The 67,860-nt window shown below is 46.0% G+C and overlaps 7 protein-coding genes and 1 long non-coding RNA gene across 10 annotated transcripts; 6 read left to right on the top strand and 2 right to left on the bottom strand.

The window, feature by feature from the left end:
- Positions 1-10,573: 10,573 nt before the first annotated feature.
- LOC128257284 (fibrous sheath CABYR-binding protein) lies at positions 10,574-13,490 on the top strand. Of its 2 annotated transcripts, XM_052988239.1 has the most exons (4): positions 10,574-10,673; positions 10,748-11,035; positions 11,540-11,848; positions 12,017-13,490. In XM_052988239.1, the coding sequence occupies exons 1-4, from the start codon at positions 10,671-10,673 to the stop codon at positions 13,316-13,318; spliced, it is 1,902 nt and encodes a 633-aa protein (XP_052844199.1). In that variant the 5' UTR covers positions 10,574-10,670; the 3' UTR covers positions 13,319-13,490. The 2 variants fall into 2 exon arrangements, with proteins under 2 accessions (XP_052844199.1, XP_052844198.1); XM_052988238.1 differs by having other exon boundaries at positions 11,540-13,490.
- A 7,483-nt stretch (positions 13,491-20,973) lies between these two features.
- LOC128257294 (uncharacterized) lies at positions 20,974-34,586 on the bottom strand. Of its 2 annotated transcripts, none has more exons than XR_008267849.1 (3): positions 34,470-34,586; positions 30,755-31,258; positions 20,974-21,737 (listed from the first exon to the last, which is right to left on the bottom strand). It is a non-coding gene; the product is annotated as an uncharacterized LOC128257294 (long non-coding RNA). The 2 variants fall into 2 exon arrangements; XR_008267850.1 differs by having other exon boundaries at positions 30,755-31,242; positions 34,466-34,577.
- On the top strand, positions 25,018-27,584 carry LOC128257288 (uncharacterized). Its single transcript, XM_052988243.1, has 2 exons — positions 25,018-25,344; positions 27,015-27,584. The coding sequence occupies exons 1-2, from the start codon at positions 25,222-25,224 to the stop codon at positions 27,381-27,383; spliced, it is 492 nt and encodes a 163-aa protein (XP_052844203.1). The 5' UTR covers positions 25,018-25,221; the 3' UTR covers positions 27,384-27,584.
- On the top strand, positions 32,624-38,841 carry LOC128257282 (uncharacterized). Its single transcript, XM_052988235.1, has 3 exons — positions 32,624-33,450; positions 33,986-35,162; positions 35,613-38,841. Exons 2-3 carry the CDS (start codon positions 34,325-34,327, stop codon positions 38,726-38,728), a joined length of 3,954 nt encoding a protein of 1,317 aa, XP_052844195.1. The 5' UTR covers positions 32,624-33,450; positions 33,986-34,324; the 3' UTR covers positions 38,729-38,841.
- Positions 38,778-42,090, bottom strand: LOC128257283 (leucine--tRNA ligase, mitochondrial). Its single transcript, XM_052988236.1, is given in 5 exon segments — positions 38,778-39,665; positions 39,722-39,963; positions 40,024-40,048; positions 40,050-41,816; positions 41,869-42,090. Coding segments are annotated over 5 exon segments (2,613 nt in total). The 5' UTR covers positions 41,959-42,090; the 3' UTR covers positions 38,778-39,176.
- A 155-nt stretch (positions 42,091-42,245) lies between these two features.
- On the top strand, positions 42,246-61,937 carry LOC128257278 (dynein heavy chain, cytoplasmic). Its single transcript, XM_052988230.1, is given in 17 exon segments — positions 42,246-42,588; positions 44,196-44,770; positions 44,837-45,671; positions 45,732-46,335; positions 46,391-46,496; positions 46,859-46,897; positions 47,061-47,216; positions 47,286-49,940; positions 50,524-51,924; positions 52,475-52,501; positions 52,560-53,712; positions 53,778-55,886; positions 56,111-56,306; positions 57,820-57,937; positions 57,998-60,550; positions 60,552-61,597; positions 61,657-61,937. Coding segments are annotated over 17 exon segments (13,983 nt in total). The 5' UTR covers positions 42,246-42,344; the 3' UTR covers positions 61,823-61,937.
- A 347-nt stretch (positions 61,938-62,284) lies between these two features.
- LOC128257287 (uncharacterized oxidoreductase YjmC) lies at positions 62,285-63,591 on the top strand. The gene has a single exon (XM_052988242.1). The coding sequence runs from the start codon at positions 62,369-62,371 to the stop codon at positions 63,527-63,529; it is 1,161 nt and encodes a 386-aa protein (XP_052844202.1). The 5' UTR covers positions 62,285-62,368; the 3' UTR covers positions 63,530-63,591.
- An 899-nt stretch (positions 63,592-64,490) lies between these two features.
- LOC128257285 (carboxypeptidase N subunit 2) lies at positions 64,491-67,072 on the top strand. Its single transcript, XM_052988240.1, has 5 exons — positions 64,491-65,510; positions 65,563-66,017; positions 66,073-66,221; positions 66,278-66,537; positions 66,596-67,072. Exons 1-5 carry the CDS (start codon positions 64,951-64,953, stop codon positions 67,020-67,022), a joined length of 1,851 nt encoding a protein of 616 aa, XP_052844200.1. The 5' UTR covers positions 64,491-64,950; the 3' UTR covers positions 67,023-67,072.
- The last annotated feature ends 788 nt before the right edge of the window (positions 67,073-67,860 follow it).

Below are 67,860 nucleotides of genomic sequence, written 5' to 3'. Positions count from 1 at the left end.
CCATATTTGAATTGAGAACCTTGTACAAATCACTCTGTGGAATCAATGTCTTTGTCTTGGGATCAAGTAAACTGTGCATGTGAGCCGAATAATAAGTAATTTTAAACAAAGCAGTTACCGGACACTGCAGTGAAAGGATTTTAATAAAACAAAAAAGTAAATCCTTAAGAATTAAGGCATTGAAATTGATAGCAAACTAAGCTTAAAGCGAGAAACTAAGATTTCCCTTTTTTAAATATTGTTTAAAAAATATTGTTTCTGCTTTTGTAATGGGTACTAAGAAATCGCAGGCATTAGAGTACATAATATCAATGGAGATTTATCTTCCTTCACGATTTTCTATTTAAGCATTTTAATAAACTTTCAAAGCCCACTGACCAAATAAAAATATACCTTTGATTAGATATTTTCTCAAAGTGCCGAGCATGGGACAAGGAGCAGGCAGGTAACGCGGCAGCTTGTGCACACATTTTTCAATAAAGCGCTGCAGCTGCAGAAAAGCTGGTCCTAGTGTTGCTCCTGTCGCTGCTCCTGGCATTCTGTGTGTATTTATTATCCCATCTGTCTGGCAAAAGGAGCAGCACAACAGTCGTCATTGAACCTGATGATATGTTGACAATGATGGAAAATAATAATACTCGAGCGAAGCTCGACGGCAGGTACTGAGCTACCCAATAGGGTTGCAGCTCAACGGGGAATCCCATCCATAATCATGAGCCGATTTTGCCACTGCATTCTGGCCACTAAAGGAATGGGCTTTAACTTCGACCCCATCTTCCACTGGTTTGGAATGCTTGAATCTGCAATTAGCGCAGCAATTCATTGTGGCAAATTAATTGGAAATTTGATTAATGGACACTTGTGGTCGCCTTACATTTGTGGCAAAGCCATTCAACTCTGACTAACTTTGAGGGCGCAGCAAATGCGGTTGATATAGCCATCGTGTGTGTGTTTCTGCCTTCAAGGTGACAAGTCGTGGGAATTGCCGGGCAGGCGAAACCATTATCGGAGTTGGGAAAACAGGATCCAGTCCAGGATTCAGGTCATCCGCCTGTCACGTGCCTAAGCGCCCTGGCCCCAAAACGCAATGCAGGTGCCACCGACAGGTCCTTTTGCGGGCTGGATCCCTTCAGCTGCAGTGCATCCGAAGCCATGCGTAACAAATATTTATTAACTGCCACCACAGCGGGCAGCGGCTTAGGGATGATTGGATCGGGGAGCTAATATAAAATTGATTTCGACTCCGTCAATTGTCACAAATAATGATTACCACGCATTTTCGACTCCATGACACGCATCAAATTGCATTTAGTTTGTCATTGGAGGGGTAGGGCAGGGGTACGGAACTTGGGCTTTTGGCAAACAAAGGACCGTAATGCGACGGCTGTCAGTCACGTGACCTCATTGCTGAAAATACACAAGGGGGAGGGACAACATCATTATTAACGAAGTCAACGAGCAGCAACAAAAGTCCGGAGCAGCATCGCTTCCAGCCTGTGAGTATGCAACAATTTTCACCGGAACGGAAATAAGTCGAATCCAATCATACCCTAAGAAGCTTAACTTCCAGGGCATGTGTGTGCGAGGCATCAGTTTCTGGAGTGTGAGGCAGTATGAAATTGGATATGCGTTTGCCTCAATACAAATGAAGGAATAAATCTTGGTGGAAGAGCGGCAAATAAATCACTGACACAGCGTCAGTAAACGGAAAATATGAAAACTTTCCATTGGCACTTTAAGAATACAAAAATAAAGGCTTTACCTCAACATAAAAAAATCTTGAATTATTAAGTTGTTTATGATATGTATTTTAAATCTATTTTTAGAGGGAGAGCTGCATTTTTTTTTTATAATTTATTTCAAGACGAAATTCTTTGTTTTGATTTGAAATTATACAAAGAGTATTTTTCACTTAATAAAATCTATTAAACGTAAAAAAGCGGTATGAAAAAATAAATAATTTAGCAATCAAATTGAATTCTTGAATAATAACCCGACAATTTTCGGATTTTTCGTACATTTTTGCAAAAATGGATGGGGTTTTTGTTACTAGCTTAACATGATGACATTTCATTATTGATATATTTTGTTTGCATTGATTAAAATCTCGGTATAAAAATACGCATTACAAAATGCTTAAAGATACTGCATAACTCTTTTTGATAGGGTATAATTAAAGAACTGCCTCGTCAAGGCAAAGTTTTGCTCGTTCTTTTTTGCCCACACTCTCTGTTTCCCCATTGTTTATTTGCCTCGATTCTGTATTTTTTCCGTTTTCTGCCTTGGCGAATCGCATTTTGTCCACGTGATTAATGGGCAGCGCTGGAAGACGTCGCGACTTGAAAAATTACATTCAAAATAAACGACAGAGGCGTCGTGGTCGGCGTTTTAAAAAGGCCCGTCACACGTGAAAAGGGAATGAAGGGGGGTTAAGGGATTGGAGGTCAAAGGGCGTGAGGCGTGAGGCAGAAGGTGGGTGGTAAATGGGTGGCCATGGATAAGAAGGCCAGTGGCAGAGTGTCGCATATCGGGCAGCACGTAAAAGATGCAACAGGAGCGAGAGCAAACACCGTGTGATTTACACCCATCAAAGGGGGTTAGGGGGTTGAAATGGGTCTGGGGTCGGGGGTCATAGTGCAAATTAGGGGTTGACGCTGCGACGCACTCTGTTGTCAATTGAAAACGTGCCAACAATTTGCAACGACGATTAATCGTGCGACCAAACTGGGAGTCGTCGCAATTGGCAGTGTCGGCTGCTCCAGGACCAGTCCATCGCCATCAACTCCACCTCTTGGCCAGGGATCCGTCTGTCTGGGCTCGTCCTTCGTCCTGAACCGTGCATGTTGCGACGCATTTGCAGCTCTGTTTGCGACCAAGTTTGCCCTGCGTTTGACTAATTTGTGTGGGCCCTATTATGCATGGCCGGGAAATGGGTTGGGAAGTGGGTTGCAAAATCGCAATGAAAATGGTGGCAAAATTGAAGCCAAAGGTGGGCTGCCGCCTTAAGCCCGGGCAGACGTCTGATGAGCACTTAATTCCCGGTCGCTAATTGGTTCCAAGATGAAGGACCACGCTCCGGTGGGATGATCAAGCTCGGAAGTCAAGCGATTTGCCGATTGGCAGACGAAACGAAATATCTGGCGGCGCTTTAAGCCAGCTTAAATCACGGCTATATTTACGGTGGGTTAATTATCGGTATTCGCTTAAATTGTAATCAATTTTTATCGCTAATATTTCTTCTTCTCCCGCCTTAATGTTATCATTAATAATGTGAATATAATTATGGAATGTCAAAGTGGGTAGACCGAAAAAAAAGCATGAAATACAAACGCTTTATATAAGTATGCAGAAACAGAGATACTGTGAGCGGGCCGTCATTAAAGGCTTTTGTATGCAATTACATGCCGCATTGAGCAATCATAAATTAGCTTTGGAAAAGTGCGATAAAAAGTATATATAGCGAAATTCAATTAAATTATAAAATGTGCAAAAATTTAATGCCCATAATGAAAAGTTGGCGCAGCTCATGTTCGCATTAATCATAACAATTTGCAACTCACTTTAGCCCATCTCATTTCATATATTACTAAAAAAAAATTAAAATTACGATTGGCTACTGAAATCTGCCCACTGTATACTGTATATTCATATTTGTTTTAAATGTCAACAATCATCAATGCAAATTCACAGCAAATATAGCCAGTCATTCCTGATTTATCCTCGAACCGTCACATCAATTGCGATCGAGTGACATCTGATGGAGGGAAAAATGTGATTCGAAGTGGAAACCGCAACGGTGTCAAAGATATAAATATATATGAATACGTGATAGCCTATTCAGTTGACCTTACCAATTAAACGAATGTCTTTAATTAAAGTAAAAATATAGAAAATGAAACAAAATAAATATTCCCCTTACTCCCCTTGTTTTCATAAAACCGTAAAATTAAGTTAAAAATTCGTTCCCTTTTTTATGGGAATGCATACCAAAATTTCTTTTACCTTATGAATTAAACGAAAGTCTTTAATTAAAGTAAAAATATAGAAAATACTTTTCTTAAATTGCAAGGTATTGTCAAATTGTTTTCATAAAACAGTAAATTAAGGTTAAAATTCGTTCCCTTTTTCATGGGAATGCATACCAAAATTTGGTTTATAAATTTAATTATTGGACGAGCAACTTTAAGGGCAGGAATAACGTTTCGCTTAGCTAAGCATTTTCTGCGTTCTCCGATAAAATGTTCGACCCGGGTAAATATTTGTGCGAATATCTGCCGGATAAACCATGAAGTCCAACTATGTGTGTCCATGTGGGTGTTTTTCTGGGCCATGTGTGTGTGGGTGTGTGTTTGCGAGCAAATTCTGCAATGCGTAGCTCAAAATTTCCAACACTAAATTGTTATGGTTTTCAGTCTAAAGATAAATGTACTTAGCCAGAAGCCGGAGGACTCTGACTCTGACTCGGATTCGGATTCGTTGTTGGTGTCGGTTCATAGTAAAGTTTTGCATATGCCCGAAAATATTTACTCGTGAGGAGATTGTTTAGTTAAACCGTAAAAAGACTGTCATGTCCTTGGTTATTCGGGGTCGGTCGGTCGGGATTGCCCTGTGTCGTCTGCCAGAGACAAAGTAACATTTAAGAAAATTTAAGCCGCAGGCGACTTAAAAACGAGACGAGTCCCTTTTTTGTCAGTGGTCCTTTTAGTCGGGCCATATGATTTAGCCATTCTGTTGTTGCTGCCATTGTTGGGGATTTGCCCAAGCCTCCGCCTCCGCCTTTGCCTTTGAATTTTTTGCTCATTGTCTTGTGCAAAGCCCGAAAACAGCGAGACCGAAGTGGATGGCCAACTAGGGCCAAAGCCCGGGATAGATGGATGGACAGGCAAACAATTGTTGTTTGTATCCTGGTTAGCTTTGGCCAAGGATCTGCTGCTTCTGCTTCTGATTCTGCTGCTGCTGCTGCTGTTGCTGCCATTGCGGCTGCTTTGGCTGCTGTACAAATTAGTTTCTAATACCTTCAAGTCAAACAGTGGACCCGGAGACCTTTGCCGGCAGGGCAAACAGACAGCCGGGCAAACACTGGATCTGTGGATCAAATCGGGATTGCTCAAAGTCCGACCGAACCAGCCCAACACACCCACAAGTTTGCCAAATCACTTGAGCGTGTTTATGAAATAACGTTGACTAGAGTCTATATATTTTTGGGGCGTGTTCGTGGGCCTCTGTGCCGCCTAATTACAAAACCCATCCGCTGTCGATTGATTCCCCAGCAAATGGTATTTTAAATAGTTTCGCTTAGTTTCCCAAACCCCATTTAAAGTCCACTTCAAAGATTGCGTAATGATGCAGCAGCTCCTTCGACCGAAAGTTGGTCCGAAAACAGAACCGCAAGACCATGTGGCGGGTTTAATGAGCTAACTGATTCTCTCGATTCCTCGCTCACCGTCATCCTCCGTTTATCTTTGGCCAAAAGTTTTTAAATTAATTTTTAATTGTTTATGCTGCAAAAGTTAAGCTCGGTTTAAAAGGAGCAAAACAACTGGAAACAAAGCGAAAATAAAAACAACTCTTGAAGCACTAAGAAATAATAAAGATACTTTTGTACTTTGTTTGCATTGTGTTTCCTTCTCGAAGGTCCTGATGCAGGAAATTAACCAGTTTTCATTAGACTAATAAAGGAAATTAGCGGGTTTGAGATCGTGGTCTTAAAAGTTGATGTTTGAGGTTAAATTGCAATTATTTTTGCAATCTCAACTTATAAGATATTTTTAATAAAGTTAAGTGTAGATGTCATACTTTCATACAATTAATTTTGTAAAGATAGCAATGTAGGTCTTTGTATTTTCACTCCATGTTATGTTAAGACTTAAGTTTTTAAAATGTATTTCACTTAAAATTAAAATGTGCAAAGCGACATTCATTTGATATAATTAAGAGTTGATAAAAGACGTTCATTTAAAATATAAACTATTATGGCGTTTCTATATGTTTGTTTATATTTTAATTATCTTTAAAATACGACTTAAATTTTAAAAATTCAGGGCAAGAACCAGGCTAAATAATATTTTTTGATCATTGGCCTACAGTTTTCAAAATACATTTAAAAAAAAAAATTCGTTAAAACACAGTCTAAACTACTTTGAAAATGAAAAAAAAGAAGTAATATAATTATTTGGCATTATATATTTATTTTTATAAAACCAAGCTTTGGTTGTTTTTTATTTTGGGTTTTCTTTGCTCATTGTTATCAGGTTTTTATATTAAGAAAGATATTAAAAGTAAGTAAATTGAACTTTATCAATGCTAGTTAAGATTTTACGTGAAACATTCTCCGATCTTTGCGAGTTCCCTGGCCCTGTATAAGAACCATAAACGACAGCTGCTTTAAACCAACTAACCCAGAGATCTGAGACCTTGCCTTGAGCAGAGTTCAGAGCAGATGTGAATGCAAACTTCGAGCGGTATTCAGACAATAATCGGGGCAACAAAATGCCCATTGACAGCGATCGTGCATAGCCGTAATGCGGGTTGAGAACCCATTGGTATTACGAGCGGGCCATTTGCATAACACTGGCCAAAAAGAGTTGATGGCGCGGTGTCAGCACTAAAAGCAAAAAGCAGCGGAAAACAGAGGCAATGCTTTATAAAGGAAAATTATGCAAATTGCTAATAAATTATAGTGAGCCAGCGAGCGACATGTAAAATAATAACAAGCGGACGGAGATGGCGATGGTGATGGTGAGCTTTTTGGAAGGAGGAGCGGTCGCGAATTGAATTACAAATGTAAACACAATGCCGCAGGACAGCGCAGGAGCTGGATGAGAGTTCCAGGACTTGCTGGAGCGCTGACAGGATGCGGGCACTGCGAAATCATTAAAATAATAAAGCGCTGTGTTCGCTTTCAAGACGACAACGACAACGACAACGACAACAAGAACGAAGCGATGACGACGCTGACAACGGCGACAAGGACATTAACTGGCGAGCGGATAATGGCGAAACTTTTTGACATTTATTGTGTTTGTGTCGAATGTTTATTTATGATTGCACGCGGCCGGAGTCGGGCCGTATTTACATTACAATGATCAGAAGAGCATAACTAAGGGCCCATCCACAGCCAAACCATAGCCCAACCATACTATAATATCATCGGCTTGTTTGCGTATGCGAATGCGTATTAAATTAATGATACTTTCTAGTTCATAAAATTCGTTATGCAAGAGCTTCGGGCTTTGATTCTGTGTGTGCGAATATCAACGTCAAAACACAAATCAAATAATCACATAAATGAGAGCACAACACAAACGCCAGCTCACATGCGGCGGGTGTGTCCATTGGATTGAAACAAATTGATTGTCATAAAATATCGTTTATACATATTATAATGTGTCATAGGATGTTCATGCTTCGCTTCATGCTTTTGGTACAAAGCATACCGCCAAAATCTATACAGTTGGGCACACATAATTTAAACCGCCATCTGGCACATTTTAAAATTGTGTTGGAAAAAGTTTGCTATGCAGACAAAATATTAAATAATAATTTCTTTGGTTCTTAGAAATTCCTAAAATTTAAAATTTGTCTTTTTAAATCCTTTTTAAATATTAGTTATTTATTATTAGTATTATTCAATAAATACCCTTTAAAATGATTTTGTACTTAATTATGAACATTTTTCAACTCAGCAATCTTCTGTTTAGTATGGTATTTGAAAATTCAAGTTAAAGGAAGTAATAGGAAGTAAAACAAGGGGTCAATAACCAAACAAAATTAAGTATTAAATTGTTTTGGTTTAAAAGAATGTTGTCCTCAAAAAACTTAATTTAAAAGATACTCCCATAAAAGTTTTTATAGCTTTTGTTAACACATTGTAAAATATTTCACTAAATTTAAGAAAATCCATGTAATGGAAGCTATACTGTATTTGCATCCTCATCTCGGTGGTCTGCCATTATTTCACAAGTGGCGATGTGAGTGATTGCGATAAGGACGCCGCTGTCCGGGGATCAGGAGTGGTTAATCTATATATATATATTTGGCCCCTTTATGAGGGCCTTAGTTCCCTTTAGCAACTACCGTCGAAGTCGAGAGCCAAAGCAGGCAAAATTTATGGTTGTTTACAGCAGATTGCACACCCCATTTGCTTTGTTTTGCACTCGCTGCCACTTGACACACATTTTGGGCCAAAACTCAAGATGGCTATATGGCGATGACGATGACTCTTGAAAAACCGAAAAACTTACGCAGTTTTGTCTCTTTAATTAGTGCAAGGCCGCGGGGCGGGGAGGTGGTTGCCAATGTTCGTAAGACCCTCGGGAGGGCCAAAGTGAAAGTGCCCCAGCATCATATGCATGATTTGTGAAAAGTTTCCCCGGGTAACTCCCGGGTTCCCCCCACTCGTCCTTTTCCCCCTGCCTTGTTTTGCCAAGTTTATGAATTTCATAGCCAAAGTTTTTCGGCAGAGCATAACATGCGCCCAACTTGTAAGCTGCTCCCTTGTTTCCTCGTCTTTTCGTCCTTTTCGCGTGCAGCATATTTTCGGCGAAATCTTTGATATCCTTATGGCAAGGAGCAGTTAACGGGATGCGGGCTACAGGACCCGCATATTACAGCAAAAACTCTGGCGGGTCGTTAAGTTCCACCATTTAACAATTAGCCGATTAAGCTGACAGGATGGGTTATCGATGGGGATACTGTCTTTAGTAGTGACAAGAAATAGTCATTAATATGTTTAATAATATACAAATGCATAAAAAATGTCATGACTTTGTCTGAAATCTCTTCAAAGTGTTTAGTTATTTTCGTTTTAAAAGGATGAGGGTTTTGTTTAGTTTGTTCCCATTTATTAAGCTACCTATTTCTTATAAAAAAAGCCTTAAAACCTGTTGTATTAAAATAGCATGATTTAGGTTAGGAACTTGAACATTTTGCCTACCTGATGAATTTTCGTAATTTCAAACATGAAAACCAAGTATTTTTATTCTTATTACTCTCTTAATAGCAAACAAATCAGGAAGAGTATGACAAACATTTAAGATAAAGCATTTGAATATTTCCACATGAAATATATATATATAAATTATAGTTAAAATAACCGAAATTATTTTTAAAGATGTACCTTTCACACATTCCAAAGTGACATCAAAAACACAAAGCAAAATCCTGAACAAATCACAAAACGAAACAAATTAAAATAAATTGGAAAACTTATTAGCAAAAGCCATTAAACAAATGCGACCGTGCTGCCCGTGCGACCTTTTGCCAACTATCAATCTTGAGCGGTTCGTTGAACTCGAAAACGAGTAGTACGCAAATTACCGATAGTCACTTGAGAAATTAACGTTCGAAACTATTAATAAATGCCCGAGCTGTGCGAGCAGCAAACGTAAACGTACGCCACCATTAAAATGTTCGAAGACCATTGTGTTTTTGCATTAGATCTTGTTAAGAGGCCCGATGCTCGCACTTGACCGTGAAACCATATCTTAAGCTCTGGCAATAGCAATCGAATCCGATCGAAGCAGCGAACGACAAACGAAAGCGAAACGTAGAGCGTTTAGTTCCGCACTGGGCAATCTTCGCCCGAACTCCACCTGGCCACTATGGGTTATATTAACCAAATTTTGTATACAATTTCAATTATTGATAATTTAATAAAGAAGTTCACTTGAGTCAATGTTTCTTTTACATTCTGTATTTTGTATAATAATTTTGTAGCTTGAAAAAAAGTTTAATTAATTGATAATATAATAAAGAAGCTTATTTTAGTCAATGATTTTTCACGTTCTGTAAAGCTTGTGTTATTAATCAAAACTAGAAGCTATTCGTTAAGATAACTAAAATTATTCCTAAATCACAATTTTGTTATGTGTTATAGCAAAAACTAGAAGTAGAAATCATCATATTTCATCAAAGAATATATTTAATATGAGCTTCGAACTTTAACTTCTTCGTTCATATATAAAGTACTGGATGTTGTATTGTTTAATTGCTCAAAACTAAATACAAGTGATTTTTAGGCTTGTATAACTTAAAAAACTAAAAACAAAAATTGTATTATCACAAAAGAACAAGAGTAGGTTACAAACGGGTTGTTTATATAATATGAGATCCCAACCTTAGGTATTTCATTTAAATATATGTTGTACTGGGTTGCTTAGCTCTTTGCTCATTAAGTTAAAAGTTTTGATTTGTGTTTTGAATGTACGGACTTTTAAATCACTTTTGTATTACAGATACAGATTTTATTTTGTATTTAGCGATCTTAATATTTTCCAGTAATAATGCCAATTTCACCACCGTACTTTGGACCAAACCGGCTACCAGCTGGGCTTAATCTCCACGTGAATATGATGCCGGGAGTCGGAGACTGAGGCAGATACAGAAACGAAGATGGAGACGGAGACGGGGGCACTTGAGGGCTCGAGTGGCGCATGTTGGGGCTCATTGTTGGCCAGACTCATTGCTTTGTTTTTGTTAACGATTCGGAATTAGTTTCGATTTCGATTTCGGCTTCCGCCGCTGTTTGCCGGCAAACAGAGCGCTGCTCATTGTTTGATTTGAAGCTGGCAAACATTTGAGCGTATAAATATGCGGACAAATTGCGACGATTAATCATTCGACCCATAGATTCCACCGTCAAAGCAATTAGCTTGGAGATCTATAGCAAAATGGTGAATATCCCAGTAGCATCAGGATACTGTAACCCTCAGGACTACATCATCTAACCCTTCCCTTCCCCTTGCAGAAAATATTCCTAGCGTGCATCTTTATTGCCGCCGCGACGGCTGCAGTGATTCCTGTCGAACAAGCCAGGCACCGTCGTGACGTCACCGAGCTCGTGAACGAGTACATCCCGCCGGCGGAGGAAGTTGGCGCCGATCTGGCCCAAGACCCCGTCGCCCTGGGAGAGGATGGATACCGCTACAAGACCGTTCGCAGGCTGAAGCTCCGCCACCGCCGTGATGTCTCCGAGATTGCCAACGATTACCTGCCACCCACTGAGGAGCTTGTTGCCGATGCCCCCGTTGAGGAGGTTCCTGTTGAGGAGGCTTCCCAGGATTCCGCTGTTCTGTCCGCTGATGGATACAAGTACAAGACCGTGCGTCGTTTGAAGTACCGCCAGCGTCGCGATGTCTCCGAGATTGCCAACGAATACCTGCCCCCTTCGGAGGAGGTCGTCACCGAGGCTCCCTTGGAGGAGGCCCCCGTTGAGGAAGCTTCTCAGGACTCCGCCGTCCTCTCTGCTGATGGATACAAGTACAAGACTGTTCGCCGCCTGAAGTACCGTCAACGCCGTGACGTTTCCGAGATCGCCAACGAATATCTGCCACCCACTGAGGAGCTTGTTGCCGATGCCCCCGTTGAGGAGGTTCCTGTTGAGGAAGCCTCTCAGGATTCCGCTGTCCTGGCCGCCGATGGATACCAGTACAAAACTGTCCGTCGCCTGAAGTACCGTCAACGCCGTGACGTTTCCGAGATCGCCAATGAGTACTTGCCCCCTACCGAAGATGCTGCCACCGAAGCTCCCATTGAGGAGGCTCCAGTGGAAGAAGCTAGCCAAGATTCCGCTGTCCTTGCCGCTGATGGTTACCAATACAAAACCGTCCGTCGCCTAAAGTACCGCCAGCGTCGCGACGTTTCCGAGGTTGCCAACGAATATCTGCCACCCACTGAAGAGGTTGTCACCGAAGCCCCTATTGAGGAAGCTCCAGTTGAGGAAGCCAGCCAAGATTCTGCTGTCCTGGCCGCTGATGGTTACCAATACAAAACTGTCCGTCGCCTGAAGTACCGTCAGCGTCGTGATGTTTCCGAGATCGCCAATGAGTACCTGCCACCCACTGAGGAGGTTGTTGCTGATGCCCCAGTTGAGGAGGTCCCCATTGAGGAAGCTAGCCAGGACTCCGCTGTCCTTTCCGCTGATGGCTACAAGTACAAGACAGTGCGTCGCCTGAAGTACCGCCAGCGTCGGGATGTTTCCGAGATCGCCAACGAGTACCTGCCCCCTTCGGAGGAGGTCGTCACCGAAGCTCCCTTGGAGGAAGCTCCAGTTGAGGAAGCTTCTCAGGATTCTGCTGTCCTTGCTGCCGATGGATACCAGTACAAAACCGTCCGTCGCCTAAAGTACCGCCAGCGTCGCGATGTTTCCGAGGTTGCCAACGAATATCTGCCACCCACTGAGGAGGTTGTTGCTGATGCCCCAGTTGAGGAGGTTCCGATCGAGGAAGCCTCTCAGGATTCCGCTGTCCTGGCTGCCGATGGATACCAGTACAAGACCGTGCGTCGCCTGAAGTACCGCCAGCGTCGTGATGTTTCCGAGATCGCCAATGAGTACCTGCCACCCACTGAAGAGGTTGTCACCGAAGCCCCCATTGAGGAAGCTCCAGTTGAGGAAGCCAGCCAAGATTCTGCTGTCCTGGCCGCTGACGGTTACCAATACAAAACTGTCCGTCGCCTGAAGTACCGTCAGCGTCGTGATGTTTCCGAGATCGCGAACGAATATCTGCCTCCTAGCGAGGAAGTTGTTGCTGATGCCCCAGTTGAGGAGGTTCCGATCGAGGAAGCCTCTCAGGACTCCGCCGTTCTCTCTGCTGATGGATACAAGTACAAGACTGTTCGCCGCCTGAAGTACCGTCAACGCCGTGACGTTTCCGAGATCGCCAATGAGTACCTGCCCCCTTCGGAGGAGGTCGTCACCGAAGCCCCCATTGAGGAAGCTCCAGTTGAGGAAGCTTCTCAGGATTCCGCTGTCCTGGCTGCCGATGGATACCAGTACAAAACTGTCCGTCGCCTGAAGTATCGTCAACGCCGTGATGTCCCCGAGATTGCCAACGAATATCTGCCACCCACCGAGGAGGTTGTTGCTGATGCTCCTGTTGAGGAGGTCCCCATTGAGGAAGCTAGCCAGGACTCCGCTGTCCTTTCCGCTGATGGCTACAAGTACAAGACTGTGCGTCGCCTCAAGTATCGCCAGCGTCGGGATGTTTCCGAGATCGCCAATGAGTACCTGCCCCCTTCGGAGGAGGTCGTCACCGAGGCTCCCTTGGAGGAGGCCCCCGTTGAGGAAGCTTCTCAGGACTCCGCTGTCCTGGCCGCCGATGGATACCAGTACAAGACCGTGCGACGCCTGAAGTACCGCCAGCGCCGCGATGTGTCCGAGATTGCCAGCGACTACCTGCCGCCCACCGAGGAGCAGGTGGCCGTTGATGCGCCCGTCGAGGAAGTGTCCCAGTCGCAGGACTCCGCCGTCCTCGGTGAAGAGGGCTACCAGTACAAGACCGTGCGCCGCCTGAAGCTGCGCCACCGCCGCGCCCTGTAAGCCTGGCTGTCCTCTACGTTTGTATACCTGTATACCTGTACCTGAACCTGAACTGCTCGTTCACGACTAGAAGCACTCACCCCCACCAACCACTACTAGGCCGTAAGTTTTGCTATTATTTAACGATTGAAATCAACGAATAAATCCAACGAAAATTGTTATTGTGTATACTGGCTGTATTGGTGTTTATCCGACTTCGGGGAGCCCACGTCAATGGGCCACGCACCTGTTGGGAATGGGACTTGGACTTGGACTCGATTCCATAAATTGTGTACCTTTTCGCTTAGTTATGACAGCAACAGTTAAGCTCATGGCTCAGCGCACAAGAACGCAATTATCCAAAAACGAGGTGGACGACGAGGGCAAAGGTGAAGGGTCAGCGGGTTGGCCCGGACTTGACCCGGGATCCGGTCCCGGATCCTGGCACCTTGCTCCCAGCCAGGCGCAACTTCGGCGAACTCTAACAAATACTTTAAGCTATGCTTTTGAAGATGTTAATCTCATGTCAAGTCCACTTTACACACAACGTTAAGGGTTTGCCCTGGCCTGCCATGTCCTGCTCAGCCCCTTTATCCCTGCACTGAAAAAAACAGGGGAAATTGCTAGTCAGGAACATAAAGGAATCCCATATTAAATCTTTATGCAACTCCATTTAAATACAGCATATTTTTAAAATATCTCATAAAGAGTACACTTTAAAAAAAACAAAGAAAAAACAACAAATAAATAGAAAAAAAAATTATGATAATAATAATAAACTGTTAAATCGTAATAATCAAAACTTTATATAGTTGCGAAATTGATTTAATATTTTTTGAATTAGAATTGAAATCAGTGCGCAACTCGATTTTTAAATTAAATATATATAAAAGTATCACATTTGTAAAAAAATAGTATAATAATACAAATGTAAAATCGTAATCAAAATGACGTATAATTTTTATAATAATAATCATTTCAGACAAGTTTAACAAGTAATTTTTGGTTAATATTTTGTGCAAGTGTTCCCACCCACCAGGAACAAAGTTACCCATTGATTTGTGAGTGTGTGTGTGTGTGCGGGTGTTTGGTGTTGGCAGCAGCAGCGGCAGCAAAAAAAGTTGTTAAGTTAAAAGGCATTTGAACCGCAGCGAGCCAAGGATTTCGGTCAGCGCTCCTTTCTGGGATCTAACAACTTCCTTTGCACGCGCCTCCAACAACGAGGTTTGGCTAAAACGGGCAGGACGCGGGGGGCCACAGCCGTTGGACAGACCAACTAATAATAATTTATCGATCCCCTAGCCCAAGTAGTCACATACGTGGGTCGCCCGATGATTTATGGCAGCCAGGGACCTGAGTGGGCGGGTCCAAAACGGGGATCTGGAGGAGGAGAGGTCGAAGGAGGAGGTCCTGGCACAGTCCAAGGTGCCAGACTGGCGGCCAGCGCAGTGCCAAATTGGTTTAATGTGTGGTTAGACAACTTATTTAACGTTTTCAAGTGGTTAGCGCCCACACAATCTCGCCCTGCCAGATGTGGAGCAGGGACAGTCAGTCAGCGGATCGGGCACTCAGGTGGTCCGGCTCTCATTGCCCGCGGCCAGGTGTGGGTACACTACACTAAAACCGTTTTATAGCCATAGTTTCGAAGAAACATTTCGAATAAATAAATTTTACATTAACAAGAAATGTTTACAAAAGTTTTAGAGGGAAAACTAGGTTATGTGTCGAACTCTGAGAAAACTTATAATTTTCATGAGGTAAACCCGTTAAATCTTACACGAGATTGTGATTTCAAATATATATTTAACTTAAAAAAGCTGGGTACTAATGATGCATACATATATTAAAGTTCATCATTGGTTAATTTTAAGCCAACTCTCAGCAAATTAAAATTTGTTTTATAATTGAGTAGATTACTACATCTTTAATTATAAGATGTTTTGATTTGATTAACCAAGCTATAAAGGATTAAAGAAATAATAGTAAGATCTGTTAGAATAATGCAGTTAATAATTTTGTTGTTTTAGAAAAATTATTATTGTTGTACTACAGACACCCTTACCAGTTTGATTTTTCATACTTCTGTACTGTTTATTGATATTTGCTACTCAATTTTTTTCTGAATGTACTCCGTTTTGTTGCGTTTTGTTTGGCCACATAAATCATGCAATGCCGTTATTTACTCTTTGTCGAGCGGCAAACTGGTTACGTATGCCACTATCTGCGGTATCTACAAGTACACAAGCCCCCGGGCTAACGCCTCCACTCTTGTGGGGTATTGGACACTCAAATCGGAATGGAGCATAAATCAGTTGAAGCCATTTTGTGAGCACGCCATCAAGGCGAAATTATGACATCATTAAAACAATTATCTGCGCTAAATTATACGATCTGATAAGTCGCGACAAGACTTCCCTCACTCCCCACAAAATATAGTTTCATTTTGGGGGGAGAAATCACATAAAAATTTTATGAATTATTTCAAATATTTTCAATTACCAAGGGTTCAAGCCGACGCGAAAGCTGCGGAGCACCACATAAATAGATTTATGCTCCACTCGAGCATGGCACATTAACAGGACATTCCAAGGAGCAGCGACAGTAATGAAAGTGAAATTATGGCTTTCGACCCTGACCCGCTAGCAACTGCCTCAAATTTTAGCTTGATTAAAATTCAAAAAGTTCTCGGTCACATGCTCGGCCATAATTTATCACTTAATGGCCTCTCATTATTGAAGTGGGGTATAATTTGTTGATCCAACTGTCTCACCAAAATCAATTCCCGCCGCTGATTAGCTTGGCTCCCCATTATAGCCAAATGCAAATAGAACGATCCGAGGGACAGGATAAGATGTCGGGATACCACTGCTCAACCATTATTACACAGGGAAAATATTTTGGTAAATTTGCACTTTTACAGGAATTTTAAACTAGTTTAGTAAGTCAATCCACGATTCTTTATGCTCCCTTCATAAGAAAAGATATATAAAATTTGTAAAACCAAGATTTTTATAAGCAAATATTAAAGAGTAAATCCCTTAATCCTCCAATATCCCATTTCTTTCGGTGCAGGGACATGGACATGAACATGGACATGACTATATCTGTCTGTGTGGTAAACATGGTGCAGCAACTTTATGACCACAATATAATTTATTCAATGCCATTTGGGGGAGCCAAAGGAGGAGACAGGGCCACAGCAAGACAAGCAATTGACATTTTTGTGACTTTTGAAAACTATAAAATGTGCAGCTCGGAACATGGTACATGGAGCATGGCAACTGGCAAATAGCGAACACAAGCCAAGCCAAGCCAAGGCAAAAGCATAATGATGACGGGCATAAAGACCACACAACAGACAGCTCTGGCTATATGGTTATACCATACCATACATACGAGTATAGAGACCAGAGCTGACCGGCTGAGCCGGGCATAAAAATAGCCCCGACGGAGCCCGTAGTTGTTGGACAAAATAATAAAGTTGCGCTTGATTATGTGCTGGCCTCGGACACAAAGAAGTAAATACAAATACGCCGGCATCTAGACTGAAATTGTCAGGACTTACAGGACATTACACGTCCGCCCACGAGGATCTGTTGGCCACAGGACCTTGGCCATTTGTCCATTTGTCCAGCTCGTCAACAGACAACCACCGAGCAGCAACAGCAACAGCAACAGCAACAGCAACACACCAACTTTCACATCCACATCAACACGAGACCGGAGGAGCGTATGCCGGATATCCTTTTTGACATGTCATTAAATTTTATACACACAATAATTTTTCACAATTTGCTTTATGGCCATTTTAAGAGACTGTCCCGTGTTGAAAATTCTCCACACGCCCATGAAAACATCGACACCCCGAACAAAGGTTAAGACAGTGATATAGACACATATCAAATGCTTCATGTTTTCCCCGACTGACCGGTGAAAATGATGAATAGACAGGGGCCAACTGCTTTGGGTCAACGGGATAAGATGGAATTGTTATAAAATTGGTGTAGAATATTCAATCATTCATTGGGTGAGCTTATGTTTCGACTCAAGCGCTGTTCTCAGATGTTGGGCAAATTGAAAATTATTTGTACATTTTCAATGAATTGATGTAGCGTTTTGCATAAATAATAAGGCCAGAAGCTTTGTATGGCATTCCCTTAAAAGGTTTACTGTTTAGGGTTTTGGCGAAAACTAATCAAGATTATTGCTCTACAAGACTTATTCTGACTCGGGAAAGTATTACCTGTTTTATTGTATAATAAAAACATACATATTTATAAATAATAAGAAAGTCAAGCATTTGCTGCAATCTACAAACTAACTTCTAAATTCAAAATATTAAACTTTATATAAAAGCCAACACCTAGTTTAAATTTTAGCTCATTCATAGCTTTGCAAGTGACTTAAGCCAACGCCCCCCACTTTCCTTCTCCAATGAAACGCACTGTATGATTATTTGTAATCATCTTTCGGAAGGCAAACATCAAACCGCAGAACGATTATGGCTACTCTCTACGGTCGTAAGCTCCAAAGGCAGAAGGCAGAAGGATCCGCATCCGAAGGACACTTGTCTGTACTGTATAATTTTACGGCCATTAGGTATTATTTCAAAATCGAACCGAGTCACACTAAGCCTTTGTTTGCTTGTGTCCGGTGTTTCTAGATTGCTGAAATTATAGCCTTTATTATGATACACTGATGACTGGGCCAAGTGACGGTGTTGTTAAATTGGCTTAAGGTGGAATTATAAAGTACCGAAACGAATCGAGCTGAATCGATACTAGGGCAATCAGAGGGGGGCAAAAAGCAGTCAAGTCAAAACAGACAGATATCCCCACAAAATGCAAAGCGAACTTGAAAAGTCTGCAAAAAGGGGGGCATTTTGGCGAGGAACTGCACTTCCCGACTTGTAACCCCGCCCCTTGCCATCCAGCTAGTTAGCCATATGTGGTTGTCAACCAAAGCCAAGTCACTCTCTGGCAATAAAGGAAATCTTCTTACAAAACATTCGCTTAAGTTTATTCAAACAAACTTAGATAACACTCGAAGAATAAGGAGACCGAACAGTAGATGAAATTGGTTTGGGTGAGGATGAGGATGAGGATGAGGGGAAATAAAGGAGACATCCGGAGCAGGGAGCAGAGACAAAGGAGCCACCAATCAGTCAGGCGGAATAAGCATCACCGCACGAGCCCTCAAACTTTTCTTCGTCCCTTTGCCCCTTCCAATATCCCCCAATTACAATATCTTTTGTTTTATATATGTGACTGCACTGGAAAAAGTTGGTTTTGAAATAAGGAATAAGATTTATAAAAGAGAAAAATGATACAAAGTTCTGGAAAGTATAGAAAATTTTTCATAAGTAGAAAGTTTATGGGTTTTGCTTTTAGTAAAATACAATTCTGTGAAACGCAAGTGCTGTTTTTATCATTGTGGTTCAGTTTCTCTTCACAATATTAAAAATGTAATTAAATGTTGCAACAGAAATTCATCTAATATAATTGGAACTTTTACAATTTTTTTCGTTACTGACTAGTCTTTAATTGATTTCTCTCAGTGTGAAAAAAAAACACCAGGCAAGGCAAGCAAAACGCTTACTTTCTCTCTCACTTCGTTGGCCGTTTTTGGCCATTTTGTGTCTGCTACGTTGGCTCGGATTAAATGTATGACCGAGGAGCAGTTCAAAACCATGATTACACTTCAATCTATTTTCTGCTCCGGTCGACTGTCTCCATTTTGTTTTATGTGTGTGCTCCGTGTGTGAGTGGTGGGTGTGTGCGGCAGAAGCGAAACACAAAAATGGGATTCTGCCGAGAAAAATGCGTTTCAAAGACATATAAAATGTTCGAGGGGATATTGGATATAAACCATTGAATTTAATCAAAAAGGATTTAGGTCTGGATGTGCGTGGGCCGCCTTCTGCAGCCACAATGGGTTATCCAGGCTTGACCTTGCGCCTTGAAAAATCGCGCACTCTGCCACGTGGCCACCACCCCACTTCACGCGATTTCCAGCGAAAGTGGTCATAAAACTAGTGGAGTAGTAAAAGTAAGTTGTAGATGCCAGGACATCATGTCCTGATAGCCGAAAAGGTTGCTCAATTGCTGCCCGAAATAGTTCGTGTTATTATTATTCAAATTGGGGGAAAGCGGATCTAAGCATTTGAGTGCCTGAACATTTGGAGTAAGTACCCAAAGCTGGGGTAAAAACATTTTATGCTGTCGTATTCTTTGGGGATTAAAAAAACATAATTTGGATGTCTGAGTGTGTGCTTTAAAGTACAAAATTTCTATCATATATTCAAACTTTAAATTTGAATTTTTTTTAAAGAGAAATACATTGTTTTACTGCAAATAATATTCATATGAATACTGTGTGGTTTATATTGTACGACTTAAATTAATTGCTTCATATATTATATGTTTTAAAAACCTCCATAAATTTTTCCAAAACGTTGTTACTTGGAAGCCCTAGCAGATTTTAAGAACACAGTGCCTTATTATATAGCCAGCACTTAATATTTAATCCCATAGTTTTACACAATTAAGCCATTGCTTAAAAAGCTCTAGAGATTTTAGTAACACACCAGGAACACTTGTTCACCTTGACTTCTGCCCCCGATTCGTAGTAGGCTCTGGGGCTTAAAGTGGAAAGCCGCCGCCAGTCGGATGACCCATGTGACCCCAATTTTCCACCTCCACAGTTTTCCTTTCCGGGGGCTCAGACGCCATTTTAAATGCTGCACAAAAAAATCGCTTAGAGCACTTTGCTGGCAAATGCATAATTAAGTTATTAGGACAACAACGAAAACACTGCAAGCTAACGGAATTATCTAAGCAGAGGCCCGGGGAAAGCGGATGCGACTGCCTGCCGGGGATGAAGGAATGAACGATGAAGGATCGGGGCAGGAGCAGGAGGAGGAGCAGGGGATGGCAGGACCAACCAGGGGCAAGGTTAGCATCCTGTCTGGCCAACCACCAGTAGGCATATAGCGAAGGATGAAGGACGAAGGACGGAACGGAATCAGTGGAGCGGTGCGTGCAACAAATTCGTTAACCGTTTGCCAGCCACCGCTCAACACCCAACCCCAAGCCTAAAACGCAGCCGGCGGCAACATCGAGTTACACTTGAAAAACCCATCAGTCCTTGAAGGCCTTTTTAGAATTAAAGTCAACTTAAAAATGTACCTAAAAAACCAAACAACAATTTTACTTATCTAAAAAAAAGTATTTCAAGTAATTTCAAATCGACGGAACATTTTTTAGACCTAAGTGGTAATTTCTAATACAAATGAATGCAATTTTAACAAACTTCAAATTTAGGTTATATAAAAAAAAATATTAACCAAAAAAAAAGAATTTTATATTAATAGTTTTTAGTGTCAATCTTTTAAAAGAGAGTATTTGTTTTGTAAGCCACTTTGGCAGCTTATATGTATATACTTTACACAATCTCAATTTTAACGACAAAAATATAATTTAAATACGCAATTTTTAAAAAGAAAAATGGTGACGTTTCTTAAGACTTAAAATCCTTTTTAAGATGTGCTAAAGTAATCAAGCAAAATATAATAATAAATAAATAACTATAATTAAGAAGTATATAAAATATAAAATAAAGATAGTAAATCTTTTTTTTAAGATCCCTTACCTTATTTTTCCAGCAACTCCCTTATCCATTTTCCCTCAGTAAAGTTGGGCTGGCTAAATTTGCGGAGTTATATTTCCTATGGGCGGTAACCGGGACCGCCCCTTTATGCACACATACAAACACACACAGTGGCAGAACTGCTCAGACGTTATAATTTGTAATCATGCTGAGTGCAGCGACGTCCCAAAAACCAGGAAGGGGTTGCTCGACCAGGACACGGGAACCAGAACCAGGACGAGGATGAGGATGAGGATGAGGATGAGGATGTGGATGTGGATGAGGATGGGCATCCAGCAAGTGGTTGTTGACTGCCGGATGCTTAGCAAGGTCTTAGCTGTTATTACGCTCATGTGTCACTTTTCCAGGACTTTTGCAGGACCAAATGCGTGTGTCTACATTCTGTCGCCGTCTCGCTTACTCCTTTTCCAACTATGTATGTGTGTGTGTGCTCATATTTTATTCAGCATCTGGTGGTTATCCTATTGCTGCCCTCTCGCTCGCACTCGCTGGCCACTCCGTGTTTTTTTGACGTCTGCAGACATTTTGCCAAGTTAATCTCCGGTTTGTTTTCCTGATAATGGGTTTGTCAACGGTACTTTGTGATGCCCTCTCTTTCTGTCTGTCTGTCCCTGACAGTGTATGTGTGTTTGTGATGGTGTGTATGCGAGTATATCTATATTAATATTTGCATAAATGCAGTTGTAGTCGTGAGTGAGCTTTCTCCTTTTTTCACTGTCTGTCTGATGGACTCTTTGCCGTTGGTCCTTGTTTTTGCTGGCTCGTATTTACCCTGTCAGGCGATAAAAACAAGTGAGAGTGATAAAAAACGAATGAAAATAATGGGGTTTTTGAGTACCCTGGCATAACCTGGTTATAAGTTAAACTATATTTTTAGAAATATTTGTAAAACAACCCATTTGATGATTAGTTTTTCTAACTATTTATGATCTCAAAACTTTAATAATGTGTATAGTTTTGTACTCCTAAAAGATGCAGGTTAAACGTACGAATTAAAGGGCTAATAAGCTAAACATGCGCTTAAAAGTTAAGCAACTGTGACTTGATAAGTACCTTAGATTTAATTATTTATCGTAATAAAAATATTTCGGATACAAAACAGATTAAAAAAAACTTTAAGCTTTAAGGTAAAACATTTTAAAGATTTAAAAGAAATTACAATACATCAGTTGCAATACGGCTAAAGTTAAAAATTAAATAAAAATCAGGAAATATGTATATTTAAAATAAGTTTTGAACCCAATTAAAACAATTAGAGGGCTGAAATATTAATTTCATATAGCCCAATACACCCTTTATAACTCCACACCCTTTAAACACCCATCATAGCTGGACCTTAAAATGGTGTTGCGTTTCAGCCACGCCCACAAATTTTATCTTGGCCCCGCCCAAAAATTAATCAAGCGGCTGTTGCAATTTTCTCACAACGCCAGCGAGGGACATATATAGTAGTATGGGCGACTGCTGCAATCTGCTTCATCAGGATCAGCACCAGCATTGGACACCAGCAACCACCACCTGCTGGTGACAAGGACCCAAAACCGAGTCCTGAATCTGAGACCAGGCCGGAACACCTGTGCCGCCAGTGCCGCCTGGGAGCTGGATCCGTCACGGGTGTCCTGGCCAAAAACTCACTCACTTTGCTGCCTGATTTTGACAAGCTCAATTAGGGCAGCAACAGCAGCACTCTAACCGGATTGAAATCCGGATTGGGATGCGGATTTGGTGGTGGTGGTGGTGGTGTTGCTCCAAAGCACTGTTTTCGGCCATAATGGGGCAAAAAAGAAACCGTTAAATTAATTGCAGTTTTAAGCAGATTGAAACTTGTTAAGCAGCGAGCCAACGAGCTTACAATCCGCAGCTGGCAGCGAAGTTTTTCCCACCCGTTGCACGCACAGTGCACACTGCACCGCCCACACACACTGCACCGCCCACACACACTGCACTTAAGATGATAATCATGTTTACGTGGCGCAAGTTAAATTGCTAACGTAATGGACTAACAGCAGGTGAGGACGAATCCACGCTAGAAGGATTCAAGGAGCAACAGCTCGAAGTACAGTGCAAAATAAATTTGACAAAATCACGGATAAACAAAATTAAAATTTTTATATCGAAATTTAAATATTGCTAATCGAGTCACTATTATTTTTTCTAAAAAATAATGCAAATATTAAATGTTTATGGCAATATTCTGAGGGCATTGTCTTAACTACTAAAAATAATAAATGCTTTAGGTTTTGATCACAGCACGTTCTTTATTTTCAACCTTTTTTTTTATTTAAATCAAATGTAATCATAATTAAGTGAAGAAAATGTTGTTTGTTTGTAGTGAAACTTTTTTTTTTAATAGAAACAATTGATGCAATAAAAATAACTTATTTAAAAAAAAAGGTTTGTATTAAATAAAAGGGCTTTCTCAACTTGAATTGCAAATCGCTTAGATACAATAAATAGGAATCTATTTAGATCCACAAACATTTTTAACAATGATTTTTAAACTGCCACAAATAAATTGGTGACGAATTTTCCTCATATTTTGTTGCCCACATTTTCTCGCAGTGTGCGAGCTGTTCTGAAGCTGTTCGTTCAGCTCATGCGTGCGCTGCTGTCAGCGGCACATTTTGGCTGCTTTCAAGTGGCCAACAACCTGGATGGCTCAGAAAAAGACCATTTGCTTGGACGTGCCACCAAGCGGATGGATGGGGATTGGATGCCCGGGATTGAATTGGAAGCTGGTTACTGGAAGGACGGTGGATCGCTACGCTCCTGTGTGGTGTGCGCTTCATTGGACAACTGAATATGCAAATTGAATTGAGCGTATTATCGACAAGTGGGCGGCGGAGCGGTGGAGCGGAGGCGAAGGGGGCGTGGCCCTGCAGGTAAGCAGCCTCGGCTTGGCCATCAACATAATCGCTCAAGCCAAGGGCTTCGAACGGGATTGCTATGGCAATGGGCGATTGCGAAGGGATCGGTGCCCAGTGGGCCAAGATGGTGGCAAATGGTGCACAAAATTAAAATTTTAATGGCTAGCAGCTGATGCTTGTTTGGCTTTCAGCGGAATGGGTTGAGGGTGGGGATGCGGATGAGGTTGAAGATGAGCCAAAGAATAGCACGATTAAAGCCAAGTCAACGAGCAGCTCTAAAATCATTGTGGCTTGCATATGAATACGGGAAACTGTTGTATACTTTTGGGCTGCATGGATAGCAGGGAAATGTTGCATGCTACCAGGTTGAGCATGGAGAAACATTTTTTACGCGACTATACTATAAATATCACTGCCAGTTTCTAGGGTGCTTTTAATATATGAAACCCCCCTTCATCAGTTTCTATTTTTTCTGAGATTTTGAACATTTCAATCCCTACCTCCGTTAACTTTCTATGATTCGAATCATATTTATTAAAAATACGTATCAAAAGACAGCATTAAATACATTACGCAATCACCAAGCAAACTCAAATAGTTTTCTGTATGCTAAAGGTTTGTTCAGAGAGCAAATCTATTATCTATCCTGACCATAGCAAATTACATTACTCTTAATTATTAATTGGATTTCAACCATTAATTTTAAGCAAATTTAATAATTATAGGAAATTAAATTAATTAAAAACAAAACCATTTTTTCTTGCGGTAGTGATTTGATTTGTATACAATAAAGAAATGCGATACAGTAAAACCCTTATCACAACAAAATGTTAAAAATCAAGATCAAATAAGAAATAAATGAATAAATAAATCATGTGACATAAAAGTATCTTTTGTAAAAATCATACTTTTTCACAACCGAAACAAACGGAAGTTGTGTTCCGTGTAACAGCAAATTTACTCTTGATAAAAAAAGCGTTGTATATTTTTTGATGTCCCCTGAAAATTGCAGTGATAAAGAGCGCTACGCTTGGACTAATGTTCTCATTTGGTTCTTTGTTCTCTGCTCTGAGTGTGTGTGTGGGTAGGTGAGTGTGTGCTTATGCACACTCAACAGCAACACACTCAAGTGCCCGGTTGATTGACGCACGTAAACAATTTTTTCATTGAAAGAAGAGGCCTCAGTCAACGACGAGCGCTGTTCGCGAGCGGAATTCCAGCTGCCGCAGAAATAGAACAAAACAAAAACAAAACTCAAAAAAAAAAAATAATAATTTACACAAATTAGAGCTATGTAAAAGTCCGAAAACGAACCGAAAATTGGTCAAGTGTCGCCGGCGGTGGGGCAATAAAGTGAAATAAAATATTCAGGGCATCACAGATGCCGCGATGACGGAGCCAATTAGTGCGGCGGTGCAGCGGCGACGTCAACTGCTGAGCAGCGTTGAAAGTTTGCGCGGTCGTGTTCGTCAAGTGCTGAAATGTGTTATTAATCTGCATATTGAGTTTTTGGTAATTGAACAGGGGACCCCATCCCTTCGGTTCTGTGCACTCCATCCAAATCGTTTTTACCACACAAGCGGCCACAGAGTGACACTTGTTTGCAGTTGTTGTTTGACCGAAAGTGCTGCACACTCACCCACATTGTCAGGGGGCTATAAGCGCTATATATTCAACCCCCTCAGCCTATATACTTTCCTGCTTATCTGGCCTTTGTGCCTCTCCCGTTATCTCCCCATCTCTTACAAAATGTTATCACGGATTTCACACTTTCTGTAAATGCCCCTAAGAGCTCTAACTCTAGAAATAGACATTCGGTTAATGAGATATAAAGTTTTTATACTCAGTGTACCTTAAACATTTGTTAGCTTCTTTATTAGCAATATTACATTTTCTAAGTAAAATTTTTTACCCAAAGCCCATTTTTTAAGAGTGTGTTTTTAAATATCATTACTATTTATTTATTGTTACCCCCATTCAAATGGATATTCTAAAAAGAAGCTTTAAGAATATGTACAACTAGACGAATACGCAAAATTTTAGGACGTTTTTATGGCGTTTCAGGCTTTTTACTCTCCATTACTAAAGTTCTTGTTTTTGAAACTTTTCTGCATTGTCAACCGATTGTATCAATTAACCCCTTTTAGCCCCTGCGTATTTCCTCTGCCCCACTTTTGTTTTCGTTATTTCCCTTCCCGTTGCGCCTGCTATCACCTGTTGTTCAACATTTTGCGCCCGGCAACTCTGTTAACAGCTGCGGCAGCGGTTTGGAACATGTTAATGCAATTATAGCCAGTTATTGGGAACGAAATGTTAGAATGTTGTGCTGGTCAGGGGGTTGGGGGTGGCTTAGAGGGGTACAGGGGTTTGCAGTGATTACTTGCGCTACTAATTAGACAATGTCGGTTCGGCCATTGGCGAACGAACGAGTCCGCAATGTATAGCACAATCATGGGAAAATTAATAGAAGCCAATAAACCATTTCCGCCTAAAACTGACTCACAAACAAACAAAATCAAATTAAGATATTAATTTAGTACTGATAAGCTATCATCAAAATACATTTTACAAAATAATTTTGGTTTCATCGTATTACATTATTTATAAAATACTCATATTTTGTTTTAAATAATATATTAAAAAAAGAAAATTAAAATTAGTATTTAAAAACAAGTTGCATTATCCTTCTTAACATTTTTTTTTAAATAAGAGACAAAAACTTTGTTATTGTTGCTTTGCCCTTAATTCTATAAAACATTTAAATTAAAAACACAAATATTTTCTACAGCTTCAAAGAACAACCTATGTATTTGTATATAGTATTTTGCATTTTAAGAACTATTTATCTGCTAGTGGGTGTATGAGGTTGGGTTCACCCCTTCGAAACATGCACCAAACATGAGCTTAGTTGGCCTGGCTGCGAGGCTTTGCTAATTGGGCACTAATAGAGACGGTAGTGACGAGGCCCATGAAAAGATATGGTATCTGAGATCCGAGCCCACATCGCCGAATGAAAAGCGTGAAAGGGGGCGGGGCTGGGGGATAGCTCAGCCAGAGGGAAAGTAAGGCTATCAGTGACCGTAACGCCGTCACTGCCGTTGACAGTGTCATCGGATACCGCAATGCAAATCAAGCAAAATAAGCGATTTCCAGCTAATCCAATTTCAACCCACATCTTACAGGTGCTCGAATCCGATGTAGCGGCTCTGCTGGATGAGGTGCGGGAGTTCAACGATGACCACGAAGAGATGTTGCGTCTGGACAGAATGATCGAGGCTCTGAGAGACTACAGTGGACCCACGATATGCCACGAGTGGCCCTATCCCCTCATCTTCAAAGGCACTATCGACGAGGCCCACGTCGCACAAATACTCAATGCCAGTGAACGGGAGCTGGAGGAGGAGTTGGTGAAGGTGTCTGGCGGGAGGGGCTGCATCCAGCTGGAATCCGACATGGTCACAGCTCAAAGGAGGCCGAGAATGCTGTGGTTCTCCAGGCGGAGCAGCAGGAAGCGGGCTGAACGTTCAAAGGAACTCCATCCAGCTGTTTAAATGACACTCTGCGAGAACAACTAGTCCGAATTAAATTTGAACAAAACAATATATGAAGTTGATTTTGTAACTGTAATCTGCCATTAAACAAAACATTTTCAACTTTTGTAAAACCAAAATAAATAACTTTTTTTATTTATTTAGGTTATCTTTTTCAAAATTAAACTTGGTAAATAAAATTGAATACATTAATTAAACTCAGTTAATCATCTAATCTGAACTTCTTTAGAAATGAATGTGCTTTGATTTTTTAAAATCTATAGTATTTAGAAAAAAAAAAGACTGCGTTAAGATTTGCATTAACCTGACATTGATAAGTCATCTTATAGTTAAGTAATAGATTTCTTGGTAACAGTTTTTCACAAAAACTTATCTTTAAGATTTAGCTGATTGCCAAGTTTCCTTTGAGAAATAACAGACGACTTGCCTTATTAAACAATAAATTTACTCATTGCCTATCTAAGAATTAAATGTGTTATGTGTTATATGTATTAAATCTTTTGATCATTAAATCTTGCTGTTATAAATTAAAATAATTGTTTTATTGCAAAGTTGTCTTGCTTTATCCCGACTTTTCTCTAAATGTGAATAAATTATTTAATTTGTATAGGTATTTTAGTAATATTTCCGTTTCTGAGAGCCCAAATTGTCATTTCTGGTTGTTTCATTTGCTGCGGTCGAGTGTCATGGCTACATTTCGATATTAGCCCCCACCACAGGCATCTTGCATTCATGATATTTGCGGTGGCGGTTGATTTTGACAGAGAGCGAACAGGCACAGCGGGAATTCCAACTGAATGCGACATCCGGAGGATTCCCCTCTTCTAAATTGCATTTTCCACTGGTCAGCCGCAACAAGTTACCGCACCTAATTAAAACGATTTCACACGCAGGTTCCTTAAAGGTTCGAAAGCAAAAGTGTAAACAACAAGTGCCTTTATTTGATGTTTTTGCACTCTTCGCTGGCGCTTCATGATTAATTATAAATAAAACCAGAAAAGACACCAGAACCAGATAAACGTGTTTCACTACCCTCGGTCGAATGTGTGTGTATGTGGGTAAATTATTCATAACGGTATTATCAGCTTTTCTGCGCTCTGCAGGCTGATTAAATTGCTCGTCCATCGCTGGTAAAATGGAAAGGTTAAGGGGGTGGACAGTGGGCGGCGAAGGAAAGTGGTGGGCAGTTGGCAGGGGCGCCAAAAGCTTACGACCCACAGTAGTGGTCAAAATATTAAAAAACCCCAAAAACACCACAATTGTTTTATCATCTTGCTTAAAACATGAATGAAATGCTCAAATTTATCAAAGATTATACAGTTTTTTATAATCTTTGGTTTTATACACTTCTAAAATATAACTATCCCACATACTAAAGACTTTTGATACGAAAAAGGAGTAATATAGATTTGATTGAATACTGATTTAATTATTAGTAACAAAAGAATAATGTTTTGGTTTGCACTAAAATGTGGCCGCATATTTATGAGGACGAACTTTAAATCTTGAAATATAGAATATTGCCAGTATGAATTCAATAACCACAAATCACCACCTCTCTATTTGAACATAAAAAAGTATTGCGCCAAGAATCAAATGGTTTCTTATAATTTCATTTTTCTGTGTGTATGCAACTGGCCAATAAGATTTATTTAAAATTTAAAAGTACTTTTAATTCTGCTATCAATACAGATGTAGATTTATAAATAGCTCTGATAAGCTTCATTTAAAGACATTTTAAGACTGTCTTAATTGGTCAAAAAGTCGAAATAAATTTGATGTGTTTTTTCGTAGAACTAAAAGTGTTAGGATCAAGGAAAATCCCTAAAAAAAGCACTGTTTATCCTATATTATTTAAAGTATTCTTCGATTAATGAATGGGACTATTATGACTCCCATTGTACCTAATAAGCGAGGTGTCTGTTTCTGTGTGGGTGTCAGTCCAGTTCGTAAGCTGGCATTCTTTGTCTCTGCGTTGTGCGCGCCATTTATCAACTCGACTGGCTATCTGTCCGCCCGTGTCCTGTCCCTGTCGCTCTCCTTGTCTCCGACTTTGTCCCTGTCCCTGTCTCTCCAGCTGTCCCTCCGTCTCACCCATTCAGCCTGTGGTCAGGGACAATTGCAGCGGAGCGCTGTAATTATTAAAAAGTAAATAACAACAGCCACCGCACAGCGACAGCAGCAACAATCAAGATAATGAGCACAAGTGCAACAATGCACTCAAAAGAAAGCAATTGAAAATAATTGCAATTAAATACTTTTGTAATTGTTCCTAAATTATAATCTAATTATAAAACTAAAGCTTGTTTCCGGCTCTATTTAAATCATTATCTTCGTTTAATGAATAGCTTTTATAATTGAATCAAACAGTTCAATTCAGATAAATAGTAACTATAAGGTTTTATACATTCTAGGTACCTTTGAGGAAATTAAAACTACAGTTTTTTTTCCAGTGTAACTTAGTGAAAACAAGAGTGAAATTGTTGCAAAAGCCTGACGCAGAGACAAAGGGAAGGCCAAAGGTTGAATGCTGCGCTATCGAGCTCAACCCCGATCCCCGCCCGATTTTCACTGCACTCTTTATCTAGAAAAGCGGCGGGACAGTGAGCGTGGACATTTTCCATTTTCGCCACGCGAAAGCCTGCAAAATTAATGGCCCACAAGGATGTCAATGACAGTGGAAGCGGCACAAATAGCAGCAGAATCAGCCAACGCAGCGTCGGTAAATAGCGCTCGGGTTAACAGTCAGCACAGCGGGACGGACAGTAGGACATCAGCGTAAACAAAGCCCAGAGTGCAACAGAAATCGCAGCATGCAACAGCTTTGATAAGTCCAGCAAAAGGCTACAGCCGGAAGACAGAGATTCCAGGCGATCAGCAATTATGGCTTGTTAAACGCTGCTTAATATTCAGAGTTACGGCAGGGATAATAGAATAATTCATTGGCAGCTGCAATTATGATTAAGTACCGTTTAAGATTCCGAATCCTCAGAGAATTGGACTTAAACTAGTTTCACTCGGCCCTCAGGTCGTATGAGTAATTTATATTAATGGCTATATTTGCTAGCTTTGGCCAACATGTCGTATGCTTAATTATGTGTATGATGTTTGGTTTTTAGCAATAGTTAAGAAAACAAGATAATATTATTTATCCAAGGATTCTCTTTAAGCCAATACAAATGTATATAAAATTCATAATATGCTTAATAATAGGCCATTATAACTTTCCTATTAAATATTAGTACATAATTATTTAAAGAGACGGAATAAATATAGGTTTGAAAATTCATTTCTCCTTTTGCTAGAACATAGCATATGTATAACAATGTTAAAATTTTATCTATGTATAGGTCTTTGCAAACTTTAAATACCTGCATTTCCAAAAGATTTTCCATCCATTTCCCGTGAAAAGTTCACCGTCACTTGTTGCCTCCTGGGAAAAGTTCAATGCCCGCCGACGAGGCTAATAGCTGGAATCAAGTGCGATGGCAGGGGAACATCGGGGGAGGCGCACTGAAGAGGATGACAGAAAGAAGCTCTTGCACCTGGCCTCAGTGCCAATCAACGGCTCAGTTATTGTCCGTTCGCCAGGTGGCAAAAGGAGCCTTTCTTTCCGGCGGAGCTCAGCTCAGCTCATAAATGCCGGCGCACGCACACTCTCCGATTTTTGCCGGTGCCGCCGACTGGCATCAATTAAACTCGAATTGTTGCAGTGTCTTCGATTGGATTGCCCGTCTCTTTCGCACTCGCACTGGCAATGGCACTGGCACCGACCTGCCAGCAGGCAATTTGCCAGGCGACGAATATCCCTCGTTTGCGTCTCTCCCTTTTGCTCCTTAATTGCTTAGGTGTGTGTCCACTCACAAAAATATTTCCTGAAAGAAAATATTTTTGTTTAATATTTATTCGTAAATTACAATTTTTCACAGCGTTTGGGGACAATAATTCCTAAAAATGTTATCCAAAAAATACTTCACTTGTCAATTTACCTTAATCAAAATAGAATTGATACCTTTTAGAATCATAAGACATTTGGAAACAAATTTTTTTTACTTAAAGAATTCTTTTAAACATATTATATTTATGAAAATATTTTTAATGTGTTTAATGACGGCATTTATTTTTTTAAAATTTATATATTATGGATAATAGCCATCAAACTTGTTATATTTTTAGTTCATACATTTATTAAACCTAGGACCCACTTTCTTCGAGTGTATCCTGTTTCTTTCTCTGTCTATCTTGCATGCGGTTGGCGCTTTACTTTTGCATATTTCGCAACAACATTACGACAAGAACAACGAGAGCAGCTCAGCAGGCACGTGAATCCATTACGATGGCAGGCAATTATGTGCGTATTTCTTGTGCTCCGCACCACTGTCTCCGCCTGATAGTTGGGGCCGTACGCAAATCAAAACAGTTTCCACCACCAACAACAAAGCCTGCCAGCCACAGCAATAACAACAGCAACAACAACAACTACAACAACAACAACAGCAGCAGGTATGAAAAGCCACGAAATGGGTTTTTAATGCAAACGACTTTCCCTCCAATTGCACACGGCCAAGGTGAATGCTGAGGGCGCTAGCCGATGAAAACTTGCAAAAGTCTGGCCGAGACCACGAAAGGAAATTACAAAGGCTGCGGCCAGACCAATGTATGGGTCAAAGCTTTAAACGATTTGTCAGAAATATGATCAGCTCTTAAAGGGAATGGTTTTTTCTTATTCAACAATTCAGAATTCTGCGAATATATTTTGTAGTAGAAATAAAATACAAGAAATAAACTATTGCTACAGGAATTCAAAACTGTTGAATAAGATAATAATAAGATATTAACTTTATACTTAAGAAAATTTTAAAATAAAACTTCCACTATTAAAATAACACTGCAAAGGAATAAATTAAACTCATCGGTTTAGTAACTAAACTACAAAGGCAAGGCTTTTTATATACTATTAAGTATTGAATTAATTTGTATTCGGCTGGGTAGAATGGCTATTATTTTTAAGACAATAAAGTCAAGTCTTTAAAGTGCAATAATCAACTTTTTTTGAAAATGATAATGGTCATGGTTACTTGCTTCTGAAAATGGCTTCAAAAGCCTATTAAAATCTCAAAACTTCCAACTGAAAAAGGGAGTTTAATGGCACTTGCTACTAGCATAGAAATTCTTTTAGAAACTCATATTTATTCTGCAAGTTTTCCCCATTAAAAAAGCAACTTATATGGAAAAATGCATTTAAGTTAGTTAGGATTAGTCCTAATCCAATCTAATAGACCCCTCTATGTTCGGTGTACCGTACCCCGAAATCCAATGTTTTGGTATGTTTAGAAGCGCCAATCTTGGCAGCGACAAGCCGAATGGGTCGCTCTGCTGGTTGTCTGCCCGCCTGTCGCTCCACCTTTCCGACTGTCAGTCAGTTGGCTTTGTCAGTTGGCCAGGTGGGTCGACAGTCGGCGGCCTGGCTGTTCGGGCCTCCAATTGCCCCAAAAGAGAGCTTTAAATAAACAAACTAATAGCTGAAATCAAGGGGGTGCGAGCGAGAGAGTGCGCGAGCGGAATAGGAACGGCAACTGTCTTCGAAATGCACCGCATATACACCATATTCTATGGCAACCGCGCCAAGCCAAAATCGTGGATGTATAACCCGAATAAACAAACTAATAAAACGGGCCCACATGCCCGAGCCAGCGAGTCCACGAATCCTGGCTCAGAGCTGCCACGGAGGCGACCAACAAAACACTCGAGGAGCACACACAAATACCATACTTGTCCTATCTATACAACTATCTATACATATAACCCAAGAGACTGAACGCCAAACAACTGGGAAATAAAAGAAACCAAATCACCAAAAATCGACGACGAGAACTGAAGGGAAAAGCAGCTCAAGTGGAGCAGTCGCTCCCAATTCCATTCGCCGCACACCCACTGTATCTATTTGTGTGTCCCCAAAAAAGAACCAAACTAATCCATAATCCGACGACCAGAGAGCTGAATGCAGTTGCAAATTAGATAACCAGGACTGGTTATACGAACATTCGGGGATTTACCATAAAACTGGGTGAGCGAATTTCAATTGCAGCCAGGCTTTTGTAATTAAAAAGTGATATTTTTCGGTTTTAAAGCTATAAAATTGAATATACCTCAGGGGATTTAATGGGAGAATCAGGGGTTTATGCTCCTGTGATACTGAGTAGGTAAAGAAAATTTGGAATTTTATCAAGAGGTAGTAGTGGTGATTGAAAGTTTTGCCTCATCAATTAAAAGTGGAACAATTGTGATGGTTTGTCTATTTTGATTTTAAGAAAGCAAACAAAGATTTCTAAAATAAATAAAAACTGAGACTTTGGTTTACCTTCCATTTAGATAGATTTTTCTTTACTTTGTTGTTTTAAAGGCGAAAAACTAAGAAGGTAGATTTTTGATATAAACAAACTAATATCATATTTTATATCTTTTTAACCTTTTGTTATAAGCTTTGCTTCTTGTGTTTTTAAAGACTGTTTTCCTATTGTTTTGTAAAAATAAGCAGGTTAAGCATTCAGTTGTTAATTCCTAAATATATACATGTTTAATAAGAAAACCCTTGTTTTTAGGCTATTCTAAGACTGCATATTATGCAACGAAAGTAGAGGATTCACCAGAGATCATCCCTAATCCCCATAACCATGTCCGAAGCTCTCCAGGAGTCGCTTGCCCGCATCGAACTATTATGAAACTCGAAGGTGGAAGGTGCCACACGCACGGCAACGGGCCAGGGTCAGGGGCAGGGGCAGGGTCAGGTGGAGGTGGAGGTGGAGGTGGGGCAGGTGCTGGGGCAGGGCCAGGTGCCAGTACAGGTGCCAGTCCAAGTGCCGTTGCAAGGACAAGTGCCACCAAGGACGACACCGGCGACGGCGGCGGCAACTCATGCCAGGCGCCGCCAGCTGATCTCCATGGCCAAATGCCGCAGTCCCTCCATACTCAACGATGAAACGCCCACGCCGGAGGCATCCTGCCCAGCTCCTGCTCCAGCTCCTGCGAATCCTTCGCTGCAACCCCAACTACAACAACAACAACAACAACAACAGAACTACTTACCTCAAACATCTTTGCTGAAAATCGAACCGTTCGTTCCTAGTTTTAATCAAAGACTACGCCGGCGTCCTATTGGTCGCTCCCATAGCACCTTAAGCCACAATGTCATCCCCAAGCGACCAGTGCAGCAGCAACTCCAGCAGCAGCAGCAGCATCAACTCCAGCAGCAACAACAATCGGAGTTGCAAGTTGGCCAGCAGCAACAACTCAAGCGGAGCTATGCCGCCGCTGCCCAAATCCGTCAGCAGCAGCAGCAACAACAGCAACAGCGCAATCTACCACGTGGCGTGGGCATCCAACGGCAGAGATCCAAGTCCACCTCCTCCTCGGCGGCCTCCAATAGTTGTCGTCCCGCCACGGCGGCCGTAACTCCAAACACTCTGGTGGGCAGTGCGGGCGGAACGCTGGTCAGTGGAGCCATTGTCACACCGCAACCAAATGGCATCTGCCGGATTCAGAGGTTGCCCAAGGAACGGGAGGAGTTGCCCGATCGCATCAACTACGACAAGAGGGGTTTGACCGCCATTCCAATCTTCGAACAGGAACCCAATCTTCGGCTGCTGTCGCTGCAGCACAACCTGATCAACACCTTCCACATACCCAAGGAGCTGCCACCGCCGCCTCCGCCGCCACCAGTGCCAGTGCCTCCTCCTCCGATTTCGACGCCGCGGGAGAGCAACAACAATAAGCTGGGTGGTTTGTATCCTGAAATTGTCGAATTACGATTATATAGTAGCTAAACCCGTTATGATAAGGAAGCGTTTCTGACTCTATATGGTATATATGATCTTGATCAGGATAAAAAGCCGTTCGAAGCTAGCCATATTCGAATGTTTGTTCGTCTATATGCCTGTCTGTCCGAACGCCAGATATTTAGGATTTAACACCAAGGTTCTAGTTATGCCAAAGCAGATAAACATTATTTTTAGATTTGGCCACTCCCACCTTATCGTTATTTATTTTATATTTGCTCATATATCGAGACACACAAACATTTTTCAAATCGAACCAGTATTTTAAATGTTATAGCAAAAAGTAACTTGAAGGAATATTTGAAATTACGAGGTGCTGCTGCTGTCCGACAGATGGCGCCACCAAAAATTCGATTATTAAGCTAACAATTAATATCCTTAATTTCCCTTGCAGACTACAACAACGGCAATGGATTAAAGGAAGGAGGACGCTCTGGCCTGCGTGGCCACCATCCCGGGAGACTCACCCGTGCCATGACCAATGCAGGCGGCAATTCCCATCGCCTGTCGCCCAAATCCGGAGGAAGTCCTGGTTCGGGCAGTCCGCTGACCACCCAGGCACTGGCCATCAATGGAGGAGGAGCCGCCGGACGCTCCAAGCTGGCCAAAAGGAGCTACAACTATGGGCAGGCACAGCTGACGCCTCCGCCGGCGCTGCGCATGCGCTATGGACTGGAGAAATCCAAGAGCTTTGTGAGCAGCAGCCTGCAGGCGATGAAGCACCAGCAACAGATCATCCAGAGGCGGGCATTGCTGAAGGCCACAAGGGGAGTGGCCGGCGGAGCGGCCGGCAATCTCCTCCAGAGCTGCGACGAGGGCAGTGCCCTGCACAGCAGCAATCTCTCGCTGTGCGGCGGATGTGGCGAGGAGGAGGATTCGCCCAGTGTGATGACCTCCAGTTCCGCGCTGGAGCAGCTGAGCATCAAGAACAAGCAGTTGAGTTTGAGCGCCAGCTACGGCAGCATCTTCCAGCAGCTGGTCTTCCTGGATCTGTACGATAATCAGATCGAGAGGATAGCCAATCTGGATGGACTGCCCTCGCTGTCGGTGCTCCTGCTGGGCAAGAACAGGATCACGGACATTGGAGGTCTTGCCTCGCTGAAGGATTCCCTGAGGGTGCTGGATCTGCATGGCAACAAGCTTACCAGTTTGGGCAGCCGCATCAATTGCCTGCAGCAACTCAAGTCCCTGAATCTGGCGGGGAATCAAATTCGCCAGATAAACCAGCAGGACTTCCTGGGACTGCGTTGTCTCCGGGAACTAAATCTCAAAAGGAACAAGCTGCGGCGGATCAATGGCTTCCAGCATTTGGTGGCGCTGGAGCGGCTTTGGTTGTGCCACAACGAACTGCATCGCGTGGATGATATGGCCAGCATAGCTCGGGCCAACCGTCTCCTGGAAGTCACCATCGAAAATAATCCTGTCTCCCTCGCAGGAGATTGTGTATCCTTCCTGGTTTCGTATCTGCCGCTGCTGCAGACTTTGAGCCAAATGCCCATCACGGAGCAAGTGCGTCGGGCGGCTCTGGCCTGGCGCCAGCACAAGGAGCAGGCCCAAGCTGCTCCTGGCAGCTCGGAAGCCTATCACAGCATCCGTCGCGAAGAGGTGATATCCAATGCGAGGACGAACTGGGAGCTACTGCGATCGCAGCAAACAGTGGTGGGTCGTCCCAAGAGCCGGCTGACCAGCGAGCTGGCCAAGATCAATGAGTCCAACGAGGGTCCAACGGCTGAGGAGGCGGAAACCGAGTCCGAGGAGTCGCAGCAGCAGCCCAAGGAACTGATGGACGAGCTGCAGGCACTGATCAAACTGCCGCCGATAGCCAGGAATTTGAGGAACCCGCTGGTGGAGGATGACGTCTCCTCGGAGGCATCCAGCCTGGGACCCAATGTGGACTCCTGCTCCAGTTGCTACAGCTCCGATAATGAGGAGGTCGCAGCTAAAAATAGTAAACCACAAACGACGCAGATCGATGAAAACTGCAATAAAGTGGGTGTGGCAGAGAAGCCACCAGCTTCACCTGTTCCAGCTCCAGCTCCAGTGAGTCCATCTCCTGAGGTGACTAAGGTAGCAGCTCCTCCAGCTGCAGTGGCCTCCTCGCCTTCTCCGCCCGCCTTGACCTTGACGCCGCCCGCTGCTCCTGGAACTCCGGTGCCGGGTGGTGCACCCACACCTCCGCCAGCGGCCACCACTGCCACCCTGCCCCTGCCCGTCACTGTATCCTCGAGCACATGTCGTCCGGCGAGCAGCAAACAGCGTTCCCGACATGCGCCCATCACCCAGTTGGGTTTGCAGATTAATCAGCGCGGAGGAGCAGGAGGAGCCTCCTCCAAGCGGTACATGGCTGGTAGTTTGGTGCGGGCACAAACCGTGAGCAGCAGCACCAGCAACAGCAGCAGTTCCACCAGCACTGGTCGCGGAAAGGCCACCCAAAATGGCCTGACTTTGGTGGCCACTCAAACAAAGGCGGCAACGAGTGCCACTTCGAACCAATCCTCTGCAGGAACAGGAGGCGGAGGAGCAGGAGGCGGAGGGGCAGGAGGATCAGCAACATCCAGTGGAACAACTGCAGCTGCCACGCCCAGTGCCGCCATCACGGTGTCCAAGCCCAGTGCCGCTGAACGGGAACGAGAGCAGGGTGGCGATTACCTGATCGAGATTTGTGGCCGGTACCTGAACATCTATGGCCAGGGAGCACTCCGTTTCATCGACAAGCAGTGGAATCCGGCCAAGGCCAATGATGTGCACACCCTGAACTTCAGCTACATCAACTTCAACAGCATTGTGTGTGTGCTGGGCAGGATCAAGCTGCGATTCCCCCATGCCGAGCACTACGTTTTCCGGGAGACGAACATCTCGTGTTTGGGCCAACTCAATGGATTGGCCGAGCTGCAGGGACTCAGCAGTCTGCTCATCGATTCGGAGGGCAATGGCATAACGCTGAAGGAATCCTGGCGAGCCTATGCCATCTACAGGCTCTCCCACTGGGGATTGAAGCAGCTGAACGGCCAGGAGGTCAGCGAAGCCGAAGTGGAGGCTGCCAATGCCATGTACGTGGGACTCTCCGACCTGGTGCTGTGGTCCATGCCGGAGGTGATGCTGCAGCCGCTGTTGGCGCGTCTGCGTCTGGACGAGACCTGCACGGCCAGCAAGCTGTCGCCCAAGGAGTGGCTCCTGCGGCCGGACAACAAATCCCTCCGCCTGGTGGTGGGCAAAGAGGCGCTCCAGTGGAAGAAGAATGCCGGAACAGGAGCTGCCTCCTCCGTGAGCAGCATGAACCTCAGTCCAGCGACGGAGGCGGCCAGCACTGCCATGGCGCCCAGTGCCCGGGATCGGGGTCGCCAGCACTTTGCCCTGCTGCTGGAGAACACTTGCAACGCGGTGGAGAAGCTGCACAAACTGGAAACCCTCTGGCCCAGCATGCTCCTCGACATCGTCCGGAACACGCTCCTCGATTACGCCCAGTTGGATGTCTACCTGCGGAATCTCATGTGCGAACTGATGAAGTGAGGTGCGTTTAGTGGTGGTCCCATGTGAGAAAGAGAAACGAGAACGAGAATTAGTCGTACTGGCTTTTAGATAGCGGCGCACAGATAGAGCAACCATTATATTCCTACGATCCTAGGCATTTACCAATCCTGTAAAGCAGCTGCTTACAACTAGTCCAATTTTTATAAATATTTAACATTAAACATGACTCAAAAGTACCAATCTGGGATGGCGTCTTTCTGGCCAACACCGGAAATGCATTACTCCGTAATCCGTTTGGTTTAAGCACTATAAGTGGGTTCGTTTGTTGGACTTAAAAATAGTTTAAAGTATCGTGGGAGTGGAAAGTTAAAAGTCAAGTACTTTAAGCAGTTTCACCTTTGTTTTGGTCAGATATTACTTAAAATAATCGAACGATTACTACCCACTCCTAGGATACTTTAAGACTCAAAATCTACCCATACATATCCTATGCCCTAGGCTGAGCCTCCTCATCCTCACCGCTGGTAGCCGATTTCTGTGCCTTCTGCGCCTTATCCACATAGATATTCAAGATGGCCTCGATGCCCGGATAGAGCACAAAATTAGTGTTCCGTATTTTCTTGTCAATTAGGTACGATGTCACCGATTCCGTGTTGAAGGCAATGTCCAGGGCATCGCTGTGCGTCACCTTGTCCAGGTGCGTTCGCTGCACTTTGATCACACAGTTCTCGAAGCCATTTACTTTGATGCTAAGGTCCAGATTGTAGGCGGCATCGATGTCTGGCCAGCGTTGGGCCAACACGTCTTCGCTCCACTGCAGTTCCTGGCTGGCGGGATTCAGTCGGCCCGGTATGGCCACAAACTTGGACCACAGCTCGGAGGCAAAGTGCGGAGCCATGGGCGCCAGCATGATGATTTGGGCAGCCAGAGCCCGCTCAAATTGCTTTCCATGCCGCAGGACATGCTTAGGTGTGCGCTGTGGAAGATTAGGGTTAGCAAGAACTGGAAAATACAGTCAGTTAAACAAGTCACCCTTAGGGAATTGGTCAGTCCCTGCATTTTAGAGATAGCCACACTGAGTTGATGCGCATGGCGGTAGTTGAAAGTGGCTCCTTTTACATAAAAGTTGCGGGCATCGAAGAGCTTGGCATCTTCGGCCAGAAACTCCTCGCTGGTGGCCACCACATCCGAGGGAGTTTGATCCTCGCGAGCCTCTTGGAAATCCTGTAGGGTCAGCCAAAGACGCTTTTGCCAGTTGAGAATGCCAGGAAATGCTGTTCGTTATAGAAAAAATGCATTAATAAAGTTTATTATGTTAAAGCTACGATACCCACTTGCACTGGACCAGTTGCGATGCGAAGGTGGGCGCCACATCGGCCAGGATGATCAGTCTCGTTGTGTCCGTTCCATATTCATTGAACATATCGCTGGGCTCCACGCCATTTAGCTTCGACTTGGACATCTTCTCCCAGGTCATGACCACGGGCTCTTTGGTTTCCTTCAGCACTGCCTGGTTCTTCTTGGCGTTCACAATCTCCACTTCCGCTTCGGGCACATACCGTCCGCTGCCCTTCACCCGGAAGGAGCGTCCCATGACCATGCCCTGGACCAGCAGGCGGGAGAAGGGTTCGCTGGTGGGCGAGAGGCCGCAGCTGTGCAGGAAGTGGTTCATGAAGCGGGCATAGTAGAGGTGAAGCACGGCGTGCTCCTTGCCGCCGATGTACAGATCCACGGGCATGAACTTGTTGGCCAGCGCGGGATCGAAAATGCGCTCGCAGTTTTGGGCATCCAGATAACGCAGGTAGTACCAGGAGCTGTCCACAAAGGTGTCCATTGTATCTGTCTCTCTTCGCGCCTCCTTATCCCCGCACTTGGGGCACTCGCAGAGGAAGGCTTCTTTGGGGGAATCCTTAGGAGGCAGGGAGACCGGCAGCTGCTCCTCGGGCACAGGAACTGCTCCGCACTTGGCGCAGTGTACAATGGGAATTGGAGTGCCCCAGTAGCGCTGGCGTGAGATCAGCCAATCCTGCAGCTTGGAGGACACCCGATAACCGCCCACATTGAGACGAGTGGCTGCTTGAAGCACCTCCTTCCTCAACAGCTCCCAGTTGGCTGGACTCAAGCCGTCTTCCTCCTTGCCGGATGAGGTGAATGCCAGACCATAGGACTCCCACAGCTCCTTGTCTTCGCCGCGGAAACTAGGGGCTGCTAGATAAACATCACACTTTGGCGGGAAGGTCACCTCGTCGCCGAAGACCACGGGAATTGTGGTGCCCGCAAAGGGATTCTCCGCAGTGAGACTGCCCGCATCCTCAAGCTTCGACAGGTGGTGATTGCTGCGCAGGACGAGGAATGCATGGGGATCCTTCAAGTGCTCCGGATGGGCAGTCCACACCCGTAGAAGCCCAGAGGCGGAGGTGAGCAGATTGAAGGCATGGCCATCGCATTCTCCGATCCAGTGGCGCTGCAGGTTTATTATATCGCGCCAATCGCGCAGCGTGGGATCCTCCAGGCCATCGAGCAACTGTTTGGCATAGGCACTCGTCCGGATGAACCACTGCCTGAGGAGTTTCTTCTCCACTTTGGCCCCCGAGCGCCAGGAGCAGCCATTGGCGTCCACCTGCTCGTCGGCTAGCACCGTCTTGTCCACGGGATCCCAGTTGACGAGGGCCTCGTTCTGGTAGGCCAGTCCATGGCGGTGCAGCATGAGGAACAGGTGCTGCGTCCACTTGTAGTACTGCGGACTGCAGGTGGACAGCTCGTGGTTCCAGTCGAAGGAGCAGCCCAGTCGCCTGAGTTGCTCCTTCATCTGAGCGATGTTCTGCTCCGTCCAGGAGGCGGGCTCCACGCCCCGTTGGTTGGCGGCATTCTCGGCGGGCAGGCCAAAGGAATCCCAGCCCATGGGTTGGAACACATTCTTGCCGCACATCCGCTGGAAACGAGCCACCGCATCGGCAATGGTGTAGACGCGCACATGGCCCATGTGGAGATTGCCCGAGGGATAGGGGAACATGGAGAGCACGTAGTACTTGTCCTGCGATTCCCGGGGGTTGAACTGCCCTCCCGCGAGTTGCTCCCGCCAGTGAGACTCAATCCGGTGCTTGACATCGTTAGTTAGTTCCAAGTTCTGTAATTTTATGAGAGTTTTAAGCGATTTCCATCGATATTTGCTAACTCACCTTAGTTCCCGTGCAGCTTTGGGTGAGCAGACGCCGCCAACTACTCCAATATGCCCCTCTCCAGGGGCGAGTACTTCTCAGCGCGTGCATTTCCTTACTTTAATTTACTAAATTGCACATTTCACAATTATTAAATAACAAAATCGTAAGAACCCAATGCACTCTACAGTTACACAGCTGTTTTTGCGGAAAGAGCTGCCACATCGGTTATGTGCCTGATATTTGCTTTAAGAATTTTTGGCGGGAAGGCTTTCTGACCCACTGGCAGCCCTTCGCCCACTGTTGTATTTTTAAGGCAACGTGCACTACGGCAACTCCTTGTTATTTGCAATCTGTTTTTCACTAGGTGGCAAGGCCCACATTGCATTTCGCGAAAAAAAAAAGCCGACGTAATTTTTCACAGGGCGAGGCATTGTGAAAAAATCCAATTGCACACATTTTGCGGAGTATTTACAAACCGAAAGTATTCGAGGGACATGGGCGACTCCCTGGAGAACCCCGATACATCGGTGGATCCGGTCGTGAACCTGTCCATTGCGAATTACGATGCATTTGCCAACTACCTTCGCAAGGCGGTGACCATTTTGCTGCCGGAGGAGGATGTGGTTCCCGCATCGCTGAATAACGCTCTGGACGATCCCATCAACCAGGACACCATCCGGAAGTTCCTCTCCGATCCCCAGGTGCAGGCGCTCTACGTCCAGCGTAATTGCATCAAAGGTACGATCACAATTTATGCCCCGTTGGCAGAGAAAACTTGCGTGAAAAAAGTGCAGCCATCTGCACAAAATGGCGTCGCTTTGGCAGAGATAAAAAGTTTGCAAGCTTTCAAAGTGTTCTCTTTGCAGTTGGGGAAGTGAAAATATCAGATTCTTTTGATTAACATGCGTCACAATTAGGTATGTTAGCTGAATACGCAACCAGTTTGTTAAAAATCAATGCGCCAGATGTTTTTGTTTGAACTCCAATAGGAATGTAGGTTCTAATTCGATGAGCGGAGTTCGGATACCCTATAATTTTCTAACGGGAAAAATTAAATAGTGTGACGGAGACTATTGGAAAAATTTAAAATAATATATATATTTGTTATAAAAATACGCTGTTATTCTGAAAGTTAGAGGACTAAAAATATATACAGTAGTCGAATTAAAAACGATACAAGACCAGCGGTTATATTACATATTAGGTCCTAGCTTAACATAGAAAAAATTAACAATTTAACAAAATTCGATCGTATGTATTAACAATATTGATTAGCAAATGTTTTATGCAAAAAACCTTATTGTTAAAGTTTGCGTTATCGACACTGACGTTATTTTCAAGTTAGATTACAAAAATATATTAAGGGCAAATTGCAAAACAAAATAATATGTCCCATTCTACGGTATAAAAACAAGTTTCGTGCATGACGTCAGCCCATCTGACTCACTCCGATACCGATAGGCCGATAACAACGACTAAGCGATAACTGCAAACAGCTGATTGCCGGTTGCCGGCTTCGTTTTGTTTACAAGCAATTCGCAACCGGAAAACAGATGCCGGCTGTGAGGCAACAAGTTTTGTTTACGGAAACGACCTTGGAGGCTGCGCACACCTTCCACTGGCTCGGTGACTTTGGGTAGGCAACAACGACATTGACATTGACCGAAGGCAGTGCCAATGGCACTGGGAAATGGCAATGGCACTGGGAATCGGCTTTGGCATTGGCATTGGCAGCGGGGCCAGTTGCGTGGGAGCAATGACTCCACCAAGGTCCAGCCTTGAGCACACGAATTTTGAAGGTTTTTCCCTTGGCCGCTGATTTTCCGGAGGTCGACGCCTTGACAATGAAATGATGTCAGTGCCGTGGCATTGAGCTCCAATGCCAAATGGGCCATACGGAAAGTGGGTGAGGGGTAATTGTGTGGCCAGTCATGCGTTGCTTTATGTGATTGGTGGAGAATTGGGTGTCCTGTAAAAAGTTGGAATATGTTTTAAAGGTATACATATTTTGGTAATTATTTTTATTGAATTTTTCTGGATTAAAGTCTTAAATTTTGTAATTTAACAGGGTTATTATTTGTATTTATTTTATTATTTTGTTTATTTTTGATTTAAAAAAAAAAATGTTAACTCAGTATACACATTTTATCGAGTAACACTTTATCTCTGGGACTATATACATTTTGGAATTTTTGAGATATGAACAAATTGCCAAAAAATTTGCTTTTACACATACATTATCTGTTGTTTAGTCAAATTAGAATAGGTATACCTTAAATAGCCACAATAATTTTTTAAAACTCTAAATAGACTTGTAATCATTATCCCCAATTTCCAATTTCCAGAGGACGATACCGAGCAGCCGGCGGAGGGAGAGGAGGAAAAGGAGCAGGTGACCTACCAGATCAGCAACGATGTCCACTTCACCAACAGCCGGATGGCCTCGCTGGCCTGCATCAAGCGCGGCGTGGTGGTGGAGGCGGACAAGTCTATCCATTCCCAGCTGCGGCTGATCAACTTCTCGGACGGATCACCCTACGAGACGCTGCACGCGTTCATCAGCAAGTCCCTGGCGCCCTACTTCAAGTCGTACGTGAAGGAGTCGGGACGCGCTGATCGCGATGGCGACAAGATGGCTCCCTCCGTGGAGAAGAAGTTGGCCGAGTTGGAGATGGGACTGCTGCACCTGCAGCAGAACATCGACATACCGGAGATCACGCTGACGGCCCACCAGACCGTCAACAATGTGATCCGCAAGTGCTCGGAGGAGAACCGCAAGGCCAAGGTGGCCGACTTTGGCGACAAGGTGGAGGACTCCTCCTTCCTGAACCAGCTGCAGACCGGCGTGAACCGCTGGATCACCGAGATCAAGAAGGTGACCAAGCTGAACCGAGATCCCGGTTCGGGAACTGCATTGCAGGTGAGACAAAGCCAAGGAAAGCCTTTAAAATCACAACTCTAAAGTGAACTCCCTTTATTTGAATAGGAAATCTCCTTCTGGCTGAATCTGGAGCGTGCCCTGTATCGCATCCAGGAAAAGCGCGAGTCGCCAGAGGTGGCTCTCACCTTGGACATTCTTAAGCATGGAAAGCGTTTCCATGCCACCGTTTCTTTTGACACGGATACCGGCTTGAAACAGGCTCTGGCCACAGTAGCCGATTACAATCCTTTGATGAAGGATTTTCCCATCAATGATCTGCTCAGCGCCACAGAGCTGGAAAAGATTCGACCTGCTGTGCAGCAGATCTTCTCGCATCTGCGCAAGGTACGCAACACCAAGTACCCCATCCAGCGGTGCCTCAAGCTCATCGAGGCCATCTCGCGAGATCTGTCGCAGCAGCTGCTCAAGGTGCTGGGCACCCGGCGACTGATGCACATCCCTTTTGATGAATTCGAGCGCGTGATGAACCAGTGCTTCGAGATATTCAGCTGCTGGGATGATGAGTACGACAAGCTGCAGGGATTGCTGCGCGACATTGTGAAGAAGAAGCGCGATGAGCATCTCAAGATGGTGTGGCGCGTCTCGCCGGCTCACAAGAAGCTGCAGACCCGCATGGAGCACATGCGCAAGTTCCGCCGTCAGCATGAGCAGCTGCGCACCGTCATCCTGCGCGTTCTGCGGCCCAACAAGCCCGCTGTTAGCGATGACGTGAACGCCGCGGAAACCAAGCAACCGTATAGCTTGGATGCTGCCGATGCCAATGCCATCGAAGAGGTGAACCTGGCCTACGAGAACGTCAAGGAGGTGGACTGTCTGGACATCACCAAGGAGGGATCCGAGGCTTGGGAGGCGGCTGTCAAGCGATATGAGGAGAAAATTGGTAATTATACTATATAATTTATATAAACAAACATATAACAAAGGTTATTTCTATCTACAGATCGCGTGGAGACCCGCATCACGGCCCATCTACGCGACCAGCTGGGCACGGCCAAGAATGCCAACGAGATGTTCCGCATCTTCTCGCGCTTCAATGCGCTCTTCGTGCGTCCGCACATCCGTGGCGCCATTAGGGAGTACCAGACGCAGCTGATTCAGCGCGTCAAGGACGACATCGAGGCCCTGCACGAGAAGTTCAAGGTGCAGTATCCGCAGAGCAAGAGCTGTCGCTTGTCCTCGGTGCGAGATCTGCCGCCGGTGGCTGGCTCCATCATCTGGGCCCGCCAGATCGACAACCAGCTGACGATGTACTTGAAGCGCGTCGAGGATGTGCTCGGCAAGGGCTGGGAGACCCACATCGAGGGCCAGAAGCTAAAGGCCGATGGCGATAGCTTCCGAGCCAAGCTGTCCATCTCGGATGTGTTCCATGAGTGGGCCCGCAAAGTGCAGGAGCGCAACTTTGGCAGCACTGGCCGCATCTTTACCATTGAGTCCACGCGTTCTCGCATTGGACGTGGTAATGTGTTGCGTTTGAGGGTCAACTTTCTACCTGAGATTATCACGCTGGCCAAGGAGGTGCGCAACATCAAGAATCTGGGATTCAGGTATGGCTTTAGATTCGTTTTGTGGTTTTAATTTTAACATAATATTTATTTTCAGAGTTCCACTGACCATTGTGAACAAGGCGCATCAGGCCAACCAGATTTATCCATATGCTATTTCCCTGATTGAGAGTGTTCGCACCTACGAACGCACTTTGGAGAAGGTAAGATTCGCTCTTCGAAGGCTGTTATTAGACGAATTGCAAAAGATTACGTGGCTTAAAGATTAAAAACAGAGTGTAATCTATGATAATTTGTATATCAGCCTTACATTTCTTTGTACACCTCTATGCCCAGCTCTTACACTTTACAAAGTCACACTTGTCACTGTTCCACCATCACAAGATGTCACCGTTGCTCTATTCTCTTGCATTGCTTTGATCCTGGCGTGCAGCTTGAATTTTGCTATCCACCACACTTTGAACACTCAACACAACCGCCCATAATTAATCACCTTAGTCTTAGACACGAGATCCGCTCTTAAACTAAACCAACCGAACAACCAATCAACCTTTCTTTCATGCAGCTTAATAATAGGAGTCTAGCACAAAATTCAGTATTCAAGGTAGTGTCGTTTGTCCCCTCGAAGTTTGTTTACTCCGTAATCCGTGTATTGCAACCACTATTTTGTTTCCTAGTTTAGTTTATTCAACTCCCGCATGCCAAAGAAAGTATCTAGATGAGATATGGTTTAAGACTTAAACTAATTAAGATTGTATCTTAAATAGATTGAAGATCGTGCTAGCATTGTGCCACTTGTAGCAGGACTGCGTAAGGATGTCCTAAACTTGGTGTCCGAGGGAATCGGCCTTATTTGGGAGTCCTACAAGCTGGATCCTTATGTTCTGCGCCTGTCGGAGTGTGTGACCCAGTTCCAGGAGAAGGTAATGCTTTCCTACTAAACTATTAACGAGTTTTATAGATTCTAATCATACTTTTTTAATCCGGAAAAGGTCGATGACTTGCTGGTTGTGGAGGAACAGCTGGATGTGGACGTGCGCTCTCTGGAGACTTGTCCATACAGTGCCGCCACATTTGTGGAGATTCTTTCCAAGATTCAGCATGCCGTGGACGACCTCTCGCTGCGTCAGTACTCCAACTTGAGCGTGTGGGTAACGCGACTGGACGAGGAGGTGGAGAAGAAGCTGGCCCACCGTTTGCAGGCGGGAATCCAGGCCTGGTCGGAGGCTCTGACCGGCAACAAAAAGGAGGTGGACACCTCCATGGACACCGATGCGCCGGCCCAGCCCACGCACAAGCTGGGCGGAGAGCCGCAGATTCAGAATGCTGTGCACGAGATTCGCATCACCAACCAGCAGATGTATCTGTATCCATCCATCGAGGAAGCCCGCTTCCAGATAATGCAGCAGTTTTTCGCCTGGCAGGCTATTGTGACCTCGCAAGTGCGTCTGCAGAGCACCCGCTACCAGGTGGGCCTGGAGAAGCCCGTCTCGCAGACGTACCGCAACCTGCTGACCAAGCTGCCGGAGGGCAAGGTGCTGGAGAGCGCCTACGGAGCCATCGAGCACAAGGTGGGCGAGGTGCGTAACTACGTGGACGAGTGGCTGCGTTACCAGAGCCTGTGGGATCTGCAGGCGGACATGCTGTACGGACGGTTGGGCGAGGATGTGAACTTGTGGATCAAGTGCTTGAACGACATCAAGCAGTCGCGCACCACCTTCGATACGTCGGACACTCGGCGGGCGTATGGACCCATCATCATTGACTACGCCAAGGTGCAGGCTAAGGTCACCTTGAAGTACGATTCGTGGCACAAGGAGGCACTGGGCAAGTTTGGCACCCTGCTGGGCACCGAGATGACCAGCTTCCACAGCAAGGTGTCCAAGTCGCGCACCGACCTGGAGATGCAGAGCATCGAGGCGGCCAGCACTTCGGATGCGGTGAGTTTCATCACCTACGTGCAGTCGCTGAAGAAGGACATGATTGCCTGGGACAAGCAGGTGGAGGTGTTCAGGGAGGCGCAGCGCATATTGGAGCGCCAGCGCTTCCAGTTCCCCAACAACTGGCTGCATGTGGACAACATCGAGGGCGAGTGGTCGGCCTTCAACGAGATCATCAAGCGCAAGGACACGGCCATCCAGACGCAGGTGGCCAGCCTGCAGGCCAAGATCGTGGCCGAGGACAAGGCCGTGGAGACGCGCACCGTGGACTTCCTCAACGACTGGGAGAAGACCAAGCCCACGGGCGGCAAGATCCGGCCGGACGATGCGCTGCAGCAGCTGCAGATCTTCGAGAGCAAGTACTCGCGCCTGAAGGAGGAGCGCGACAATGTGGTCAAGGCCAAGGAGGCCCTGGAGCTGCAGGAATCGGCGGTGCCGAACAACAGCGCCGAGCGCATGAACGTGGCCCTCGAGGAGTTGCAGGACCTGCGCGGCGTCTGGAGCGAGCTCTCCAAGGTGTGGACGCAAATCGACGAGACGCGCGAGAAGCCATGGCTGTCGGTGCAGCCACGCAAGCTGCGCCAGCAGCTGGAGGCCATGATGGCCCAGCTGAAGGAGCTGCCCGCCCGCCTGCGCATGTACGAGTCGTACGAGTACGTGAAGAAGCTGATTCAGAGCTACATCAAGGTGAACATGCTGATCGTGGAGCTCAAGTCGGATGCCCTGAAGGAGCGCCACTGGAAACAGTTGACCAAGCAGCTGCGCGTCAACTGGGTCATCTCCGATCTCTCACTGGGCCAAGTGTGGGACGTGAATCTGCAGAAGAACGAGGGCGTGGTCAAGGACATCATCCTGGTGGCCCAGGGCGAGATGGCGCTGGAGGAGTTCCTCAAGCAGGTGCGCGAGTCCTGGCAGAACTACGAGCTGGACCTGATCAACTACCAGAACAAGTGCCGCATCATTCGCGGCTGGGACGACCTGTTCAACAAGGTGAAGGAACACATCAACTCGGTGGCCGCCATGAAGCTGTCGCCCTACTACAAGGTCTTCGAGGAGGAGGCCCTCACCTGGGAGGAGAAGCTGAACAGGATCAACGCTCTGTTCGATGTGTGGATCGATGTGCAGCGTCGTTGGGTCTATTTGGAGGGCATCTTCTCGGGCAGCGCCGACATCAAGACGCTCTTGCCGGTGGAAACCTCGCGCTTCCAGAGCATCAGCTCCGAGTTCCTTGGCCTGATGAAGAAGGTCACCAAATCGCCCAAGGTCATGGATGTGCTGAACATTCCCGCTGTGCAAAGATCCCTGGAACGTTTGGCCGATTTGCTGGGCAAGATCCAGAAGGCGCTGGGCGAGTATCTGGAGCGTGAGAGAACCTCTTTCCCGCGCTTCTACTTCGTGGGAGACGAGGATCTGTTGGAGATCATTGGCAACAGCAAGAACATTGCCCGTCTGCAGAAGCATTTCAAAAAAATGTTTGCCGGCGTAGCTGCCATTCTGTTGAACGAGGAGAACAACGTGATTTTGGGTATCTCATCCCGCGAAGGCGAGGAGGTGCACTTCATCAACCCAGTGTCCACGGTGGAGCACCCCAAGATCAACGAGTGGCTGTCGCTGGTGGAGAAGCAGATGCGATTCACCTTGGCCTCGCTTCTGGCCCAGGCTGTGCAGGATATCAAGCAGTTCCGCGATGGCAAGATCGATCCTCAGGTAAGCCACATTTGTATACACGTTACTCGTAGAGTAAAAGGGTATATTGTATTCGTTGAAAAGTATGTAACAGGTAGAAGGAAGCGTTTCCAACCTTATAAAGTATATATATTCTGATCAGGATAAATAGCCGTGACGATTTAGTCAAGTTCATCTGTCTGTCCGTCTGTATGAACGTCGAGATCTCGGCAAGTTTGTTACAAAACGGAGCGTGCTTACTGCACTATGAGACATGTTAGAACGTAGGTATTGAATTCTGTGTATGAGCTTCAATTACATCTATCAGTAGACACAAACATTTTCAAAATCGAGCTATTATTTTAAAAGTTATTAGAACTCTGCCGGATCTCTGCCACTGCTCAGTCAGTGGCAGCTGATGAGAGAGAGAGTAAAAGAGAGAGCGAGGTGCTGCACGCTCTTAGCTTTTATTGTTGGATATGCAGTCCGTCAGATGGCGCCACATAGACTCAGATTGTTTTGTGGGGAAATATTTAGTTTGAAATTTGTTAGCTGAGAAACGGGTATCTAAATTACCATTAAATTTCTTGATTATTAATCCTCCAACTTTCTCTTTAATCCTTAGGCCTACATGGAGTGGTGCGACAAATACCAGGCGCAGATTGTTGTCCTGGCTGCCCAGATCCTCTGGTCGGAGGATGTGGAGGCTGCCCTGCAGCAGGCCTCCGAGAACAACAACTCCAAGCCGATGCAGCGTGTGCTGGGCAATGTGGAGAGCACTCTGAACGTGCTGGCCGACTCTGTTCTGCAGGAGCAGCCTCCTCTGCGTCGCCGCAAGCTGGAGCACCTGATCAACGAGTTTGTGCACAAGCGAACGGTGACCAGAAGACTACTCAACAACGGCGTAACCTCGCCCAAGTCCTTCCAGTGGCTGTGCGAAATGCGTTTCTACTTTGATCCCCGACAGACGGAGGTTCTGCAGCAGCTGACCATCCACATGGCCAATGCCCGATTCTTCTACGGATTCGAGTACTTGGGTGTGCAGGATCGCCTGGTGCAGACGCCACTCACGGATCGTTGCTACCTGACCATGACCCAGGCCCTGGAGTCGCGTCTGGGAGGCTCTCCCTTCGGACCCGCGGGCACGGGTAAGACGGAGTCGGTCAAGGCGCTGGGCAACCAACTGGGACGCTTCGTGCTCGTCTTCAATTGCGACGAGACCTTCGACTTCCAGGCCATGGGCCGCATCTTTGTGGGTCTGTGCCAGGTGGGAGCCTGGGGCTGCTTCGACGAGTTCAATCGACTGGAAGAGCGCATGCTGTCCGCCTGCTCGCAGCAGATCCAGACCATTCAGGAGGCGCTGAAGTACGAGATGGACAGCAACAAGGAGAGCATCACCGTGGAGCTGGTGGGCAAGCAGGTGCGCGTCTCGCCGGACATGGCCATCTTCATCACCATGAACCCGGGCTATGCCGGCCGCTCCAATCTGCCGGACAACCTGAAGAAGCTCTTCCGCTCGCTGGCCATGACCACGCCGGATCGCCAGCTGATTGCCGAGGTGATGTTGTTCTCGCAGGGCTTCCGTTCGGCGGAGAAGCTGGCCTGCAAGATCGTGCCCTTCTTCAAGCTCTGCGACGAGCAACTGTCCAACCAGAGCCACTACGACTTTGGGCTGCGTGCCCTCAAATCCGTCCTCATCTCGGCCGGCAATGTGAAGCGGGATCGCATCATGAAGATCAAGGAACAGATGAGGCAGCGTGGCGACGAGAACATCGACGAGGCTTCGGTGGCCGAGAACCTGCCCGAGCAGGAGATCCTCATCCAGTCGGTGTGCGAGACAATGGTGCCCAAGCTGGTGGCCGAGGACATTCCGCTGCTCTTCTCGCTGCTCAGCGACGTCTTCCCCAACGTGGGCTACACGCGGGCGGAGATGAAGGGTCTGAAGGAGGAGATCCGGAAGGTGTGCCAGGAGGATTACCTGGTCTGTGGAGAGGGCGACGAGCAGGGCGCTGCCTGGATGGAGAAGGTAAGAGTTCACTTTGTGTTACTTTTCAGTGGATCGATTTGTGCGGGAGAAAAGAAAGGGGGTTGAAAAGTAATCCTTGAACCTTGCATTGCAACTCTGCTTTGGAGACTTTATTTCAAACATCAACTTTCATCTTAAACAAGAAATGAAGCAGACTTCGGCTAGCCGAAGTTAATACACCCTTGCAGCTATTGCAAAAACTAAATGTTCTTTAAAACATATAAATTTCGATTATAAGCGTATTTGTTTAAAAACATTGAAGCTATGATGATTTTCAGCTATATTACATCAGCTATATGACAACGTTTTCCTATTCCAATCAAATTAAATACTTTATAGGGTCTGAAACTTCTGACTGAAATGATATTACCCTCTGCAAGGGTATAAAACAGTACAAATTAAAATCCTTCAATTAAAATTCAATGTTTAGTGAATCTGATTACTTTTACCCTTTTGTTTCCATCCAAAATCGATGCACCCAATTGGGCATGGATTCGCATTGTAATCCACTTCATAACCATTCGCTTTACACATGCTTACTAACCTTCAGGGACTCGGCTCCACCTGGGTGGACAAAGTAACTAATCCGCGAGGGGTGATTTGTACATGTGCTGATACCATGTTTCATTTACCAGGTGCTGCAACTGTACCAGATCTCCAATTTGAATCATGGACTCATGATGGTGGGTCCATCTGGATCCGGCAAGTCCACCGCTTGGAAGACTCTCTTGAAGGCACTCGAACGCTTCGAGGGCGTCGAGGGCGTGGCCCATGTCATCGATCCCAAGGCCATTTCCAAGGAGGCGCTCTATGGTGTCCTGGATCCGAACACGCGTGAGTGGACCGACGGCCTGTTCACCCACATTCTGCGCAAGATCATCGACAATGTGCGCGGCGAGATCAACAAGCGGCAATGGATCATCTTCGATGGCGACGTGGATCCCGAGTGGGTGGAGAACCTCAACTCGGTGCTGGACGACAACAAGCTGCTGACCCTGCCCAATGGCGAGCGTCTTTCGCTGCCGCCCAACGTGCGTGTGATGTTCGAGGTGCAGGATCTGAAGTTCGCCACCTTGGCCACCGTGTCGCGTTGCGGCATGGTCTGGTTCTCGGAGGATGTGCTCTCCACGGAGATGATATTCGAGAACTATCTGTCCCGTTTGCGCAGCATTCCCCTGGAGGACGGCGACGAGGACTTCGTAGGCGTCATCAAGCCATCGAAGGACAAGGAGGAGGAGGTCTCACCCTCACTGCAGGTGCAGCGGGACATTGCCATGCTGCTGCTGCCCTTCTTCTCGGCCGATGGCATTGTGGTGCGCACCTTGGAGTACGCCATGGACCAGGAGCACATCATGGACTTCACCCGCTTGCGGGCCCTCAGCTCCCTCTTCTCCATGCTAAACCAGGCGGCCCGCAATGTGCTCACCTTCAATGCACAGCATCCGGATTTCCCCTGCTCCGCTGATCAGTTGGAGCACTACATACCCAAGGCGTTGGTTTACTCTGTGCTCTGGTCCTTTGCTGGCGATGCCAAGCTGAAGGTGCGCACTGATCTGGGTGACTTTGTGCGCAGTGTGACCACGGTGCCACTGCCGGGAGCAGCCGGTGCGCCGATCATCGACTTTGAGGTCAACATGAGTGGCGATTGGGTGCCGTGGAGCAACAAGGTGCCTGTGATCGAGGTGGAGACGCACAAGGTGGCCTCTCCGGACATTGTGGTGCCCACACTGGACACGGTGCGCCATGAGTCGCTTCTCTACACTTGGCTAGCCGAGCACAAGCCTTTGGGTGAGTTCAATTTACCCCTTTTTAATGCAATGCAGTGTTAAAATCTTTAATGTGCCATCCCTTAGTGCTCTGTGGACCACCTGGTTCCGGCAAGACCATGACGCTGTTCTCGGCCCTGCGTGCCCTGCCCGACATGGAGGTGGTGGGCCTGAACTTCTCCTCGGCCACCACGCCGGAGCTGCTGCTGAAAACATTCGACCACTACTGCGAGTACCGGAAGACGCCAAACGGCGTGGTCCTCTCACCCGTGCAGATTGGCAAGTGGCTGGTGCTGTTCTGCGACGAAATCAACTTGCCTGACATGGACAGCTATGGCACGCAGCGCGTGATCTCGTTCCTGCGCCAGCTGGTGGAGCACAAGGGCTTCTACAGGGCCAGCGATCAGGCCTGGGTCTCGCTGGAGCGCATTCAGTTCGTGGGCGCCTGCAATCCGCCCACCGATCCCGGTCGCAAGCCACTGTCGCATCGCTTCCTGCGCCATGTGCCCATCATCTATGTGGACTACCCGGGCGAGACTTCGCTGAAGCAGATCTACGGCACCTTCTCGCGCGCCATGCTGCGCTTGATGCCGGCCCTTCGCGGCTACGCCGAGCCGCTGACCAACGCCATGGTGGAGTTCTACTTGGCCTCGCAGGATCGCTTCACGCAGGACATGCAGCCGCACTACGTCTACTCGCCGCGTGAGATGACCCGTTGGGTGCGTGGCATTTGCGAGGCCATCCGACCGCTGGACTCGCTGCCGGTGGAGGGACTGGTGCGTCTCTGGGCCCACGAAGCACTGCGCCTGTTCCAGGATCGCCTGGTGGACGACTCGGAGCGGAGGTGGACCAACGAGAACATCGATCTGGTGGGCCAGAAACACTTCCCCGGCATCAACCAGGAGGAGGCGCTGCAGCGTCCGATCCTCTACAGCAACTGGCTGAGCAAGGACTACATGCCGGTGAATCGCGAGGAGCTGCGCGACTATGTGCGCGCCCGCCTGAAGGTCTTCTACGAGGAGGAGCTCGACGTGCCGCTCGTGCTCTTCGACGAGGTGCTCGACCATGTGCTGCGCATCGATCGTATCTTCCGCCAGCCGCAGGGTCACCTGCTGCTGATCGGCGTGTCGGGAGCGGGCAAGACCACACTCTCCCGCTTTGTGGCCTGGATGAACGGGCTGTCCATCTTCCAGATCAAGGTGCACAACAAGTACACCGGCGAGGACTTTGACGAGGATCTGCGCTCCGTGCTGCGCCGCTCGGGCTGCAAGGACGAGAAGATCGCCTTCATCCTGGACGAGTCGAATGTGCTGGACTCGGGCTTCCTTGAGCGCATGAACACGCTGTTGGCCAACGGCGAGGTGCCCGGCCTGTTCGAGGGCGACGAGTACACCACCCTGATGACGCAGTGCAAGGAGGGCGCCCAGCGCGAGGGCCTCATGCTGGACTCCAGCGACGAGCTGTACAAGTGGTTCACGCAGCAGGTGATGCGCAACCTGCACGTGGTCTTCACCATGAACCCCTCCACCGATGGACTGAAGGATCGGGCGGCCACCTCGCCGGCCCTGTTCAATCGCTGTGTGCTCAACTGGTTCGGCGACTGGTCGGACTCGGCCCTGTTCCAGGTGGGCAAGGAGTTCACCACGCGCGTCGACCTGGAGAAGCCCAACTGGCATGCCCCCGACTTCTTCCCCTCCGTCTGCCCCCTGGTGCCGGCCAATCCCAACCATCGCGACGCGGTGATCAACTCGTGTGTGTATGTCCACCAGACACTGCACCAGGCCAACGCGCGGCTGGCCAAGCGTGGCGGTCGCACCATGGCCGTGACGCCCCGTCACTACCTCGACTTCATCCACCACTTTGTCAAGCTGTACAACGAGAAGCGCAGCGACCTGGAGGAACAGCAGCTCCATCTCAACGTGGGCCTCAACAAGATCGCCGAAACCGTGGAGCAGGTAGAGGAGATGCAAAAGTCGCTGGCCGTCAAGAAGCAGGAGCTGCAGTCCAAGAACGAGGCCGCCAATGCCAAGCTCAAGCAGATGTTCCAGGACCAGCAGGAGGCGGAGAAGAAGAAGATCCAGTCGCAGGAGATCCAGATCCGTTTGGCCGATCAAACCGTGAAGATCGAGGAGAAGCGCAAGGATGTGATGGCCGATTTGGCCCAGGTGGAACCGGCCGTTATCGATGCCCAAGCAGGTGAGTCCATTGGGCTAGAATGTCGAAAAGGGCGGGCACTTAAGTTAGTTAGTCTTAGAATAAGTTACCTAAAGATAAAACAAGATTGTCATTGGATGATGTATAGTTATATCATTTAACAGGCAATTTTGATATATATATATATATATATGGCTCACCTGTTTTATAATTTTGACCCCCACTTCTTAATTCACGATCGCAATCCACCATCCCAACTCCGACAGCCGTTAGCTCGATCAAAAAGAAACACCTGGCCGAGGTGCGGTCGATGGCCAATCCACCGGCCGTGGTCAAACTGGCCCTGGAGTCGGTCTGCGAGCTGCTCAACGAGAGTGCCGCCGACTGGAAGGCCATTAGGGGCATCCTCGTTAAAGACAGCTTCATCTCCTCGATCGTTAACTTGGAGACTGACAAGATCACGTACGCAACTCAACTCTTTCTCGCTTTCTCTCAAGCATCACGATATCATCTATAGCACTTCACTCCATTGAATCCTAATCAGCGAGCGTCTAAAACCGATTAAACCCCGTGGGCGGATCCGTCGATCCTTGTCATTTGAATATAATCTCCATTCGTATACTACACCCATAACTACAATATATACCCTATATACATATACAAGCAAACACCAAAGCATACGCAATGCACTGGCCAACTCAACTTATCATAACCTCTAACCCTCCTATGATATCCTTTTATATTAGGATATGTGATGTGATGTATGTATGATGTGTAAAAAGTTTTCTCTTTTGTGTGTGTGTGAAACTAAGGACAAACATTTGGAGGGTGAATTTAGTTATTATAGGTTTAGTTCTGTTCGGCTCGCCGAATTCTTTGTACTCTTGCAAAAAATCTTAAAAAAAAAAAAAAAAAAAAAAAAATTGAAAAGAAATTTAAATTAATTTTCTGTAAAATTAGTTCAGTTCAAAAGCTGATCAGAACAATCAATTTTCTTCTTACTCTTGACTATAGACTTAACAAAAAAAAAAAAAAAAAAAAAACAAAGAAATTTTTGAACAAATTTTCTATAAAATTAGTACAATTCAAAAGCTCATGTTACATATTAACAATTAATTTTCTTTGTTGAATAATTTATTTTCTTTTTCAAAAGATATTTGATTAAACTTTGCAAGGGTATAAACTATTGTATTTTTAACCAGCTGTCGTAACCCTGATCCAGAACCAGGTGCAATGAGCCGTATCGGTCTTAAGTAATTAACTAGATGGTAACCTAGCCTAATCTTATAACAATGGATAAGTGCAACGTTGTGCTCAAACCGTATATTAATTCTGATCCCTCATGTTAACCAACCAACCAATCAACCAACTACTAAATCGACGATGTGCAGCGGTCAAGTCGATCCGCAAGCAACAGCTCGTTGAGGTGCGAACCATGGCTAATCCGCCGTCGGTGGTCAAATTGGCTCTCGAATCGATTTGTTTGCTGCTGGGCGAAAATGCGACCGATTGGAAATCGATCCGTGCCGTGATCATGCGCGAAAATTTCATAAATTCAATTGTATCTAACTTCGGTACCGAGAACATAACGTAAGCATGATTCAAATTATTACCAACACACCCATTTTTTGTTGTTCTTGTTGATGTTTTTTGAAGTTATGCCATAGTCCTTGAGTGTAGAAATTGGTTTTTATTTGAGTTTGTTGTTACTTTTTTGTAGTTTTATTAGATTTAGTTTGAATTGTTAAAGCCAAGCTGCCATATGGTTTGTAAATATTGAAACTTTCTAATGATTTAACTGAATTTTCAACTAATTTTGGTTATTGGCTCTAACTTTTGTTTGATTCTCTTTGGTTTTGGTCAAATTTATCGCTGTTTCATAGTTATCCGACTGCTTTGCTTGCTTGATTCATTCAATTAACTCACTAAACTGGGGGTTCGATTGGTTATTAATATGTGAATTGTGTTAAAACAGCGACGATGTGCGCGAGAAGATGAAGTCCAAGTATCTGAGCAATCCGGACTATAACTTTGAGAAGGTGAATCGCGCCAGTATGGCCTGTGGTCCCATGGTGAAATGGGCCATTGCTCAGGTGAGATTTATTTGAAATTGAACCCAAACTCTTCTTAAACACTATATCAATCCCAAACAGATTGAGTACGCTGACATGCTGAAGCGCGTGGAGCCGCTGCGCGAGGAGCTGCGCTCCCTGGAGGAGCAGGCCGATGTCAATCTGGCCAGTGCCAAGGAGACCAAGGACTTGGTGGAGCAGCTGGAGCGCAGCATTGCCGCCTACAAGGAGGAGTACGCGCAGCTCATTTCGCAGGCTCAGGCCATCAAGACGGACCTGGAGAATGTCCAGGCCAAGGTGGATCGCTCCATTGCCTTGCTCAAGAGTCTGAACATCGAACGCGAGCGCTGGGAGTCCACCAGCGAGACCTTCAAGTCCCAGATGTCCACCATTGTGGGCGACGTGCTGCTGTCGGCCGCCTTCATCGCCTACGGCGGCTACTTCGATCAGCACTACCGGTTGAACCTGTTCACCACCTGGTCGCAGCACCTGCAGGCGGCCAGCATTCAGTACCGCGCGGACATCGCCCGCACCGAGTACCTCTCCAATCCGGACGAGCGACTGCGCTGGCAGGCGAACGCCCTGCCCACGGATGACCTGTGCACGGAGAACGCCATCATGCTGAAGCGCTTCAACCGCTATCCGCTGATCATCGATCCCTCGGGTCAGGCCACCACCTTCCTGCTCAACGAGTACGCGGGCAAGAAGATCACGAAGACGTCCTTCTTGGACGACTCGTTCCGCAAGAACCTGGAGTCCGCCCTGCGCTTCGGCAATCCGCTGCTGGTCCAGGATGTGGAGAACTACGATCCCATACTCAATCCGGTGCTGAATCGCGAACTGCGTCGCACTGGCGGCCGAGTTTTGATCACGCTCGGCGATCAGGACATCGATCTGTCGCCATCGTTCGTCATCTTCCTGTCCACACGCGATCCCACTGTTGAGTTCCCGCCGGACATCTGCTCCAGGGTGACGTTCGTGAACTTCACGGTGACGCGCAGCTCGCTGCAGTCGCAGTGCCTCAACCAGGTGCTCAAGGCCGAGCGGCCGGACATCGACGAGAAGCGCTCCGATCTGCTGAAGCTGCAGGGCGAGTTCCGGCTGCGACTGCGCCAGCTGGAGAAGAGCCTGCTGCAGGCGCTGAACGATGCCAAGGGCAAGATTCTGGACGACGACTCGGTGATCACCACGCTGGAGACGCTCAAGAAGGAGGCCTACGACATCAACCAGAAGGTGGACGAGACGGACAAGGTGATAGCCGAGATCGAGACGGTGTCGCAGCAGTACCTGCCGCTGTCGGTGGCCTGCAGCAACATCTACTTCACTATGGACAGCCTCAACCAGGTGCACTTCCTCTACCAGTACTCGCTGAAGATGTTCCTCGACATCTTCTCCACGGTGCTATACAACAACGCCAAGCTGGAGGGTCGCACCGATCACTCCGAGCGTCTGGGCATCGTGACGCGCGATCTCTTCCAGGTGTGCTACGAGCGAGTGGCCCGCGGCATGATCCACAACGATCGCCTCACCTTCGCCCTGCTCATGTGCAAGATCCATCTGAAGGGCACCGCCGAGTCCAACCTGGATGCCGAGTTCAACTTCTTCCTGCGCAGTCGCGAGGGTCTGCTGGCCAATCCCACGCCGGTGGATGGCCTCTCGGCCGAGCAGATCGAGGGTGTCAACCGCCTGGCCACGCGGCTGCCCATCTTCAGGCGGCTGCTGGAGAAGGTGCGCTCCATGCCCGAGCTGGGTGCCTGGCTGCAGCAGAGCTCGCCGGAGCAGGTGGTGCCCCAGCTGTGGGACGAGTCCAAGGCCCTGACTCCCATTGCCAGCTCCGTGCATCAGCTGCTGCTGATCCAGGCCTTCCGGCCGGATCGCGTCATTGCCGCCGCCCACAATGTGGTGAACAGTGTGCTGGGCGAGGACTTCATGCCCAATGCCGAGCAGGAGCTGGACTTTGCCGCCGTGGTGGACAAGCAGCTGAACTGCAATACGCCGGCCTTGCTCTGCTCGGTGCCCGGTTTCGATGCCTCCGGACGAGTGGACGATTTGGCCGCGGAACAGAACAAGCAAATATCCAGCATTGCCATCGGCTCGGCCGAGGGATTCAACCAGGCGGAGCGGGCCATCAACATGGCCTGCAAGACGGGTCGCTGGGTGCTGCTGAAGAACGTCCACCTGGCGCCCCAGTGGCTGGTGCAGCTGGAGAAGAAGATGCACTCGCTGCAGCCGCACTCCGGCTTCCGGCTCTTCCTCACCATGGAGATTAATCCCAAGGTGCCGGTGAATCTCCTGCGTGCCGGTCGCATCTTTGTGTTCGAGCCACCGCCAGGCATTCGGGCCAATCTGCTGCGCACCTTCTCCACGGTGCCCGCCGCGCGCATGATGAAGACGCCCAGTGAGCGGGCACGCCTGTACTTCCTGCTGGCCTGGTTCCATGCCATCGTCCAGGAGCGACTGCGCTATGTGCCATTGGGATGGGCCAAGAAGTACGAGTTCAACGAGTCGGATCTGCGGGTGGCCTGCGACACACTGGACACGTGGATCGACACCACGGCCATGGGTCGCACCAATCTGCCGCCGGAGAAGGTGCCCTGGGATGCCCTCGTGACGCTGCTCTCGCAGTCCATTTACTGGCGGCAAGATCGACAACGACTTCGACCAGCGCCTGTTGACCTCGTTCCTCAAGAAGCTCTTCACCGCCCGCAGCTTCGAGGCGGACTTCGCCCTGGTGGCCAATGTGGATGGAGCCTCTGGGGGACTGCGTCACATCACCATGCCCGATGGCACGCGTCGCGATCACTTCTTGAAGTGGATCGAGAACCTGACCGACCGCCAGACGCCCTCGTGGCTCGGCCTGCCCAACAATGCGGAGAAGGTGCTGCTCACCACGCGCGGCACCGACCTGGTCAGCAAGCTGCTCAAGATGCAGCAGCTGGAGGACGACGACGAGCTGGCCTACAGTGTGGAGGATCAGTCCGAGCAGTCGGCAGCGGGACGCGGCGAGGATGGACGTCCGTCGTGGATGAAGACGCTCCACAACTCGGCCACCGCCTGGCTGGAGCTGCTGCCCAAGAGCCTGCAGGTGCTCAAGCGCACGGTGGAGAACATCAAGGATCCGCTGTATCGCTACTTCGAGCGCGAGGTGACCAGCGGCTCGCGGCTGCTGCAGACGGTGATCCTGGACCTGCAGGACGTGGTGCTGATCTGCCAGGGCGAGAAGAAGCAGACCAACCACCACCGTTCCATGCTGTCGGAGCTGGTGCGCGGCATCATACCCAAGGGCTGGAAGCGGTACACGGTGCCCGCCGGCTGCACCGTCATCCAGTGGATCACCGACTTCAGCAACCGAGTGCAGCAGCTGCAGAAGGTGTCGCAACTGGTGTCGCAGGCCGGCGCCAAGGAGCTGCAGGGATTCCCCGTCTGGCTGGGCGGCCTGCTCAATCCGGAGGCCTACATCACGGCCACCCGGCAGTGTGTGGCCCAGGCGAACAGCTGGTCGCTGGAGGAGCTCGCCCTCGAGGTGACCATCACGGATGCGGGCCTGAAGACCGACCAGAAGGACTGCTGCTTCGGCGTCACAGGGCTGAAGCTGCAGGGCGCCCAGTGCAAGAACAACGAGCTGCTGCTGGCCTCCACCATCATGATGGATCTGCCCGTGACCATCCTCAAGTGGATGAAGTGAGTGTGCGCTGGATGTACAACATCTATCTTTATTAATTGTTGATTTTCTGTATTAGGATCTCCTCGGAGCCGCGCATCAGCAAGTTGACGTTGCCCGTTTACCTGAACTCCACCCGCACGGAGCTGCTCTTCACCGTGGACTTGGCCGTGGCCGCTGGACAGGATTCGCACAGCTTCTACGAACGAGGCGTGGCCGTTTTGACCTCCACTGCCTTGAACTAAGGGCTCATCTCTACTATACCACTATATATTACTCCCAGTAATCCTTTAATCAATTGCTCTTCAGAAAAATTAAGCTTTTCGCGTTCAATACTCTAAGTATAACAAAGTTCTTAAAGTGTTTCAAAGAAAATATCTCAATAGCTTTCGGAAATCTATGCTTCCTTAATAAAATTTTACTTATGAAAACATGTTAAAGAAAATTTCGAGATTTAAAATTTGTAATCAAAACTTATTTGTTACTCTAAAAGTGTTTAATGAAGTCTATTAAATTGAAAATAACATTCAAAACGTTTAACGTTAATCTTTCTCTTGCTCATTCAAATCTGAAGTTGTTTTGAGTAGTTTTTTAAATATAAATTATTATTCAAATCGTTTAACGTTTGTACCTTTTTTTTTTATTTAAGCTTGCTTGCTTTTTGAAATCCGTAACTGTTTTATGAACTCCTTACATATTGAAATATCTACTTAAACCATACCCTTAAGGCTTCCCCAAATATATTTACTCATAGCAACCCCAGCCAGATCTTTCTATTGGATGAAATCCAGATGTGGCCATTTTTTCGGCCAGTGCAATGGCTGGCAAGCTGCCTGCGTGGCTACCACATGCCCGGGAAGGCCTTCCCTCAGCAGCGTGGCGACACTTCGTTGGTGCTGGTGGACGAGGCGCGTCGCTTCATCCAGGATTGCCTCATGCGCGTTGGAGTTCCGGCCGCCAAGGTGCGCTGCATCAGCGAGTTCCTGGTGGTGGCCGACTATCGCGGCAACTTCGGCCACGGCCTCAATCGCCTGGATGTCTACCTGGATGACCTGCAGCGGGGACACGCCAAAGTGGATGCGGAACCCACGATACTAAGTGAAACACTGGCCACTGCCCATGTGAGCGGTAACTCCGCCCTGGGCGTCCTGGTGGGCAACTTTTGCATGGATCTGGCGGTGCAGAAGGCCGAAGGCGCAGGCATTGGCTTCGTGGTGGCCAAGGAGTCGCATCACTTCGGCATGGCCAGCTGGTATGCATTCCGCGCTGCTCTCCAGGGATTGGCTGGGTTGGTGATGTCCAATGCGGCCCCAACGATGATGGCTCCCCACACCAAGTCGGCCAGCATTGGCGCCAATTGCCTGGCCTTCTGTGTGAGGGGCAGGGATTACCACTTTGTGCTCGACATGGCGGCCAGTGTGCGGGATATTGGAGCTGTGGAGTGGGCTTGGGCCAATGATGAGTACATACCACATGGCTGGGCGGCCAACGAGGCGGGCTTCTCCACTATTTTTCCCAATTTGGCTTTGAGGTCACCGCTGCTCTACCCCGCTGGCGGCCACAAGGGTTATTGCCTGTCGGCCATGATCGATCTCCTCTGTGGAGTGCTCTCCGGCGCCCAATATGCCAGCCACATTCCCTTGGATCCAAGGCAACCCTCTAATCTTGGCCAGGTATTCATCGCCCTGGATCCTGAATTCTTTGTGCCCAATTTCATGGAGCGACTGGATGACTTTTGTGGCCGCATCCAGGATAGCAAGCCGGCGGAGGAGTCCCAACCCATCCGACTGCCTGGCGAACTGGAGCGGATGCACATGAACTACGTGGAGGATCTGCGGGCCTTGCCCTATCCGAACACCCTGTTGACCAAGTACCGGGATGTGGCATCCAAGCTCTGCGTGAAGCCCATCGAGCTGGCCTTCCACCGGTGTCAGTCCAAGAAGAGCTTTTAGTCTTATACGCGTTGAATTTGCAGGGAAATTTCAATAAACCAATGTTTTAGTTGCGGTGCGGTTCTCAAAAAGCGCCATCTACATGTTGAGTTAGGAATAGGGGTTGGTTGGGAAGGGTGGGTTTTGCCAGAGGGCGTAGCAATGGGAAGAGTTGACCCGTAAATGGGTATGGCTATAAATCTCGCTAGGTGGCGCTTTTCTTTTTAAGTAGCCAATTTCTCTTATTTCAACTGAAGTTAAAATTAAATTTAAATTGAAAATTTAAAGAGCTTTTGATGAAGAAGCCATTGAACTAAAATTATTGTCTTGTGTAAATAGTAAATTATAAAAAATACAATCATAATATAATTATAATAATTGCTTTTGGGATTATCTGGGTACTTACATAGCTTTTAGCCATAAATGGAAATAAAAGATTAATGTATTATTGAAAACAATGTATTTTTAATAAAAACAATACAAATTATAAGATGTATTATTTAAACTCTTACAATTCTAGCAATCTCAATGGAAAATATTTTAATGGCGTAACATAGGATTTCCAGATGCCATAAAGACTAAAAAGTTTCTTTTACTTCCATAAAGATGAAATGGAAATAAATTTCTATGAGCCATTTAAATTGTGTATTTATTAATAAATTTTTTTTTATGAGATTTAAATAACTCTAAATTCCGAAAACTAAATGAAATGTTGTGTTACATCGTGTTTTATGATACATTGTGTTACTAGATTTAAAGTTTTTTTGCTTCTTACTCAGGTGCATTTAAATATTAGGGTATGTTAAAAATAATATTTTGTAAATAACAACTTAAGCTTAGTGACTGTTTAATGATTTTAAAAGGTTTTAATTTAATATATTAAATACTTAGGTGCATTTAAATAATATGGTATGTAAAAAAACAATATTTTTTGGATAACCCAAGCTTATTGACTTTTAATGCTTTCAAAATGTTTTAATTTACTATTATTTAAGAAAACGAACTACACCCGATTGCAGGCAGTTCAGACAGACAGGCTCATCTACAATAGAACACTTGAGTGACCAATTACGAGATGCGATAAATACGAGTCAGCGTTCTGGGGGGTTCCCCAGACGAGCTCTCCAGCTCTCTGGATTCAGATTCAGATTCAGATTCAGGTTCATCATACAGACACTCGGTTGATCGTTAGGCGTGCAAACATAGACTTTCGGTTTCTGGGCGGACTCTGGACCATTTTGGCGCGGTCTGGACGACTGAGAGATGCGCTGCACTCATGTGGCGCTGTGAGCTACTTAAGTGTAATTGCAGTAAATGCAAATTTTTGCCTTTTTGCAAATTATTTGAATTAAGAATTGAATCGCAATCGCGAGGTGGACTATAAATGGGACTGCAGATCGGGGCAGCCGTTTCAGAGCGTCGCTGGAAATCACTGCGGAAACATGTCGCTGGGCATCTTCCAACTATTCAGCATAATCTTGCTAATGGATCCGGCCGAGATGATCACCGGTGGTCCTCCGCAGTCCAAGGATCTGCCCATCCAGAGTCTGGATGAGTTCAGGCAGAAGTACCTGCTACCGCTGATCTCCTCGGACACCAGAAACTGCAGTCTGAATGCCTGCGAATCGCTGGGCATTGTATCCCAGCTACTAATGCTCATCAATTCGATGCCCAATGGAACGCACAGCACCTCCAGTGATCGGAAACCTTTGAAACCGAAGGCCAATGGCCATGGCAACGGAGATGTGGCCAGTGGCGAGGTGAGTGCCATGTCCCATTTGGCCAACTTCGATCTGGTGAAGCGGGTGCGGCAGATCGAGAGTCGCCTGCGGTCCGTGGAGCAGCCCGTCTGGCACCTGGCCACTGGCAGCCAGATCGAGTGGAACCACTGCACCTCGGGCGTGTGCCGCTGCAATCCGGACACCAAGAGCTTCACCTGCTGGAACACCAATCTGAAGTCGGTGCCGGTCACCCAGGTCATACCCATGAATATGGTGTATATGTGAGTAGGATAATACGCTTTGAAAGTTACCTATTTGTGAAATCTCACTTAGAGATCTCTCCCGCAACATCCTGTCCACGCTGCACAAGGACACCTTTCGCGGACTGACAGTCCTCAAGGAGCTGGACATATCACACAATGTGCTGGACTTCCTGCCCTTCGATTTGTTCCAGGATCTGGACAGTCTGCTGGTACTGCGCATTCAGAACAATCAACTGGAGGACATTGACCATCGTACCTTCTGGAAGCTGCGCCATCTTAATATTCTTGATCTGCATAAAAATGAGATTGGCATGCTGCCCGAATCGATATTCTATCACTGCCAGAGGCTCACCGTGATCAATATGTGCGACAATAAGATTCAGAACTTTCCACCCAACCTCCTAAGAGATCAGCTAATGCTCGAGGAACTGGATATGTCGCGGAACAAAATCACTGAATTAATGTCGGGCAGCATACGATTTTTGAGCAAACTGAAGACACTCGATTTTGGATGGAATCAGATATGTGAGAACTATATAAATATTATAAAAATGGTTATACAAAGCTTTGCCTTTTCCAGCCAAAATACATGATGACTTCTTTGTGGGCCTGAAGAGTCTGCGAACTCTTTCGCTGCACAACAATCGCATATCATCGCTTTCGGCCACCATTTTCAATAATCTGGCCAACTTGGTGACCCTTGACTTAACCATGAATCGAATAAGTCATGTGAGAGTAACTTAATCTATGATTTTATATTTTATTATATATACTGTTTTTAACAGATTGATGGCCATGCCTTTGTGGAGCTAAGCAACCTAAATGAATTGTTTTTGGGCCAGAACTCCATGTCCAGCATTCCAGCAGATCTTTTCCTGAATGTCAGTGCTCTCACTCGATTGACACTATTTTCCAATAATCTCACCACCTTGGAGGCTGATGATTTTCAGGGTTTGAGTAATCTCAAAATCTTGTTGCTCAACAATAATGTACTCAAAAATTTCGATGCCAGCGCTTTTGAGCCTCTCACACAACTGGAAAAACTGTGGGTTACAAAACTCCTTTAACTTTATATATATGTATTGTTTATTCACTTTTATCAGCCGCATAGACTCGAATAAGTTGATGTTCCTGCCCCATGGAGCTCTGCATGGCCTGGAAAAGTTGGTGGCCGTCAAGCTGGACAAGAATCCGTGGCACTGCGACTGTCGAGCCCTCTACTTGGCCAGGTGGATCCGGGAGTTTGTGCTGAAGCTGTGGGATGGCCAGCAGCCCATGTGCCGCGGTCCGGGCGACTTGGGAGGTCACGAGGTGGGTCTGCTGCGATACGATGACCTCTGTGACGGACAGTGGGCCAGCATGTTGTCCCTGTCACCACGGCTGCCAGTCAGGAAGCATCAAATATCCACGCCAATGAACTACACGGATTACTTCAATCTGTACCTGAAGCACATCTACAATGGCACCACCGATGAGGAGCTCAAGGAGGCCGACATAACCAGCGTGGCCATTAAAAAGGTTCACAATTAATACAAAATAGGAAAATATAATGTATTTAATATATAAATTGTTTACCTTTTATAAACACCCTAATAAAAAAACATATATAATATTATATTTAACGAATCTAAACTCTGATGTTTTTATGACCATAATGATTTATATTTATTTATTTATATTTATTTTATAAAGAACATACTACTTTAACTATCTCCTCTTAAATGCAATTTGTTTTTTACAAGTTCGAAAAACATTTTGTTATTTATACAAATATTTTGTTAATGATTGACTAAAGCCAGTGAAACATATGCTTATCAATCTACTCTTAAATGTAGATTTTAATTTGAGAAGTACGAGAATTATTATGATAGTTATACAATTATTTTGTTAAAGGTTGAGTAACGCTTTTTACAGCAATTTTAACGTTGTCAGCCATAGAGAACTAAACTTTTGTCTAAATCAATATTATTTGACTTTATTTTGTAGTTAAAAGTTTAATTAAATTACTAATTAAATTCTGATACCATAAATTTTTGTAAACTTTTCTAAAGCGATTTTGAAAGCTGATGCTTGCACTTATGACAGATACAAAACTTTCACAAACTCTAACACCTCCCATACTCCCATACAACATATCTGCAAAGTTTTCCACTAATTCTTGTCAAAACAAATTTAAAGTCAATTATGTATTTGCATGGCAGACATTTAGTATTAATTTGCAACCTCATGGGGAATAAACCATCCTTGGGCACCTCTATTTCACTCCGCCTCCGTCTTTTTGGCGGATCTAAAATTACGGGCCTGTCTCGGCCTCGCGTGCCGCTTTTTACCGGTGTCTGCATTTGCGACAAGCTTTTTACCTAACCAA

The sequence above is a fragment of the Drosophila gunungcola genome (assembly GCF_025200985.1).
Source record: "Drosophila gunungcola strain Sukarami chromosome 3L unlocalized genomic scaffold, Dgunungcola_SK_2 000002F, whole genome shotgun sequence".
Taxonomy (NCBI): Eukaryota; Metazoa; Arthropoda; class Insecta; order Diptera; family Drosophilidae; genus Drosophila; species Drosophila gunungcola.
Note: the sequence above shows the minus strand (reverse complement) of the source record. Positions and strands in the feature narration are given on the sequence as shown.

Excerpts from the sequence above, each read along its gene's own strand:
- LOC128257282 (XM_052988235.1), top strand. The coding sequence starts at position 34,325 with ATGGCCAAATGCCGCAGTCCCTCCATACTCAACGATGAAACGCCCACG. Across the intron at positions 35,163-35,612 it reads CAACAACAATAAGCTGGGTG|ACTACAACAACGGCAATGGA; the intron begins GTTTGTATCCTG and ends TTTCCCTTGCAG.
- LOC128257284 (XM_052988238.1), top strand. Across the intron at positions 11,036-11,539 it reads CCGATGCCCCCGTTGAGGAG|GCTCCAGTGGAAGAAGCTAG; the intron begins GTTCCTGTTGAG and ends CCCATTGAGGAG.
- LOC128257287 (XM_052988242.1), top strand. The coding sequence starts at position 62,369 with ATGTGGCCATTTTTTCGGCCAGTGCAATGGCTGGCAAGCTGCCTGCGT.
- LOC128257288 (XM_052988243.1), top strand. The coding sequence starts at position 25,222 with ATGACGGAGCCAATTAGTGCGGCGGTGCAGCGGCGACGTCAACTGCTG. Across the intron at positions 25,345-27,014 it reads ATCTGCATATTGAGTTTTTG|GTGCTCGAATCCGATGTAGC; the intron begins GTAATTGAACAG and ends CACATCTTACAG.
- LOC128257285 (XM_052988240.1), top strand. The coding sequence starts at position 64,951 with ATGTCGCTGGGCATCTTCCAACTATTCAGCATAATCTTGCTAATGGAT. Across the intron at positions 66,018-66,072 it reads TTTTGGATGGAATCAGATAT|CCAAAATACATGATGACTTC; the intron begins GTGAGAACTATA and ends TGCCTTTTCCAG. Across the intron at positions 66,538-66,595 it reads CTCACACAACTGGAAAAACT|CCGCATAGACTCGAATAAGT; the intron begins GTGGGTTACAAA and ends CACTTTTATCAG.